Source organism: Echeneis naucrates, chromosome 14 (assembly GCF_900963305.1).
Source record: "Echeneis naucrates chromosome 14, fEcheNa1.1, whole genome shotgun sequence".
In the NCBI taxonomy this organism is placed as follows: Eukaryota; Metazoa; Chordata; class Actinopteri; order Carangiformes; family Echeneidae; genus Echeneis; species Echeneis naucrates.
In genome coordinates, this window is record NC_042524.1 from 18,658,846 (window position 1) to 18,722,911 (window position 64,066).

Sequence of the window (64,066 nt, forward strand, 5' to 3'; positions counted from 1 at the left end):
CTCTAATAATCCCATATCCCAATCGCGATCCTTCGTGTTGCGCCATGAATGAGCAATGGGGCTACATTTTAAGTATATCGCTAAATCAGTTTTGTGTTATACTGAATAAAATTGTATTTCTGTTTATTTTGGCGTTTCATTTTCCAACATTTACAATTTAATAATAATAATACAAAGAGGCTATAAGAGACTAAGACTGTGCAGATGAAGTAAGTGATGGCCACGCAGGCTGAGGCCGAGCAGCAGCACGCCGACAGGTCCGGACTGCGCTCATATCTGCTTCCCCATCATTTCCATACCATCCACCAGTGACGTCATTTCAGCTCGCGGAGGCGTGAGCAATCGAGCCCAGATCCCCGGCAAGGGAAGAGCAATGTTTTCATGCCTGCTGACGATCTGCGGTAGTCACTCTGCCATGGCGCCCGTAATGACGCTGACTGAGGAGGGGACATCATAGCATCGTCTGTAAATTCGCTCTGGTGAAAAGTACCCTGTGCGTTTTACTACTCTGGTTTCAGTTGAATCAAATCAACCTCTGAACCGGCCATGACCGTGGAGCAGAATGTCCTCCAGCAGCATTCTCAGAAGGTAAGCTGACAGAAGCTAACTCGGTGGCTAGCTAACTTTAGCCTAACTGTTTCGTATATAGTTTTATGGCTCCAAGCATTTGTAGCGATGGCTATCAGTCCGCATGGTTGTTTGGGTTATCCTTGGCTTGTTGTATTATCGGGGTTACGGGACGTTTGTTTGCAGCCTAAATAGTATTTTGTAACATACAAGCAAATTGGCCAAAGCTAGGCCTGACGTTATCCTAGTTCAAACTGTTATCCAATATTTTGCTAACTGTTAGCCAATTTTAGCTAACGATACCAAGCAAAGTTAAGTTAGACCATTGCGTTGTTTGTCGAGTTGCGTAACAGTAACAGTAGTTGCCAATCTATACGTATTTGTATGGACGGTAACGTTACATCGCTTAGTGGCGTTAGCATGCTTGGTGAACTGTCATCTAAGGGCGACAGTGAAAGACATAACATTTCTGTCGACAACGTTGTTGTTTTGACTAAGTAAATATTTCATTCGCCCTGGACGCGTTACTGGGGATGGAGTATTTTGGCAGCACACAACAACAACGCCCGGCCCGGAGTGTATATCCGTGTTTGTGTGGTCAAATGGTTCCTAGGTTACTCATCACATATCTGATAGCTTTGTTTACAAAGTGTGGCCAGCGGCGGGGCAGAAACATAACCGAGCCTCGGTGCGTAGCGGGGAAGGAGTAGCCTGGGAGTTAGCCAAGCATGTAAAGGTTCATAACACAGATTTACATTTACTCATTACTCTTAGCTTACCAGCCTGCATTAACGCTCTGTCCCATCACCAAGGCTGTTGGTTAGTTTTACTCTGTGACCGCCATGCACAGCATTGCTACGGTTAGTTATGTAATCACTTGACTGACGTTGGGGAAACGTGGGTAAGCTGTTTACGCTATTAGACGTTTTTGAAAAATAAACCATACTTGTTTTACAGGACCAAACACTGTTTATTGTCTGGGGGTCTGCAGCATAGCCCTGTAGCGTAACTCAAGCTAGCAATATGAGGCGAATATCTGATGTTCTGATGGTAGTTAAAGTGTGGAGCACGGGCCAAAATGAATTCTTGGGCTTCCATCGATGACTCAAACTTATAAGTAGCAGTGTAACACAAACCCTATTATGCAGCCTGACCTTTTCCATCGCTGAAATGAAGCCATGATTATAGGGACAGTGTCAGCAGATATGCTGAAAACTGGTCTACATTTTCAGCAATTTTGTTTCAAAAGATAAAATCTGATTTTTGTGTCATCGCACAAATCAGTTCGATCTATAATGTCAATTGAAGAGTGAGGATGTGGGATGTAGTTGTAATTGTTTCAGTTGTATTTCATCTTTTAGAGTTTTTTATAACTGCAGGGTGTGTGTTGGAGTTCATGCAATGAACAGTGAAGTTGATAGTGCAATGAGGTGATATTGGAGGACCTGTAATTCTACCAGAGCAAATAATTTTTGTTTCAACTCTTCACATACACATTCAAAACAAAAATGGGAACCTGAGCATAGCTTCACTGAGAATACCCCCATCTGTGACCTGCTTCACAGCCTCAGTTATTCGCTGTGCCAGTCTTCTGTGGTGTCTTTCACAAGCTGCCCCTTAATAGCTGATGACCAGTGTGAAAAACAGCCTGATCAGACATATGACATGGAGATGAGAAATGTGTGTGTGTGTGTGTGTGTGTGTGTGTGTGAGTGAGAGCGTGAGTAAATGGTTACGGTCATGGTCACGTGCTCTTGTGGTCCTGGCCTAGATCTGTCACAGGTGTAACGTCCCTTGCACTTCACTGAGCCTTCCATCCTCTGTGCCAGCAAACTTGCATTCATCAGTCTCTGACTGTAACCAAAATTCATTTTCATTTTTATGTATGCTCGTCTCTAGTGTTTGAACTAAGTGGCAAGAGGATGCATTATAATGCTTTTATTGATTTAGTAAAAGAGTTTTCCACACTGCAATGACTGTACCAACTACTGTCAACCTTTTATATGTTGTAATTGGGGTCTTTGGGAATCGCTTATTTTCATCGGAGATAATGTCATAAATATTTTTCATACATGTGTCAAGAACTTAAAAAAATGTTAATCACACTCTATAGATACATATCCTGACGGTTTATCTCCTGCTTTTATTTCAGATGTCTTGTTTCTTTTAAATTAGCAGTGATTGACAAGTTTCAACACTAATACTGTGGATTCGGTTTGGCGACTCAGAGTAGTACTTCCTATATAAAGTGGATAAACACCAGTCGTATAAAGAGTTGTGTAAATTGTAGATCAATAAGTTTATATGCTGTTATTTGGAGAAGAGCACAAAGCGTCTTTTCTCTCTCTCCACCAACTTAGTGAAATCCCCTTTCCCTGTGCGGTTGAAGAAAGCAGTTTACTTTTGAAGAGAAGAGCATCAGTTTGGTGGTGGCTGGCCTGAAGGCACATCTCAAACCAAATACCATAACTAGAACATTGGATTTTTTTGGTTTGAAACAGCCTGGAAATATTTTGGATAAAGCAAGAACACAATTAAACAACAAATGAAGTTAAAAAGTTTATTTCATAGATCAAATACGTTTTAGACATTCTAATGTTTTATAACATTAGTTTACCTTAAGTAAGCTCATAGATTCTAACTTTGCACTGGGTTTTGCTCACTTTTTTTTTTACATAATTGCATTAATGTCATAATTTATGTGTAGCAGCTGTGACTACTTGCTTTCTCTGCTCAGTCAGCCAGTTGGAATTTCAGTGGTTGAATACAGGGTACAATTTCCAAATCACTACACTGTTATTTTGCAACACTGACGGCAAGTGATGTGTTGGACCCACTGCAGAACTGGTAGAGGTAATGAAGGGGATTCATTCGGAATTTTTTATGAAGCTGACAGAATATCAAGTTAAACCTGCGTAACTTTTTGTAACCTTACCCATAACTTTTTTCACATGATGGATTGAAATCATTGGATATCTGCATCTTAAGCTATTAGAAAACCAAGCTAAGAAATCAACCCCTCGAGCAAACCCACCCAATCTCCTGAGAAACACAGATTTTAACTTGTAGCCATTTTATTAAGTGTTTTTACAAGTTTTAATTATCTGGTCCATTTGTGTTAAAGACGAGCACACCCCTGCAGATCGGATCCTGCATATTCTCCTGAATAATCCCTACAGAAGGAATTCCAACCTAAAAATTAAACAGTATAGTTTTGTTGACAATGACGAATTGGAAATACATGGAAAAGTTTATTTGACAAAATTCTAAACAGTTTCCACCATGTTCACATTTAGTGTTACAATTCTTGGATTAATTTTTTTTTTTACCTGTCTATATAACTATTGGCTTCCAGTGATTTGGTTGAATTACTAAATCTCATATCATACAGGTTCAGATTTGTTACTCTTCTATTTTTCGATCATGTGCAGGAAAAATGCACACTGCATGAGAGTAGAGCTCAACACTTGAGTTGGATGAAAGCCTACGTTATTTGTTTGGTGCTGCGGCTGCTTTATGACATGCCATGACTCAAGGCATGAGGGCTTTTCACTGCCTTTTTTGTAGTAGCTGAAGCACAACTCTGTGCGTAACAGCGTAAAGCATTACCTCAGTTATGTTATGCAATAATTCTGTGGTCCATCTAAGAATTTAACCCACAGCAATGAACCCTACAGCAGTGAAGAGCCATGTGATGTGACACTGTCTGTTGCCTGCTGCACCTGTGAAAGCTACTTTGCTCTCTGTGTTTCTCTCCCTCAAGACTTCAGACTTCTGCTTTGGATGCTGACACTAAGTGCACTCCCTCTTTATTTATAGTGCATTTATTCTAGCTGTGTGTTGCAAGTTAAGTGTGTGTGGTTGAAACTGTGCAGTCCGGCTGGGTTTGACATCATTTGCTCATCACATGTCAGTGGAATCATTAATGACGAAAATTGAAGTCACTGGTTAATAATGTATCTCTTCCTCAAGTCAAATATGTAATATCCAAGGTTCTTTTTTGGCATTAGAATTGTTTTGCGATCAATTATTATTTTTAATCTAGTGAATACAGATTAAAATATTGGAATATTTTCTCTTTGAGCTTTTTCCCCTGGATTGTGTTAAGCCAAATTCAATGAAATGATGGTTCCACAGAATGTGTAGTGTTAAACACTACATCTATAGAATATTAAATTTTGTCATGTTCAACTGTTTAACTTTTTATAGAATTTTTATTGAAAAAGAATGTGTGAATTGACACGATAAATGTTGGTGTATTAAATCTAGATACAATTAGCTCATTTGCACTCAGACTGCAGCAAATGCATATTTTCATTGTCAGTTGATGTATATTTAATATAGCAAAAGCTGTGCACTTAAATAATTAATTAATCAGTTAACTGAATAAGTTTTGTGCCCTGAAGTGTCTATATTTAAATCTCTTTTGAGAAGCTGAACCCCTGTATCATTGGTTAATAGCACTGTAATTATTCACTATCAGTCTGAGTTGGATAAAAATAAATTAATTACAATGAATTAAATATTAAGCCTTCCCCGGGAGATGTATACAGAAACAGTAACCTTACTCCATCTTTCCTAAGATGATCTGATTGTCACTATTGGTTAGGGCCAAAAGAGTTAATTTGTTGTTAATTTGTACTATATTCATCTTTAAAAATTTTTGCACAGCATTTTTTGTTATTGTTGGTAATTATAAATCTGATTCTGTAAACTATTCACACTTTCTCTTCCATCCAGTTCTGTCATAATCATCTTATATTCTTCTCTATTCTCTTGTGTTTTGTAGCATCAGCAAACACTACTAAACCAGCTGAGGGAGATCACGGGCACCACAGACATTCAACTACTTCAGCAGGCTCTGCAGGTATATGATGAAATACCTGCGTTAAAGATTCTAATGTCAGAGTTTGCAATTTTGTGTATGTTGTGTAAATTCCTTTCATACCACACTAACATCAGCCTGAACAAACACATTGATCCCGCAGGTGAGCAATGGAGACCTGGCTGAGGCTGTAGCTTTCCTGACAGAGAAAAATGCTAAGGTGCCACAGCAAGATGAGACTACCTACTACCAGACATCTCAGGTGGCCAGTGACAGATATATCAGCGTGGGCAGCCAGGCAGACACAAGTAAGCACCTTGCTTAAAAATTTGGCACACTTCTGGAGACGTCACAGGGACTATTTAAGGGGAAAAACCCCACAGGTTGAGTTTAAACTTTCATAACAGGGAGGTAAGTCCAAACAAAATGTATGCATGAACCTAAAAATGTTCTACAACCATTTTAGAGCTGTCATTCTTTTATATTGTATAAATCGTTTGTGCAAAACATCATTAGCAACATATGCAGCAGTTAATCTAAAGTGGAATTTGAAAAAGTGCTTGTTATACTTCATCTTCCTAATCGTGTGTGCGTACACTTGCAGATGTCATTGACCTGACTGGGGATGATAAAGATGACCTACAGAGAGCTATTGCCCTCAGCCTGGAAGAGTCCAGTCGGGCATTTAGAGAGACGGGTATCACTGATGAGGAACAGGCCATCAGCCGGTGGGTTCTATGGGACTCAACATCTGACCAAACATTTGAAAACCGGCATGAGCACTTGATGTGGCTCAGTTGATACAGCACCCACCATTAAGGCTCCTGTTACTGCATGTCCATCCCCTCTCTGACTGACTTTGATTTTCTTGTCTTTCACTACTACATACTGCAAGTCAAAAATAACTTTGGGAAACAAACAAGCCTTGGATAAACATCCAAATTCACCGCCTACACAGTCTTCATCTTTTCCCATGGTGTGATGGCAGTCTGTTACATACAATTGTTTTGTGCAATACTGAGTTCATGGTCTTTATTGAAACAAAACAAAACAAAGTCAAATCAAATCATAGCCACATAATTGTCGGCTTCGACCATAAATAATGTCTGTCAAACCATTGATAAGTAAGTTTATGTGTAATGTTCTTGAAAGGCAGCAGCTTTGAAACAGGGTTAAAGAGGTTTGACGTTACCTGAACAATGACACTTTCAGTAATGGTGTAATGTTGGAAGTAACTACCTCAACCCCTTTTCCCCTTTCATTCGAAACCCAAGGCATGCTAACCATCACTTATCTTGAATAAAGTCTGATTAATTTGACATTGGCAGAAACATTCACCATGAATGTGAATATATCCAGTATATTATGGCCTGAATGTCATTAAAGACACTCAATCCAGCACTTGAATTAAATCCCAGTTTGAATTTACTTGTGGATTGTGTAAGTAAGTGGCTATGTTAACTACATTATTTATATATACAATGTATCAGTGGCCCGGTTTTGTTTTGGTTTTTGTCTGTTTTTTTTTATTTATTAATTTTTTTTGCACATTAAGCAAATTAAATGTTAATGTGATGGCTTCTTGTGTCATTGCAGAGTTTTGGAGGCCAGTATAGCAGAGAACAAAGCGAGTCTGAAGCGTACCCACACAGAAGTATGGAGTGATTCGCCCAACCCGCATGACAGGAAGAGGATAGATAACTGTCCTGTGGGGCTGAAAAATGTTGGCAATACCTGCTGGTTCAGTGCTGTTATACAGGTGGGCAACACAGACGCACTCTTTGGCAGCCCAAGACCTGGTGAAAAAAAATCAAATTCAAATCTGCTTGTTTGTTAGGGTGATGATAGGCCTTTTCTAGGAGTTCTCTGCTCTCACACACACTTTCTTCAGTAATGGGAAACTGACGAGAAACAGCAACTAATCATTGCATGTAATTGTTATGATGCCAAAAACAGTGCTTTTATGTACTGCAGCCATAAGCCCTAAGTAGTAATGGATAAGAGAATAATTTAATGTTGAAAAATACTGGAAATGCTATCATAAAGTCTGCTAAAGCCAGCGGTAAAATGTGACCTGAGCTGAAATATGCCAGATGAACACTGGATACACCATCACATGGTGTCTGGCTCCTGTGTGCAATGTAACCCCCACCTTGAGAAGAAGGCACTGCTTGAAATTGACCCTGCAGCACTTACAAGAAGAGGAGTAAACAACTTTCTCTTGTTCCAACAAGATATCTAAATGTTGATAGTTTTTATGCTCTCCATGACATACAAAACAGAAATTTTACATCATAATCCTAAGGTAAAAGCACAGAGCAAAATTACTAATGCTATTGCTGTTTAAGAGTTTAGCATTTTGTGGAATTTCTGTTGTGTGTAACAAAATCCCACCACACTGAGTCAGTAATTAAATATAATTTTTCTTGTTATGTAAAAACATTCTTTAAAGCATGACTTTGCTCATATTCTTACTTTCCTAACCTGACACGCCAGATGGTCTGTTCCACAGAGCCATCTGTGAAGAATCTGTCTGGTAAATGGCCGATGCTGTCAAAAATACTTGGCAGGTGATCGGATGACCCATCCGTCTATTATAAGACATAGGATAGCTGCAACTTGACAGCAAACCAGTCTGTGGTGCTTTCAATGCTAGTTTTCACTTTTTTTTTCTTTTTTTTTGATTCATAAAAGTTTCTTTTATGCACAGTTGCTTCTCTGTAGTCGCTCTCCCTCATAAGATGCTGGTTAGTCCAAAACCCGGGAGCAGTGCAAGATTGACTCTCATGAGTGAGATAGCCAGCTGCCTCACAAAGTTATTACACTGCCACATCACCTTTGGTTGTTTTCAATAGTTTCCTAGCATGATGTTCTTTCTACACATCTTCACAAATGATGAGAAAATAGACCAAGAATGGAATTTGTAATGTACCCATCACCTCTTGGTTTAAAAAAAATAAACAAACAAACAGAAACAACAAGCAGAATTTTGCTTGTACAATTTGTGAAGTGTACCACGTGTTGTGAATAATTACAATACAACACAATATAAAGTTAGTGCAGTGTAGAGTGAGCCAAGCCATACTAAATAAAGACACAAAGTTTTCCTGTGCCATATTTGTATTGATGATTGTTCTTCACTATAGAATGTGTTGTTTATGTTTGCTGAAGCTGTCTGGTCATTCTTTGGTATTAATTTGTCCATATCTCCTTTGACCTCAAGTCTCTGTTCAACCTGCTGGAGTTCCAGAGACTGGTGCTCAACTACTCTCCTCCAGCCAGAGTCCATGACCTGCCTCGCAACCAGAAGGTGAGCCCCCAAACTGTCCTCACAGCTTCTCAGTAGAGAAAAATGAAGAAGCAACAACCAAGTCAGTTGAGTCACCTGTGTGACCCTACACTGTCAGTATCATAGCTGCCCCTCTATAGTCTATCGTATGTAGCAGTGCTTTAGCTTTGAGGGCAAACTGATGGGAAGTGTCTGATGAAACGTTTTCATTTTACCACTAGGACAGACATGAACATGCAGAGGCAACTTTTTTGTTGAGACGGGAGTTTCTAAAATTTGAGGTGCTTAACTTTGTTAAATCACTCACCACTAGATTGGTTTGTATGTTTTATGTGTGTCTATAATTTCCTTACAGGGTGCTCACTATAGGGTTAGCAGCCTGCAACTAATCTGGTCTAAGCCTCTGATGTGGAAGTGTGCTTTGGGGGCAGTCATCTCTTCATTGAAGTTCCCTCTGTCCTAATCACTGACCTTTTTAATTTAGCAGTACAAGTCTGCAAGAGCTTAAATTCTAATCTTATGTTAGTATGCGAGGCGAAGTCATGTTAGCTAAACATCTGTCATAATGCCATTGTGGTGACACTGTAACGGGAAGATAAAGACAATAGAAAAACAAACCGTGTTTCACACAATATTAATAATAGCACAATTAAGTCTATGGCCTCTAAAGTCACACCCAGTTTCTATACCTTCCACTAAACTCAGGAGGCAATGGAAGGTGTCTACATAAATCACTCATAACCAGAGAAGGACTGGTACTTTTTGTCTTGTGGCTTTTAAAGCAAATTGTTTGCTCCAGGCAGTTTGAGAAACACAATATTTTAATATCCACAGTTGGTCCGTTGACCACGCTTTGACAAAGGCTGTGTTAGGTACGCAGTTGCATCATAGGGAGGTGTGAGAGCTGGTGATAAGGCTGCTAGTCTAGTGCCTCTAAAGTATGATAGTGTTCTCAGATCATTAATTTATTATTTAATCATGAAATAATTTAAGCCTTTAATAAGAAAGAGAGAACTAAACCAAGAGAAGATAAAAGATGACTATTGACACATTGTTAGATGTTCATCTTTATTTACTCTTATGAGATTCTTTCTCATCCATATTATTAATTCTTGCCAGAAACAGTGCTTGGTTTTAGTCTTAGCCTTAGTCACTCAAATGATGATTTCAGTGTAGACGCTTTCCAGCAAGTCTTTACCGTAACTACATAAATTTTGTTACTAATGGAGCATTACCTTCATCACCTAACACACAAGAGATCATGTCACAGTTGTAAATGTTAGACTGCTACGAAAACACAGAGTGGAATACTACCAGAGAATAGTTTTTTTTTTTTTTTGTTCACTAAATAGTTGATTGTGTTACTGTGACCAGGAGCACAGGAACCTTCCCTTCATGCAGGAGCTTAGGAACTTGTTCTCCCTTATGGTGGGGTCTAAGAGGAAATATGTTGATCCGTCGCGAGCTGTGGAAATCCTTAAAGACGCCTTCAAGTCCACTGAGTCTCAGCAGGTAAGCCATATTGTAATTACTTGTTGCACTAAACAATTTCTAGTTGCTTTACTTATCTTTACTTATCAATTAAAGAGTCATGAGGCAATTTCAGTTGAAATGTTGGATGCAAACTGTTTATTATTGTATCTTCCGTAATATCTCAATGTGCAAAAAAAACAAAACAATAATAATAAATAAATAATGTAGTGCTAACAACAAGAATGTTCTGACATCTTTACCTTAATCAAAATACTGCTAAATTGTGCGGTTTGCAAAAGGCACATGGCCTTAATACTATTTCAATTATTGTGCAAACCTACTCTGGAGTGTAAAAACAGTGCTAGAAAATCTGCCCTTTTCATTGTTTGCACCTTCGAAAAATATTTGATGTGCTTATCCGCTTTGGTACCTCAACCTTTCAGCCACAGGCTTGACTCTTCAATTTCATTGTCATCCTGCTGGCTCAGCTCTCCTGAACATCACACCCATAACCCCTCTTACCTGTTTTGATTAATCCTCCAACCCACATCATTCTCTCTGAACGTTGAAAAAAAATGATATTGACTGGAAATCTGCCTTTTTGTGCATTCATCCTGTAATGTGGCACCCATATGTCAAATGTATGAAGTTGTGCTTCTTCTACTTGCATAATCATTTGCGCTAAGCTGGGTTCTGTGCTGAGGTTAGCTGAGGCCGCTCTTGTAGGCTCTATACTCATCAGTCATGTCATTCCCCTGAGTGTCAGTCAGGCTGAATAGACATTGACCTGAATTACTGGGTGGCATGGATGACTATGTGAGAGTGGCCTGAGGGGATTCCGATTCCCTTCGAAGTTCAGCAAACTGTGAACTCCACCACTAACAGCAGTCATCTCATATCAAGAGCTCAGTGAATATCAGTAGTTGATAGACATGGCATTGATTTCACTGATTGGGCTTTCTTGCTTGTAGGTGCAGTTAAATCCTGCGGTTTGACTCTTTGACCTCTATGTCCCAAGGGCAATTCTACAATCGGTTATGTTCTGTGTGTTTGTTTTGTTCAACAGCAGGATGTGAGTGAGTTCACCCATAAGCTGCTTGACTGGTTGGAGGATGCCTTCCAGATGAAGGCTGAAGAAGACAGGTAACTACTGAGCTATCCAGAGGTCACTGTGGACAGAATGCATATTTTTAAGTATTGGACTGAAACAGAGACATCTCAATTAAAAAAAGGCAAATGCTTGTAATTTTTAACACCATAATCTTTTGGTTTGCAGGGAGGGTGAGAAGCCAAAGAACCCCATGGTAGAGCTTTTCTATGGTCGCTTCCTTGCTGTGGGTGTCCTGGAAGGTGAGAAATAGTGTTAAATTAAGCACAACAAAGGCAGAATGTGAGTCATGGATGGAGAATCACAGAGAGATTAAACATAAGCTGGTCTGATTACAGCAGCTAGAAAGCAAGCAAGTTCTTGCCCCTAGTAATGAAAGTGACCTTGTCTTAATGAGATGTGGTCCATGTTAAAGAAGAGAGCGGTTGCATTGATCACAGAAGACCTTGACGGCTGATTGACATTGTGCTTATTATGCATGACAATACTGGCCCAGAGCCACCAAAAGCTGAGCCAGTGGCCTCAGTGGGTTTTAGCTGCTCATAAAATGACCTTAATGCCTCATCTGCATGTCCGCTAGCAATCCCCCCCCCCTTCCCCTTTTGTGAAAAGGGGGTCCTCTCATCAGTAGTTACTGCAGGGAGCTCTCTTTGCTGTCATTTAAGCAGTTGTGATTGTGTGACAGCTGAACAAGTGAAAATCACCTTGGGTGTAAATGAATGTGAAATGAATGTCTTTGCATACGATAAGAATCACAGTAGAGTCTGAAAGTCTGAGCTTTCTGCTATGCAGAGAGAGTGGTTATAACACAGCTTTAAAGAGGTTATTTCAACTACTAAACCTTGGCTTGTTCTTAAATGCTCTTTCACTTTGCTCTGCAGTTGTGACCGTCAGAACTCATCTATTCATCTCTGTAATACTTGTAATTCGACAGGTAAAAAATTCGAAAACACTGAGATGTTTGGGCAGTATCCCCTGCAGGTGAACGGCTTCAAAGATCTCCATGAGTGTCTGGAGGCAGCAATGATCGAGGGTGAGATTGAGTCCTTGCACTCAGCAGAGAACTCTGCCAGGTCTGGACAAGAGGTCAGTGACGACAGTTGTTTCCCATAAAATTATAAAACTTAATGTGTATATATATGTAAATGTAAAATAATGTTGATAGACATTTTGAGAAGTGGCATGGCATAAATTATTGGGCTTTTTTTTTTTCATCCCTTGATGAAATTAAATTGGTATCAGAATTTATTACATTTCTGGGGATTGGTAGAGAGTTTCGCAACTTCCTGCAAAAATGACTGATACTACTCACTGGACGTTTCCATTGCATTTCCATTTATTTGTGTAAGTGCATGAGCAATATGATACTGATTGTAGTTCACCTAACAGCCTATAGTGTTATTTTTACCAAGAGTTTTCTGAATGATTAATATGTTAATTGCTAATAGCATGATGGCAAGTCAATTTAATTGTTGCTTAATATCAAATCAGAAAGGCCTAAGTGACCATGTTTTATCAACACCCAAGACAAGACAATCAGGTTAAATAATGTGGGATTAGGTGTTAGGTCCTATTCAAAGGATTGACCTCCTTGCCTTCATGTGACACCTGGGCTATTCTGGGTTTGACCTCTGGTTTGTTGTAGCCTTGCCTACAGTATCCCAAAGCAGCTGTGAGTAGCTAATTACCAGGCAGGTCCACAGATGGATATGGCATTCAGCCCTCTGGGAAAGCACCAGCTATTAGCACAAGGAAGGGAGGTAGCAGGAGTGATGGTCATATAGGTTTACAGGGCTTCCCCCAGGAAAGTGAAGAGGGAAATTAATGTTTCTACACACCAATCAGACAAGCCATTCTAATCTAATGGTGCAGCCAAAGCAAAATTCTATCTATTCAGTTCATGTGGATCTACAGAATTGTAAATTGACCCAACTTCTTCGCTTAGAGTTGACTCTGACTGAATGTTTACCTTAAAATAGTATCTAGCCAATTTTGTAAGAAGGGGCTGACCTCTCATTCAAATGGCCTTAATGCTGCACAGCAAAACAATAAAAGCAGCACAGTGAGAGTGATGCTGTCCGGTTGATTCGGTATAAGTATAAGATGTCAGAAGTTAATGACAGCAAAATGTCTTAGAGCCTTGTTGGCTGCTACCCAAGCCAGATCCTGCAAGTTGCATTTAGGTTACATTACTACTACAATTCTACCCATGCCATTTTGATTCCTACAGCTTTTAGCCAAACTATACTGAAGTGAAGTAAACTTACCCTCTCAATTTTTGTTTCATTGCGCAGTACATTTGTTGTAAAAATCTTCTTCAAAAAGATTTCTTGTAAACCGTAATTTGTCATAACACATGCTGTGCGGGTTAAATGTTTGTGACTCAATTATAAAACAATATATCTTTGCCATACTCCATATTCTATCATGTTAAGAGATTTAATATCGAGGTCCAATTTTCTTTCAGCACTGGTTCACAGAACTTCCTCCTGTGTTGACCTTTGAGCTGTCAAGATTTGAATTCAACCAAGCACTAGGGCGCCCTGAGAAGATCCACAATAAGCTTGAGTTCCCCTCAATGCTCTACATGGACAGGTGATAGAAATACAGATTCTGGGCTTTTTCATTGGATGTATTAGTCTCTTCAAGATTTAAGTCTTAAGTGTGATTATTGTATTGTTAGATACATGGACAGAAACAGGGAAATAACAAGGATCAAGAGGGAGGAGATCAGGAGGCTGAAGGAGCATCTGACAGTGCTCCAGCAGCGATTGGAGAGGTACTGCTTGTCCAATATTACCTGTTTATTTTACAGTCAACATCAGCCATAGAGAATTATTCAATCTCCCTTGACTCTCTTTATTCCTTCATCTTATTTCTGCTCCCGCTTAGGTATCTGAGTTATGGCTCGGGCCCCAAGAGGTTTCCTCTGGCAGATGTCCTCCAGTATGCTATGGAGTTTGCCTCCAGTAAGCCAGTATGTACCTCTCCAGTGGAGGACATAGACTCATCTGCACCACCTGGTGGTACCACAGGACAACAGCTGCCCCCACCAAGGCAAGCATCATCTCAGAAAGCCTGAAGTGTGATTTCACTGTGTACTATTTGGCCATATTTTCCTATTTTTTGGATTTTAAATGCATGAACAGAGAGTTGGATAAAGATCTCATACAGAAATGCTATCATATTCTTTCACCAAACTTTTTAATTTTAAAGCGACTTTAAATAACATTTATTAAAGTAATTAGCTGAGAAAAATGTCTCGAAAACCTGCCTTAAACTTGAAAGCTATTTGTGAATACATGCACGATTTAGAGATTTGAGCATTAACCTAATGCTCCCTGGGTACTTCATTCAACTTGAACACAGTCAATTGAAATTCCTCCAGTGTGAGCTTAATGAAGATGGAATGTTTTAGTATGAGGAATGATGCAGAAGCATCATTCTTAGCAACACAGTCAGAGACTGACATTTTAAGTAGTCAACCCAATATGTTTCTTTGGGGAGGGGATGATTCATTCATTCATTCATTCATCCATTCATCCATCCATCTTCTACCACTTATCCGTTAGCTACGATCCTCAACCTACATTCACCAGTTAACATAAACATGATGTCTCTGGATGGTGGGAGGAAACTGGAGTACCCGGACGAAACCCACGCAAGCATGGGGAGAACATGCAAACTCTGCAGAGGCTCCAGGCGTGGGAACTGAACCTGCAACACTGGGGCAACAGCATTAACCACTATGCAGTCATGCTGGCCCTCAGGGAGAGGATGATTACCTGGCAGCAGCATTATAAACCCACGTACAGTGCATGTTCTCTGTACATGTTTGATATTATTTTTAAAAAGGGGGTTTAAGCAGTTGAACGTAATTGAAATGTTTACCATAACTTAAACTGAAGAGCCACACTGTATAATACCTAGAAATTTCAGAAGTGCTGAGATGCTGTTAGCAGCCACACTGCTCCCTGCTCACCAATGTCAAGCATTTCTGAGGTCATTTCTGCTCAGATCTCCTACCATGATGACGATTCAGACTCTATTGTTAAGTTGGATCATCCTCCTATTGATGTTTGTGTTTTGTCACCCTGCAGCACAGCTGATCAGGACACATTGCCTCCCCAAGAGAGCTCATGCCCTGCTTCAGGTCCCACTGCAGCACCTGCTGCAGCTCAGCAACAGAGGGTACCCATTCATAAACCCTTTACTCAGTCCCGGCTTCCCCCTGACCTCCCCATGCACCCTGCCCCACGACACATCACCGAAGAAGAACTGAGGGTGCTTGAGGGCTGCTTGCATCGTTGGAGGAGTGAAGTAGAAAATGACACCCGTGGTAGGTGTTGTTGTTCCTCCAGCATAATGTGCTTGTACATCATTTTCTACACTATACTGTGTAAGTGGACACTATATGGTGGATTGATAATACATTTATACAATTTCCTTCCCATCAGATCTGCAGGGCAGTATAACCAGAATCCACAGAACTATTGAACTAATGTACTCTGACAAGTCTATGATGCAGGTAAGCAGCATTTTTCTGAGATCAGTTTCATTTGCTTAATAAAAAGCCACATCAAGTACTCCATTTGTAAATCAGCTATTTAAATCTTCTTTTCCTTATTCCAGGTACCATACCGGCTTCATGCAGTGCTGGTCCATGAAGGGCAGGCGAATGCTGGCCATTACTGGGCTTACATCTATGATCCACACCAGCGTTGCTGGATGAAATACAATGATATCTCAGTCACAAAGTCATCATGGGAGGAGCTAGTCAGAGACTCATTCGGAGGCTACCGCAATGCCAGTGCCTACTGTCTCATGTATATCAACGACAAGAAGCCCTTTCTCATAGAAGGTGCGTATGGACAAAAAATTAGTCAGTCATGGAAAGGACTAGGTTGCTTATCGTCCTATTAAACCCTGGTTCTCACACTGTGACAAAAAGTATGGGACTTCTTTTAACAGTCATGTCTCAGTCTCAGCTGAAAAAGCAGACATGACCATTTTCAATTCAGTGTGAGTTTCACTTTCAAATGCCCACCTCAGACTTCCGTTCATAGATCCTCATACGTATGGTAGAAAACAATACATTGTCATCACGAAGCTTCTCTGGCAGTTATCACATTTTAATATTTTGTTTTATGTAAAACGTTTTCCACTGATTAAATCTTGGCATTCCAAGTTATCAACTAATTCAGTCAACTTTTTAATAAAAATAGACTACCATAATATAAATGGTTAAGGAAGCGGAATTGAAGGGTTATCCCACAGCTTACTCTGTGGCTTCATGGCAACTTATATACATAGTTTGTCCAAAATCTCAGCATGGGCTGAAATTCAGAAAGTCAAAATGTACATGTTTTTCATCCAATGAATGCTCACATTTTGTCCCAATTTATGATTTCCGGTTTCATATCAGAAACTTTGTGAGCGTGCAGATAGCTAAAACAATTAAAAACTTGGCCACAAAGATGAACTGATTCTACTTTTTGTGGTCGAAGGTCAAAGTCACTGTGACATTTTTGGCCATATTTCAAAACATGGACACTACTTTTGACTCAATTTGACACAAAGCAGTTTTGATTGTTAATGTTCCACCACTGAACAGAGAAAATTTCAAAGCCCATGTTTAATGAGCGTAAATGTTTTGTGGAGAGAATATATTATATCACAGTCTCTCTCTCCGCTGACTTTGCAGAGGAGTTTGATAAGGAAACAGGACAGATACTCAGTGGCATGGACAAACTGCCCCCAGACTTGAAGCAGTATGTGAAAGAGGACAATGAGCTGTTCGACAAGGAGATTGAAGAGTGGGACACCCTGCAGACCCGCAAGGCCCAGCAGGAAAAGCTGGCACTAACCGCAGCAGCTGCAACTGCAGCTGCATCAGCGGAATCCAGCACCTCCACTTCTTCTTCTTCTCCTCAGCCCATGAGTATTGAATGCAGCCCTCCAGACAACACAGGTCAGGATCATGACCATCTGAATTTATAGTAGAATACTTAATTGAAAATCAATACTTGGTTGTAAGATTAATACAAAAAAAAACTTGATCCTTTGAGAGTTTGAATAGATAAAGAAATGACATTTAGATATTGGCATGCAGCTTTATAGAGTATATAACTGTGAAGGATCTGACTCAGTATTTAGCCCTCAACACTTAAATGTATGGCTGTTAGTTGTTGTCAAAACTCACTATGATATCTGAATGAATTAAGTCAATGGGTTGTGCTGAAATGTTGGCGTGTTGTTATTACATAAATTAGATTTTAATCAAGACACTTAAAAATACAAGTTTTCTTGACGTTGAAAAATAGTAAATGCTAATGATTTCTGCAGTCACTCTGCAAAATTGTTTTAAAATGCTTTGGTGGATCAGCTGAAATGTAAAGAGGCATGCATCTCTCTGTTTCTTTAATGGTGCTGTCACCCCCCTGCAGTACCCCAGCAGGACCCAGAGTACATGGAACAACCATCACCCACGAATGACTCCAAACATCTGCAGGAGGACACGGAAAGAGCCATCTCAAGGGCGGCTGCAGAACAAGAGGATAGAAGCCCTGAGGCATTGTTAAATGCTGTATGTAAAATACACAAACACACAGTATGCCTCTCACACCATGTAGTCATCACCCATCTTGTCCATCGGCCTGTTCATATTAATCAATAAACACAGTTTTTTTTTATTTTATTTTATTTATTTATTTATTTATTTTGGTTTGTTGTGTTTTGTTTTGTTTTTTTTTTTATCATATTTTACTTCATCTACTTCCATCTTTTTCTGTTAAATAAGTTAACTGAAGGAACACCAGTAGGACTAAATGTTTGCTCAAGATCCAGTTGTATTTGTTGAATGAGCTAGGGGGGGTTTGTCATAAAAGGGTTAGTAATAAGTTAGTGTCATCACAAGCACACTTTCGAGCTGCAATAATTAATATTTAATTAAACTATTTTCACAGATAGGTGTAGCAGTGATGTGATCATCACAGACACAGAATACTCTGTATTCCCTGCAGCATTATTGAGCTAAATGAATGGTAATGGTATCTTCTTCACTCTGTGTTTGTTTTTGTTTTGTTTCTTTTCCTTCTTTCTTTTCTTGCACTCCCGGTGGCAAGTCTGACTACAACAGAGCACTTTGTGTTCGAGAGAGGGCGAGAAGGATGGGTGGAGTGAATGAATGCCATAAGCTACAGTGAAGCAGCAGTGGAAAACATTTTAGCTACGGTTCTGTTACTTTGAAAAATGTGGAAAGATTTTTGAAATTCATTCTCATGGACAAATATGACAAGGGTGCGTGGATGGCATGAATGGGTACAGGGAGGAGTGATTAGGGATTTTGGGAGTGAATGGATTGACCGATTGTGTAACACTGCTGTGGTAACAAGAATAAACACAAGACACAATAACACAAGAATAAATATGAACCTACCTTTCAATTAATTTTTAATGCTAATTCAAGTTAAAACCACATTTCAAGAATTGCTCCCCCTGAGTCTGATCAAGGATGAAGTGTTGTTGAAATATCAAAGCCAGCAGAATGAGTCAGTCTTTAGCAGAGTGTTCAGAAAATAAATGAGTTAAATTGACTAGTACTTCACTAATATTTCATTGTTATTCCCCTTAATATTTCATGTTCCTTGCCTTTCTACCACTTGTCTTTCTTTCCCTCTCATCTGTCCGATTGTCTCTTCAGTCTGTTACCTTTCCCACTCCCCCTCAGCCTGAGGTCCAGCTGAGCACCCCCCCCACCCCTCTTCCTGACCTGGCCATGGAGGATGAATCTCCTGGCCAGCGCACGGTTGAGGTGGCCATTCCTAATGTGGGGACATTTGTCATTGGATCAGAAGAGGGGGGTTATGATGATGAGGTAGCTCAAGTCCAGATAAATATTCTCTCTTACTGCTGACGACTTTGCTTATTTGATACATGGATTGAGCATCCTTGCCCATTCACTTGGCTCTAAATTAGATTTTTCACACCTGAGAAATTTGGACACTTGATGCAGACAGATTTCTGGATTGGCTTGAAGCTGGAAACGCCATGCAATATGACCAAGCACTTTTTTGGCCTTTCTGTGTTACCCTTGTGTGAAAAGTCTCTGCTTGAGTCGGTTTGCATTTTGGCACAAAGGCAGGTTGACCTTTTGCAGAAATGTATGAGTCACTGTTAACTGCAAAACCATGACCAACGTCTAATAGTGTGACGTGAATAAGCTGTCGTTTGACCTCCACTTGACTACTTTTACCTGGTTCAAAATAAAATGCATCTATTACAATATGTGCAGAATTTGTACATCTATTAGAGTCATAGTATAATTTTCTTTTAAATTGGCCTCATATCTGCAGAAGTAGTGGATCAGTGTGCTCTGCGTGGAGAGTTGTTGTTGGTAAATATTCCAGCCTGTTGCCTCACTTCCCTGCACTCTATCACACAGCTGTCATATGGCTGCCCTGGTGTTCTCACATTATCCTTTAGAGGATCGTGCATCATGCCATTGAACCAACTAGCTTTGTCTCTCACAGTCGTGTCACTCTAACCAATGCATGGGTTGCTGAGTGATGTTTGGCATGCCCTGAATGTGGTATGCTTTATTATAGTGCCCGGGAGCACGTAACATAAGAGATTGACCTTGCTTGGTTCATCCCAAGGACCTATTGTTTTGTTTAACATGGTTCCTGCTTCCTGGGCAGGCAATGATGACCCCCAACATGCAGGGTATAATAATGGCCATTGGCAAATCCAGCAGCGTATATGAAAAGAATGGGCCTGAGGCGGCCTTTTTTAAGGTACTCTCTATCTCTCCTTTACCGTTCCTCATTCCACCTCCACATCTTTTAACCTTGTGTTTGATGTCTCTTTTGTACATAGCAGTATTGCAGTATTCAGCAGCTGTAATGCAGTTATATCAAGATATAACTAGAAAGTTTTCTGTGTAGTCCCGTGCTGCACAGTTGTACAGCTGTGTAAACAGGCGGATGCCTCTTTAGCAATAGAGAGTAAATAGGAAAAGAAGACAGTTCTTTTGGGCCATTTTCAGCAGGTGCAAGATCCAAAAAACATCTAACAGTAACTCACATTGTAATGTATTGAAGAAGCTCATTCTGAGCAATAATCTTTAACTGCAGTTTTCAAGTGCAGAGAGACTTGAGGTCAAAAGAGAACAAGTGGACAGGATATTTGATCTTCAATATTCATCTGGAGACACACTCTGAATTCTAATTGACACTACAGTGCTGCTGTTGTAGTAGTTTATTATAAGTTAACAGAGCTGTCCAAATAGTTTTAAGTCCTGATATTTATTTATGTAGGTTAAGTCAGAGTCTATTGGAGCAGATTTTAAGTGTGTCTAAGCTCTTTAAGTACAGGTGAAGTACGAGCTCAATTTTATGTCCAAGAGTTAACAAATACAAGGGCAATATTCATTATCTAAGATAGAAATTCACTGCAGATTACCCTGAAGATCTACCCTCAAGAGCAGCCGAATAAGCTCCATTCATTCCCTGTCCCCTCAACCTCAGTTGATTTTAACTATGATTTGCAATAACTTTGTCTCTCTGCTCAGGCCATAAAGTTGGAGTATGCTCGTCTTTTGAGATTTGCCCAAGAAGACACAACACCTGAAAATGACTACCGACTTCAGCACATCATCGTTTACTTCATTCAAAACCAGGCACCCAAGAAGATACTGGAGAGGACTCTGCTCACACAGTTTGCAGACAGGAACCTGGCCTTTGATGAGAGGTAATTTAGATGTCACACAATCATACTCTCTGCGTATTTCCAGCCTTATCTCTATTGGTGTTATACGTCTACATTTACAGTACTATAATCAACTAAGATATTTGTGTAAAATCAACTTCTCAGTGTGACCAGCAGAGGGTAGCAGAGCACCTTAATGCTGACATTACAGCTTGTCCAGAAACCTTCATGGCTCACTGTCAGCACAATCTCTCAAGTGGACAATGCTTTCAAACTACAAGTCCTGTCTGAAAAACAGATTTTAAAATGCTCATGTCTAGTAATTGTCTTTGTAATACTACTGGCAAATAATATTCCCTTGCTAGTAAGATTGTGATGCTCATCTCATTTGGATGCATAATGCTCCTTACTACCTCTTAAAACTTTTCAGCTACGCTTGTTGGCCTCAATCCATATTCATGAGTGAAGAATTGATTTCTCCCTTCTCCTCTATTTTCAGCAAGATAATTAGATTTATGTGTGCATGTGGCCTCAATAGGAGCCTCCGGAGGAGTGTTTCACTTCTCCTCTCAGCACTAAAGAGTGATTCATTAGGCCATGTTAAGGCCTAGGGGCAGGGTGGACCGTTTCATCTCCTGGAGTATCTCACAATGACTCACCATCTTATTGCTAATGCCGGATCATTTTCTTGCCTTCCCACCTCCTCCCATAGATGTAAGAGCATTATGAATGTGGCACGTGCCAAACTGGACCTAATTAAGCCTGAGGAGGTCAACATGGATGAATATGAGGTCAGTAGTGGTGTTTATTTATCTGAAATGGAAGATTGCCTTCAAAGGAGCCTTGTATATTGTCTTTTAAGGTCCTGCTGTAATATAGTTTATATTCTATTATGCTAGCATTTATATCATTGAACTTCGTAGAGCTTGCCTTTATTAATTTGTCTTTTTCTTAATCAGATATGGCATCAGGACTACAGGAATTTCCGAGAGACAACCATCTACATGGTGACTGGCTTGGAGCTCTTTCAGAAAACAAGGTGTGTTGACACCTTACCTGAATAACATTTACTCTGTGCCCAACTCAGAGCTTTAACTTCTACAGGTTCACTGCTGCACACAACATTCACTTTCAGTTCACTACTCATCTGTATCAGCCAGTAAATATCCAGTTGTCTCCTGCAGAGGGCAGCAGTTAACTGCCTGTGCAACCTGAACCTTCATAGCTTTTCACTGGGTTCATCAAGTTTACTTCTTCTGTTAAATGGTTTACTCTCTAAGTTCTTAGGGCAACTTTGACATTCAAGTCAGGCTGTTTTGTCTGAATGTAACCTCTGTTCATGAACATCCCTTTCATTCCAGTTACGTGGAAGCTCTGATGTATCTGATTTACTCGTATCAGTACAACAAGGAGCTTCTGTCCAAAGGACTGTATAGAGGACATGATGAGGAACTTCTTGGTCATTATCGTCGAGAGTGTTTGCTGGTGAGTCCATTCATGCTCGTTCAGCACAGTGATTTATTTCCAATGGCTTGTCAGATATCTGTTGAAATGATTGATATGTTTTTTCCTTTATGTCATGTGTCTTGAATAATACAAAGTGAATACAAAGTGGGTCTGTTTTGGAGCGGAAGCTTTTGTGTCTAGTAGTCCTTCCCTGTGCTCCCCGTCTCTTCTTTGTCACTCCCTTTCCTCTGTATCAAACTTCCTTTGTTGAAGTGACTCAGCAAAACTAACATGGCCAGACACCCCCCCCCCCCAATCCTGAGCTGTGGTAGTATAATCAAATTACTTTAGTTGAGATATTACTTTGGCTTGCTTGCGGCCCACAAAAAATTCCACTGAAGATTTTTCATCTGATACTGACAGATGAAAATCCTTTCAGCCTTGTGAAGTGAGCCCCTTTTCATTTCACTCCCACCAAACTCCAGGCTTTGCTCCGGTATTATTGGTTAGGGTTGAAGGTATTTTGGTCTGATCAGCCTCACACTGGTCTTCAGCAGCCCTCTCACTGCTGCACTCAGTAACCTTACACCAGCATTGTGCTCATAATGTAATCACTGGAGTGGGAATAGGAAGCAGGAGGGCCCGTGAGTGTAAACACATTACCATGAGACACAAGCATGTCCTCAGCTAACCTCAAACCTCAGCGCTGCACAGCCTGATTGGTCATCTTAGATCTCTGGCCAGAACCTCTGGCTCTGTCCACTCAGTTGTTTACCTTCAGCTCTTGTTTTAATTGAAAACACTGCTAACATTGACACAGTTAATGTACTTGGATGTTTTGCAAATCCAACCTCACAGTTCCCCTTTCCAAACTGGCTCGCAAAAAACAAGTCATTTCCTCAGAGAGAGGAGGTCGGGGAGTTTGTCTGTGACAGAGAGGTGGTTCTGGCCAAGACCAGGAAGAAAAGCTTGTATCCACATGCATGCAAGATCGTCAGGATCCACTTAAGTTTCAGTGGCTGTAGGACACTGTCACATTAATGATCCCTATTAACTTACTGTTAGTACTTAAGCTGTCACATATTTATCAGACCAAATGGAAAAGTTGACTCGGAGGAACAAAACAAGAACAGTAAAATAAATGACATTGTGACCGTTAACCAGAATCATGTCAAAACCATTCCATAAGATAGCACAAACATATAAAACAAAGTATTCCTGTTTAAAAGTGGTGAGTGCAGCATGACTTCAAAGTGACTTTCAAATGAGACGTGCCTCCCTGTGAGGTTGATGTGAGCCAAATATGCAGCATGAGGTGAAAGGGACGGGTACATGGAGGTGTTCTCAACCCAACAGGAACTTAGTTACTCTTTTTTTGGTTCACAATTTAGCCCACTTATTAATGCAGGCAGGATTTGGTATAGCAGCAGTTGCAATGACACACGACTCGTGTAGCAGATTAAGATGATTTAAAAGTCTTACGGGCTGATTGGGACATTTTTCTTCAAACCACTCTCCTCCTCAAACTGCTAGCAGTTAATTGGGCTTAATTCCAATACTGCAAATGAACAAATATAGGCTAAAAATCAGAGCTCATGTTGGAGCTCAATGCTGACAGACTGTTTCCATGGCAGCAATGTACATTTCATGTTTAGGTTCCCCAAAGCCAGTAATGTCTTTATAAAATGCCTGAAATTGAGTTCTTTTACAAAAGATTTTCCTTTCTTTACAAAAGAAATTTTACACGCAATTCACACAATTCAACTTTTGCCCATTCAAGACTAATCATTTTATCCTTTCCCATAGAAATTAAACGAGCAAGCAGCAACCATGTTTGAGTCAGGAGAAGAACCAGAGGTTACCACAGGCCTAGGCATCATGAATGAGCTGGTGGTGCCTTGCATCCCTCTGTTGCTGGTCCACGACACTGAGAAGGACCTCCTAGCAGTGGAGGACATGAGGAACCGCTGGTGCTCGTACCTGGGCCAAGAGATGGAATGTGAGTCCCTGAGGGAGCAGGAACAGACTTGGCCTGTTAGATATTTCTGGAGAGTTTATGTCTTAGGTTACTAGTACATTCCTAAGCACCTCTGGCAAAGATCATGATAATCAGGCCACAGCTCAGTTCACACATGTGAAGCTTAACAGGTCGTGCAGCATTACCACTCTTCCTTGGAAACCAGACATTTTAAAGGTTGTGAATAATAACATTTTCAGAAAACAGACATTCTGACCACATGACCTTGAGAAATGTAGGTTTTCATCGTTCACTGATATTTTCTAAACAAAGCAATTAATTGACTAATCAGAGAAAAAGTCTGCAGTTTAATCGAAAGTGAGGTCAGCCGTGCGACAGACTGCACTGAGACATGTTCAGATAAATTACTCGAATAAAATAGCATCATGGAGGATCCAACTTTTCTCAGTACACTCCAGTATCAGTCCACAGAGAGTTTCTGGCCTTTGTTCAGGAAAAGTAGAGATGTGAATTCATTGGAGTCTTACAATCTGTCTCTGTTGTGGAACAAGTTTTCAAACAGCATGCGGTATCGCATTGAAAATATTTATCCCTTCCTTTCTGTGTTAAGACATCTGATTTTCACAATATTGTGTTGTAAGGTCCACGCAGTTAATCATTTACTATCTCCCTGTCTGTCTGTCTGACCTTCTGCTGGCAGCCAACCTCCAGGAAAAGCTAACCGACTTCCTGCCCAAGTTACTGGACTGCTCGACGGAGATCAAAAGCTTCCACGACCCTCCCAAGCTGCCCTTGTACTCCACGCTGGAGCTGTGTGAACGATTCAGCCGTATCATGGCCGCCCTCGGCAGGGTTCCCACAGCGGGGAGATGAGCTAAGAGGGACGCCCAGACACCTTCCCCTCTTCACAGGCCCGACCCTGGGCAGAATCCATGGACCTCTCTTAACCCATGCCTTCCTTATAAATCCAGGGGTCACTCGCTTGTAGCTGTTATTTCTCTGTTACTCTTTTGCTGCTATAGGTTTTATCATTCTAAATATCATTTCACTTTTATTTTAAGCAAAACACAATGGAGGAAGGAGGAGGAGAGGATTGACTGATGGGAGGGAATTAAGAAATGTGAGAGGAGAAGTTGATTTGGAAAAAAACAGTGGCAATCCTGCAGTGTCACACACATTCTGCTTCAGCTTTGCAAAAAAGAAAGAATTTGACATTTTTTTCATAGTTTATTATTGTTGTTGTTGCCGCCGTTTGGTTCAAGCTTCTCCAACCATCCTCACAGCCCTTTCTAAGGCACCCTTCTCTGCTTGAAAAGGATCACCCTGCTGCTCTGCCTCCAGTTTGGTACAGTATTACCATGTTTTGTTTTATTTTTCTAAGGAAGTAAGGAAGAGCGCCTTCAGATTTATCAGCAGCTCAGAGTATCTCAAATGGGTCAAGTATCTTTGTGGACTGCGCCAGGATGAGATGTTTTAAGTGCTGTGGTAGACGGCCACAGACTTCCTGTGGCTTGTTAATAAATTGAGAGAATAAAATTTTATTTATGGCCCTTTTAGGCCAAATTAACCAATGCTTGCCTGATGTTGATTTTTACTTCTCTTGCACCATAATAACTGAGCTTTATATTATTATAAACATTGCACTTCAATGTTCAAAGTGTAAATTTGTTTAAGATATTACCAATGTAAGCAGTTATCCTGCTGAGATCCTTCAGGTTGTGTTCATTCAAATAAGGCTAGTAGGAAACACTTTTGCGGGTCTTTTCAAAAACATTGCCACCAGCATTGGCCAGAACATGAGATGACATTGGCATCCAAATTAAGTATAGGACAGTATGAAGATAACGGTGATGTGTTTTGAATCGTAATCTGTAGCTCTGGGGAGGTTTTTTCATCCTGCACAGCTTTCTTCATTCCCTTGGACTCCAGCACAAACAGAGTTATTGTTGGTGGTCAAAAGTCAAAGATCACTGTGTCTACACTACAGTGATTCCGAGTCCAGACAGACATGGATATAAATGGCCAACTTGATGCTGATTATGCAGGTTTTTTATTTTTATTTTATGATCTTATATAATCATCAAAACCCCCTGTTCAGCTGTGGAACTCTGTAACAGAGTACTTTGATACTTCCTGCATGTTTCTGTTTATGAACCAGTACAACAACTGAGTCACTGACTTATGATATGACATCAGATGACTCTCAATATACATTAATGTAAGCAACACTAATACTGTTGCATTTGATGAAGGTGGAGCCAGTTTTAGTATTAGTATACAGTTGACCCTAAATGGCTACAAGCAAAATCTGATGGCCGTGAGATGATTAGGAGGATTTTTGATCCAAATATCAGTTTTCGTCTTTAAAACCTCAATCATTTTTTCCTCTCAAATATTGGAACGTTTGATCTCTGCGTGATTTATTATTCACTTATTCAGCTGTTTTAATGAAACCATTGGACAAGCTTAAGGGGGAAATTACTAGTTGGTGGGTGAGTTAACTCACAGGCATCAGATATGCAATAGGAGGCCCAACTCAACAGGACCAAAACATAGAAAAAAAATGTCCTTCTACTCTGAATTGTAGTTAGTGTAAATTAGTCAAATGTAGCGCATGACCTCAGAGCAAATCGAATTTACTTTCCACTCCTACATGTCGATGGCATAAATCTCCCAAGTGTAATGGTTATGTAAAAGGTAAATATTCCCATTAACGGAAAAGCAGCAGATTCCTCTTACCCCACAGTATAATATTTACACCCACACTCAGCTACAGAGAGCGATGAAAAAGTAAAAAAAAAAAAAAATATGTAAGAGCAGCAAAGCAGATCTCACTATGCTGACTCATCATCAGTTTTCCTCCTGGAGTTCCAATATATTATATAGAGTAACTCTACATTTATATAATTGTATTGTTATTTAGGGAGTTGCCTTGATGCACCTTTACCGCTGCCTAGGACCACATAAACAAATCCAGCTTGACCAGAGGTCTGAGAATCCATCCTGAGCTTCGATTCATCCTTGAGGCCGATCAGACAGGGGCTCATTCAGCAAACAAAAGCAAACAACAAAGCTTTCACTAATGCGCATCTTTTTACCTCTCAGACAGCAGGCGGTCAATGCTTTGTGCACTCAGGGCGGTTATGCCACACTGGGAGATGTCATTGTTTTGTTTTGTTTTTTTTTTTTATAAATCCAAGTCATTCTTTTAATACTGTTGTCTTTTAATCTCTTTGTAAAGCTTTCTCAAAAATTAGGTGGTTTCAAAAGGCTGGCTTAGTTCCTTAACTCCCACTCAGCTTTGATGACAGTGAATCCTCTCCATACAGACACATCGCCTGAGCCTCCAGACTGACACCTGATACACTGTCCCACTGTGGACATCTATCTGAGGATCAATATCCTACTAATCAAGTAATATGACTGGGAGACGACAGTAACTGTATGTCATCCTTGTTCTACCTTTGCTTTAACATCCTGTGTGTGTGTGTGTGTGTGTGTATATAAAACCACCTTTTTTTTTTATAGTTCTGTCTAAACATACCTTGCTGGATTGCAAATTTTTATGCTGTGTTCACTATTATTACTTGCAGCAGCATCCTCTAATTTTGATCATTAGTTCCACTGATTTGAAGAGGCCCATGAAGCCAAGTTGTGTGATGATTATAGAGTAGAGACAGTGGCAGTCTATGCAGTCCATGATACTGATGGACAGGCTTAATTGGTGGTTTCAACTGGTCTTCCAACTGCGTCCACAGACCCAAGTCATGACCTGCAGCTGCTGGAGAGAGGGATGGTTCCAATCTGTGACTGCTGCAGTATACCAGCTTGGTGGTGAGAGGAAGCTATCTGGCGCTATCTTTGATTTTTAGGCCATAAAATCATACTTTATAATTATCTACCTGCCCGATAGATTTTACTCACAACTGTAGATGCCAAAAAAATTATCTGGCAAAGGTAGAGAAGTGAATTTCTATTGTCAACCATTTTATGATGCAGGACACACTGTGGCAGACATCAGGACACGTTTCAGAAGACTGACAGGGTTAAGCTCAACACACCGTGGTTGTTATCATGTTATATTTTCCACCACAAGTTACATTGTGAGCTTTCCCTTCTTTGCAGCTCTAAATTTACTTCACACAGGTTTAAGTCAACTATTTCAAATTCATGAGGAATTCACTGAGAATGGAAAGAAAGTGATGAGAATGATAGATAGAATTACATTTTACTCCAGATCCAAAGTGTATCTCCACTGTGAGTCGGTCAGAAAGTCTATGCTTGGTCCTGAGGACAGGACCACTTGTAGGTCCTGTTCAACAAAGAGGTGTGACCTGCTGTTGGTTCTCATGGAAACCAAGGATTGGCCATTCACACAGTGAGGTAGAAAGGAAGAAGTTGCTCAATAGTGGTGGTATATGTTGGATGCAGAAACCAGACAAAGCTTATGTGGTTTGAGTTTCATTGTGTGGTCCACATGAAACATTGCACATTCCTCTCTCACTTAGTGTAAGCTTTTGGTTTCAGACCCTGCCGTCAGCCCTGATGTTGACCACACAAGTATAAAAGTTCTCAAACCTCCTTCTTAATGCCTGAAGGTTTTCAGCATATAAAGAGCACTGGCTGGCTGCCTGTGCAGCAGGCGATGCCAGTGGGAACATGTCCATGGAAGCCGGTCCATGCTCCATGGCCTTATTCCATAAAAGCCTTAAAGAGTTGGGGGGTTTATCATTTTTTTAAAGTTTTTATTATTATTATTATTATTATTATTATTATTTCCATATTTGTATTTTGGACTGTGGATGATACCATGTTTTCACTGATCCCCTAAAGTTCTAGTTCTACGATGAGAACCAGGAAATCGTCCATCGTCTGAATGTACCACCCTACCTCATGACACAAGTTTGTCCTTGTGTTGCTGAGAAGAGCATAAAGGTAGGACTTTCCCAAGTGATCTACCTCTGTGTGTACAACACGGCTCTGTTGATCAGCTCAGAGAAGAGGTGAGAGTTTAAGTTGTTGTGATTAAATAGAATTTGCCATCTGCACAGGCTGATCCAACACTTCCACCCTGGGGACAGGGTTCTGGAAACAAATGCACCTTGATACAGAGTAAAGTGGCTTGGCCATAACTCTCATTTTCCCATCATGCATGCTGTGCCACCTTGGTAGAATCACTCGCAGCATATCTGATATTTGGAAGCCCCACTTCCATCAGTGGATTTGTCTGTTCGTAGAGTTTCTTTGTTGATTCTCCTCATGATGGTGTTGTCAGATGAAGGCACTTTTAATGGCACATACAGTATGTGCCATGTGGGCCCGCTGTGACACATGCAGGGAGGATGAGTGAGAGTTCCTGCTGTTGTGTGAGGTTTCTTCTATTTTCCAAGAAATGTAATTAGCATATATTTTGCTTCCATCAAGTCATTAGACACTTTGACATAGTCCAACCAACAGTCTTGTGGACTGAATCCCATGCTCCGATCATGTCATACATCCAGCAACTGTACAAATGAACCAGGTTTCTTTTCACAGGAGGTTGTTGAAGAATTTTTTTGGACTCTACCACCGTACTGAGGAATGGATGTGTGCACAGTCCTGATGTTCATGGAAGAAAAATCACAACTGCATTTCATATGACCAAAGGTAACACAAAACAAAAAACAAAAGACAGTGAAAGAAGCAGCATGACCACTGTCGTGACGTCGCATCCAGACAAGTTCATTCGTCTACACCCTGGACAGGTCACCAGTCCATCACAGGGCCAACACACAGAGACAGACAGAGACAGGAAACCGGAGTACGTGGAGGAAACCCACGCAGAAACAGGGAGAACACACAGACTCTGCACAGAAAGGACCCAGGCCAGCGACTAAACCCACAACCTTCTTATTGTGGAGTAACAGCACTAACCACTATGCCCCTCATGTCTTCTTATATTGGAATTGACTTTCCATATTAAAAGAGCAATATGTTCTTATTCTTCATGTATATTATTTATCTTATGACAAGTGTTCCTCTTAATTTCAAATTATTCGCCTGTCACTTTTTTATTTCACAACACCTGTGTATAATCAGAATTAGTGTCAGTAGCATGTTATACACGATTTTGCCTGAATGCAAAAAACTCACACATTCATCATTAATGTAAGTGACCTTGATGCTGCAACACAGTTGGGTTTCCAGCCTTTGTTGCAGCTTATTTAGTGTGTTTCCCTTATAGAGAGGGAAAAAAAACGACAGTGATGGACTCTATTCCAAGACCCGGTTTGGAGTTCTCAACTCCCACCTTCACGGCAACTTCTTAATTTTTGTTTTTTATGTCATGAAGACGAACACATTTTGGCACTAGGAGCTGCTGGTTCATCATCATAGCAGCAGGATTTTATCCTCTACATGATTGGTTGGCATAAACAACAGTTAGTTCCTACTGAGCGCTGAGGAGAATATCATTACATTATACCATACATCGTTCCAAAATAAATGGCAAATGAATATGTTGATTGTTTTTTATTTTTATCCATGTATATGGACATCTTATTGAAGCTTTTGTTTCAAAAGCTTGTGAGTGTATTTAATCAAAGCCATTAACTATGGATAAATAATAATTGTGTGTATTTTTATATTTCTCATCATGGTAATATGGGAACACTGGGGTTAAAGTTATTTTGATGGTGCAGATGATTTTTAAAAACATGTATATTTGCATTTCATCTGGGAGACCAACACACTCAGAACCGCAGCAAAGCTATGGAGCAGAGTGACAGTCATAATATACCGACTCTTTTGGTGCAAGCTAGTTATGCCCCCATGTGAGATAGTGACTGTTTTCTTATGCAGCACAGATAACTCAATGTACTTTGTCTTCTGTTACTGTAGAAACCCGACTCCATTGCTGCTGTCCCTGCTGTCCTCAACAACCAGCTCCAGCTCCAGCATTATGCTTCTGCATTCATTCATTCACTGGCAAATTATGGATATGCTCGTCCTACATTGTTCTGCAGGTGAGAATATATTATGTCTGGTAACTCAGAAACTCTGCCGGAGATCTGTCCTCATAGCTCCCTGCATTCTAACCTAACTGGCTTCTTTTCCACACTGAAAGCTTTTGGCTGGGGATCTAGCTATATTGACTCATATATTGATTGTTATGATTACCTGAACTGTAATAAAATAAGTGCTTCCATCCAGCTATTAAACAAAATGCTCTCCAGGTTATAGACAGATATAGTTCTTCAGAATTAGTATTAGAAATACTAAGTAATCACCGGTGGGAAGTTCTGCATCAACAGTAAATAAAAAGGACTTCATAGGAAAACCTCGGAGGATTCACCATCGCACAACTTCAGAAAGATCCACACAAGTACCAGACTGCATCCTTAAAATACTGCCAAAACAACAGGAGCTTCTCAGGGTGGGCAGATGAAATAACTTTGACCGAGATATGACCCTAATTTCCCTATTGCACCTTTCAGTGTCAGGCTCTGTGTGTTGCAGTCGTTTGGTGTTGTTGCATGTCTACTCTACAGTAACAGTGGTGTAAAAGCCAGCTAACCTCATCTATAACAGTCTCCCCGAACCGTCCAAGTCCCTGTGTGTCTCTGCTGCAGTGAGCTGCAGTGACAGTCAATGAGGTGTCTGAAGCCCATAGCTGGCGGCACATTGTTTCAATTCTGCAGCCAGTAAATGTGACACAGTCCTTTCTCTACCTGCAAGGTTAATTGATTTGCTTTCCAGTTGAGTCAGCGATTTGTTTCTTTCATACTTTAAAATTTTAACAATAAATAAGTATATCGGGGGAGCTCAGCTCTTTGCAGCTGCAGTGGCTGATTCAGGCGAAAGCCACTGAGCACAGAGCTTTCCAAGTTCACACTGCTGGCAGTCGGCAGCCGTTGTATGAATAGAGAGCAGCGAGGGCATTCTTCACATAGCCATTCTGAACACATATTTAACATCTTTGTTCGTGTCAGTTGTTAATCCTCCTTGAACTGAATATCAATTAACAAGCACCTCTTTATAGTCAGGTTTGAGAATAGCTGATGGTGAAAAAGGGATCTCAAATTGATGCCCGTTCACTTAACACTTATGGTGTTTTCTGAGAGTTCTCCCTTGTTGGGCTGTGTTTTATAGTCAGATAAAAGTTGTGCAGGGAGAAAAATGCCATCTGGGCTTTGAGCCAGGGGCTGGTGTCTCACAGCAGCTACTGCCTCTCACCAGGATATGATGAGAAACTTGGTGGGGGAGGGATATGAGGTGAGGAGGAGGGGTGGTGGGAGCTCTCAAGGTGCCACTTCCATAGAGACGCAGCTGACTCAAACAAGACTTCCATCAGTGGACAAACAAAAGGTGGCATGGCTGTCTGACTGGCTCATTAGTGGCAGCCCAGCAGCCGCCACCAAACTGCTGAGATCTGCTTCTCCATCCTGGCAATGAGGGCAAGGCTAATCAACATCTTTTGGTAATGAGTGATGCTGAGCATTAATCGTTTCACATGTGATTGGCTGTGCTGTTGCTTGGTTGCCTAGGAAATAAGGATCTCGTTGTATGTAGCTGGCGGCAGTCAGTGTTTTTTTTTTTTTTTACTTTGAGGTAATGTTGAGTTTGAAACTGGGCATGGCTTCCATCAACTTGCTCTTGTTTTGTGTAAACACATTTTGTTACCTTGATGACTTTCAAGCGTCTGTTTGCTCAGCATCTTTATAGTTCTGTTTTCAGCACTCCCTCCTTTGGCTATAATTTGAGGAGATGAGAAAAGGCAGGAAAGTCACATCATCATGAACATCTTTCTCACTGCTACTTATTCTCTGACTGTAACCAGAGGCCAGGGACTCCCAGAGCACTGGCTGGAAAAGGATATAGTGCCATATCATTTAGTTTCTCCTTTCTAAACGCATAGTGTTGCACTGTGCTCAGGTCAGCACATGTGGAGAGGACCCAAGACTGGGCTCTGACAAGATGGTCTCAGGAGATCATGGGATTGTTGTTTTCAGTGATGCATTAGTGGAGATACATGTATTATTCATATTTACATTGACGCCAATACAAACCTAAGACAGAAAGATATCTGTGATGCTGAATATAGTTAGAAAATTGATGTTGATGACAGTGGCGGAGCCATCAAACCCAATATTGAAGCATAAAGGTTGGTTGGAGCTTAAATATTTCTAAAAGCACTATGTGCACTTTATGCCTCATGTATCATCTGATTGACAATAAACACTTCAAATAGCTTATACCTATTTTTATAATGATAATAAATCTTTACTTTATTGTGGTTGCTTTAGGTTTGCTATTAAGTGCGTTAGTGCCTGAGGTTAATCCTTTGTAATAAGCTCTTAATTACTGCCTGGATGAGGCAACTCTTAAGTACCACTGAACACATTTCTTTCAGAAGTCGCCAATAAGAAATGAAGTCAGGAGCCCAGAGTGATGGAGCTGAAGCGGCAGCAGTGAGCACTCCAGACATCCAACTTTCCCATTGAGGCAAAGACACAATCAGCAGAGAGAGTGTCTTGGCTTCCAGTCAATGAAGAGGACTGGTGCATTTAATATATGAAGAAACATTCACCGAAACTCAGGGGCCATAAATCACTAAGGAACTCACTAAGAGCATTGTTCCTCCTGCCAGCTCACTTGGCACATCTTGTTTTCTTAAGAACCCTCTGGCTGTCTGGCAGGAGGGGGGAATAAGCAGTGGTAAAGGCATTTATGAGGTTGTCCTCAAAGAACCTTTCTTTATATCCACACTTTTGCTAATGCATGTGACAGTAAACTTGATGTTGGCAGCAGCTATGAAGAAGTAGTCCGTATGACTGATGCTGGTTGTGATAAGTGCCCAGCCAAGATGTATTAATTATAGTCATTTCTAAACAGTGTTTAGGAACTAGCTAAACGACCTAGCTTTTAATGATCACAGTTCCCCAATATGGTTTAAGGAAATAAAAATATATATCATGTTTTCAAATGATTCATGCTTAACTTACTGGAGTCTGTAATGAGAGAAGCGCTGTCATGTGGAGGATATGTTGGAGCACCAGTAGCCTGGAAAAAGGCCATACCACTGAAGTGTCTCTCATTTGAATCCTGCCGCTGGTCTTTGTTTCTTTGTTTCCTATGCTAATAAAAAAAAAAAACCAAGAAAAAACAAAAGCATGGCAAAATCTTAGTATTTATAAAGGTTTAAACATAACAGCACTCTCTGCTAGTAAACTCAGCTGTAGTTAGCTCCCTCAATCCTCTTGTTCATAAATCAACAACAACAACAACAACAACAGCAAAAACAAGCATCAATATGTAAAATCGCAGAGGAAATTCCACATATTGAACTTTTAAAACTGTATGTGATGACAAGACAGCAAACTGAAATTTGACACCTTCAGCATGCCAAGAACCCGATTCAATGCATGCATACCAAATTGAATATACACAAGAGTTGTGAAGAGCCAAGAGTACTAGTGACCGCTAAAATCTGTCTGCGCTGATCCAGATCACTACGAAAACTGCCGCAGCTGTTCCCGTTCCTTTGCCAATTCCTTTGCCCTGAGATAAAGGGAAGAGAAAAATAATAGAGTGGTGAAAAGCAGCAGAATGTTCAGTAAAGACTGGAGATAGAGAGCACACGTGGCTTTATCTTTGCAGGAGTGGGAGTCATGCAGGGGCTGTGCATATCTGCGGTGGGAGAACAACAGCATGATGTTTGTGGGGTTCATTCACCGGGGTTTTAGAGCCGAGGAGATCATATTTGCACGCTAAATACAATATAATACAAAGTTAGTCAGGTTTTGACAATAATAAATAATTGGATTATTTGCAAATGAGGATGTATTAAAAATGTGTGTAAAGTATCCATCTAAGATTTGAGGAAAGTAATTTTATTTGTTTACTGAATGAGATCCTGTAAAAGCATTACAAGGTGCAAACATGAAGGCCCTGCATGTCAGCGCCTTGTTAATACATTTATCATAAAGGTCTGAATACGGGTGCAGAATTAGGAGTGGTAAAACCAGAGGTGCCAATGGCAGCTTGATGTAATGGCAAGTTTTATTTTCCTGGAACTTTGAGTGGATTCCTTCTCATTCGCATTTTTGATAAACACTAATAAAACAGAGGAAACACAAGGGCTCCCTCTCTCCTGCGAAAAAGTTGGCCATATAAATGTTATGTTTTGTAACAACCACCAACTTTCAAGCAAACGTTTTACCCTGGAAAAAAAAAATTCTTAATGTGCTCTTTTCTCTCCTTTCTTTGTTCTTTTTTTAAATTATTACTTTTAATTTTTATTCATTGTTCTTATCATGGAGTTAACCAAACACTGACAACTTCAAATGACTGTGGAGATCGTTTCTAAAGTAAGTGGCCTTGTGTTTTTAACTACTAATCAGCGCAGTAATCACAGTATAGGGTTTCTCTCGTTTGTGCTGCTAAAGGTCAGAGAAATCCATTTGCCAAGATTTAAATGATGTATATCCACTCTTGTGCTTTTTGAGAAAGAAGGATGAGAACAAACTTTACAGTAGTCACAGTGTACTTGGAAGTGGTCAAACTTATTTTAATTTTCTGGGTATTCCTTCTGAATCTTCCTGTTGTCTGTGTTTCCTTCAATCAATCTTAATGTGTTCATAAGCACAAAATTAAATCTGTTTACGTTTTTTTACTGTGATATAAAGATGCCAAATACCAAGTGCTAACATGTCATTAAGGAAGGTAACCATAGCTAATAAATGAGCTACAAACCTCAGGCATTGTTTAAATTTCTCTTCCTCTTGCTGTATCTTGTTTCTCTAGATGGTGTGTGTGTGGGGGGGGGTGGTCAAAGGTGCTGGTTAGTGTTACCGTATATCATTACAGCTAATTTGTTAATGATACTGACATCCGCATTTTGAATTTATGTAGGACTTTCAGGATAATGCTAATATTGATATAACGCTGGGAATATAGACACTTACCTTGCTTCTGGGTGTGATATTAAGCATGTCATTTTTTTCATAAATAAGTGCAGAGCTGTCAAAGGTTTTGACTTCTATAAACATTGGAGGCCTCGCGCATTCAGAATCAAATAAACAGACGCTGTCAGACCTTTCCAGCTAATTTTGCCGCAGGAAATAGGTTCCGCATTAAAAAGACATTGATACAAAAATGCCCTAATTTCTCTGTATGTAAGCACACCATTTCTCCTCTAATGTGTGGAGTCCTCATAATGGTGGACGCCATACAGCGAGACATCAAGCATGAAAAAAGCTTGTTACACTTCTTAAAAGCCCCGACATTGCCATATGTGCATATACTTATTCTTCACTTCAAGTCCTGCTGCCAGAAATCATAATCTGTTATTTGACTTCAAACTACAAAACAATTCCAATTATTTTTCGATCAGGTAAAAATATGATTGTTTGTTACAATCAGTGGTCTGGATTTGATTATTCACACAATCATTTCATCACATCTTGATAACTTCAATGACGTGTGTCCATGCCAAACTGGTACCAAAATGTCCACCCATTTAAACTGCCTTACGTGGGCTACTCGTACTTTTAGAATAGAGTATAAAGTAAAGTAAAATTTCCTTGAAGGCCGCTTGGTTTAGTGACTATATGTACAGAATTTAGAATAGAACTGCTCTCTACCTGAATTCCCGCCTGGTCAATATTTGTTTTCACTTCTTTCTAAGAAATACAGCCTCTGTTTTAACCACTGCTATATAAATCTCTAAATAAATTCTTGTAAAAATACAAATTCTTAGTCGCACATAAACGTGGCTGAAGCCGCAAATGTATTCATCATTTATTTATATTTTCAAATATTGTACAGAAAAGGATTATCAAATACTTTGAATTGATGCAATTTGGCCTCGTTGAGCAGTGCATGAAGCTGTATGTCAGTTCATTACCTGTGGAGGGCAGCAGCAGGCTTGGGATGCATCAGGGCTGCTCGGAGGGCCAAAAGAAGAATAAGGAAGAAGGAAAGCCGGCTGTGAGAAAAAGGTCTCTGAAAATCTGCTGCACCTTAGAGTGACCAGGCCTTTTGAAGACATACTCACCAGTTTGGAAATGACAGAGTTTAAGGGTGGCTTATTTTGAGTGCTTTGAGTTCACAAGCAGTGGCAGAAAGGTAATACTGCATTCGGTAAGAAATAACGTTAACAATGTTAAGCACTCAAACACGAAGGCCAAATGTTAATTTATATTATGAAGGAGTTTATGTATTTATATTTATATAATAGTTTATTTATTTATTTTTACATTATACCGGGATGTGGAAATATTTCATTTTTAAGGCTGTATTTTGACTCTGTTAACATCAGATTGGGCTAAACTATGGAGTTGTATTTTTTTTTTTTTTTTTTTAAAGCATAAAAATATAAATAAGTACTGGTATGACTTATAATATGAATGATGGTCCTGTTTGTTTCCCCTATAGTAAGTAAATATGCATATTTTTCACTGAAAGTATACTGACTTTGAATTAATGATATCTGGATTTTATTTCACTGCTTTAATTTCATGGTTTGGTAATGTGCAGGCCGCTGTCTGGCAGTATGATGCTTTATATTTGGTGGGTAAAAAAAAAAAAACAACAACAACAACACAACAACAGTATTACACATGTAAGATAAACAGATTCCTTTGATTAAGAACTGAGATCAAGATGCAAATTCAGTTAATACAGTTAAAAAATACAGTGTAAATGTGCCTGCCCACTTAACAGGATGTCTTCCCAAACAAATAATTTCTCAAAAAGTGAAGAGACCCATAATATACAGTTTTGCCAGAGTCAAAAAATTTGTCAAAAAATGAGTCAAAAAATTAACCTGAAGTCATATCCATATTTCACATACATTATCATGTACTTTTGAAAAAGCAAGAACTATAGGATGGCTAAATGGAATTTAGCACCATCAACAGTAGACATCAGTAATCTCTGTGCTTGCTTTCTGCCAAATGTCATAAAAACAGCTGAAAAGAAAACCTGCAACTGACAAGCGAAAAAGTTCCACCCAAGTGTTTCCGAGCATTGAAGTTAGCATTAAAGAGGCCTGATATTGTATATCAATACAACAGAGTTATGTGTGAAAGGGAGTGTACTTGAAAATATCACAAACTGTACTGTTGTTGTCATTGGCTACAATTCAAACATGTTTGTTTTTTAAGTGGGGCAGAGAATTGGTGCAATTCGTTTTGACTTTGGCTTTCATTAACAAAAAGGCTGTATGGTTGTTGTTGTTTTTTTTTTCTGTGTTTGTGTTTATTTTCAGTATAAATTTCCAGTAAAATCCATTGTAATTAAGTTTCTAACAAGCAAGAGGAGCTTCCATATACAAGGAATATGGTGCACTCAAAATCCGTTTACTAGAAAAGAATGAAGAGCTTTGTTCCCGAGTAATATAGGTATGAGAATCTGGCCATTCGTTCATGGCTGTCAGTTTGGTTTAAAGGTGAAAAGAAGTGACTGTCAGCAGAACAATACAGGAAAACACATGCTATTTATGAACAAGATAACCTAGAGGCAGGATAGAAGGAGGCCTGACACGGTGCTCTGAGGAATTCCACCCTGTACTTCCTCAACGACTTTGGTTTTCAAAAAATTTTTTTAAAGGTTGTCAGGCAGAAAAGCGATAATACGTGTGACATTAAAAACATCTAGTTAGTCTCTCTTAGTAATAAAAATGGCAACTACTGTTTGAAGTCAGGCATTTTACATGAAATAAATGCTGACTAACTTTTTCGGCAAAGGCTTCAGAATGACCAGAGAAGGGAACATGCTTGATATGAGATGTTAAAATAATCATTAGTTTTAATTTAGTTATCGTGTATTACTTTGAGGCTATGAAACGTAGAAGCACATTTACAAATATACATGTTCTGTATGTGCAAATCTAAATCTCCCAATCGTATTCACTCAGTTCATAGATGAGTTTAACTAGGGCATCAAGGGTAGTAAAGGACTCCTAGAGCAGTCGAACTTCCATTGAGGAAACAGTCTTTATGTGGGGTCTATCACCTCATTATCTCCTGGCTGGGTCCAGGAGATGGATGCATTATCTATATTATATATCTATCTTATTCCTTTCACAGGCACTGAAAACCACCTAGTTGTCCAGAGACTGACTGAGGCAGAAATATGACTTTCTAAATGGTAAGTAACCACGTCAACTGTTTTACCTTTTCTCATCATGTCGTACCAAGTGATATCATATCATGTCATATCTGTTGAAGTTTGACATTTTCTTTTTCTTTTTTCATTGCAGTATGTTTATGTATAAAATTCTGCACTTCATTCATTTTAGAAAGCCCAAATGTTGGGAACATGAGAGGTTTAATTTAAAATCAAACGTACTGTTTATAGCTCCATCTTCAAGAAGAAAGTGGCATAATGTGCCTAAAGGTCACACTTTGCTGAAAAGTACATAGTTCTGTGGACTGTGTGTGTTTAAGAGAGCTGGTGTGAGAAAGACCGACGGAGAGAGACAGACAGAAAGAGAGAGGGCAGGAGGGACCCATATTAGCTGAGACACTTGAATGAATTTGAAGAATAGGTTTTTACATGCAGAGCAGTTACAATACTGAGCCCCGACTGGCAGATAGTACAGCTTCTCTGATTCAAATGACGCACACCTGCTTCACTGGAGGGATTTAAACACTTCGGCACAGTGGCCAAACAAAAAAACGAGTCCAGTCCAGTTGCCTTGGTTTAACGGCCACAAATCTGTAATCTGAAAAGAAAAGAAAAGAGAAGAAGAAGAAGAAAAAAGGAAAGGTTCGCAAGTTTGGTAAATCCGCCTCAAATTGGTGTTTCACTTTGTCTGACATGCAGTGCAGTGAAAATCGACCTCTACACTGTTTTTTCCCCTCTGTCTTGCAGGAAGTGTTTCAATGTGTTAACTTTGTCAAGACACAACGAATCATTAATGACAATACTTTCCGGCAATGCGAATGAGGTCTTCCGTTAATTTGTCTTTGACATTATAATGAGAATTTTTTCTTCCTATTCTTACCATGGGGCTCTTTTTCCAAAGTATATAAAAAAATAAAAAACAAACACGCATGAAATATAATGAAATTCACTTTATACTTTCATAAGGCAACAACAAAATGATTAGGCTTGCTGTTGTAGTGTTGCAAACACTACACTCTATACTTTTGCGGTACATTTAAGCAGAATAACTTGTTCAAATTACATAAAACCTAAAACAAATGGAACAGTGAAACATTAGGTTAACAACCAGACCCGTTTCATACAATCTTATGGAGCGACACCAGCCACTGTGTGCATGTTTGTATAGTCAGCGTTAGATTAATTGTGACTCACTTTAGCAGCGTAAATGTCCCCCAATACTGTTTGTTGGCAGTTTAGTGGGTTTTGGATATGGTCAAATAATCTCATGAGGTAAAGCTAGCTCCACAAATTCTAGTACGCACAGACACAACTTAAGTTCCTACACAAACACACACACACACACATAGTGTCTGACCTGGAGGTCAAGGTGCAGTGACTCTGAGGGTTGTCTAACTGGGCCTCTTGAAACTCTTGCCTTGCATTCCAGCGCCCAAAGGAGGGGGTTGTTTTAGCCAGGCTTATTACCAGAGAGCGAGAGAGAGACAGAGAAAGAGTGATAGAGAGTGAGAAAAAGGAAAGCGAGAGAGGGTGGAAGGGAGGGAGGGAGAAGTGGGGGTAGAAAGAAGCTGGAAGGTATTATGCACTATTTCCTTGCCTTCCTAGAAGCTCCCACTTGTTCCCTCCCATTCGGCCAGCAGAGTTCTTCGACAAAGTAAAGGAAACGCTGAAAACTTGAACCTGCTTTTCTCCAGCTGCCTCGGCCCTCTAACTAGCTTGCTTGTTTTCGTTCCCTGCCGGTCCCTCTGCATGTTTCTTTCTTTCACTCGCTCTCTCTCGCTCTCTCTTTTTTCCCTCCCTCGCCCTCTCCCTGTTTGTCCCTCTCTCTCTCTTTCTCTGGGCTGTGTGTAAGAGGATCACTTTGTTTCCGTTGCCTTTTTCCGCGGTGCTGCAGACAGATATTGAAGGGAGGATTGGATTTGAGGAGATACTGACGGGGTTGCACAGCTGCAACAGTCCCCTCCATCTCCACACCAGGACTAATGCCCCCCTCTCCCTCTCACTCTTCCCCTGTGTGTTTGACTCTCCCTCTGTCGCACTCTCTGCTTTTGCCTCTCAGAGGGGTGGGGGTGCCATATGGGAGCTCAGAAAAATGGAAGTGGATCGGAGATAGACTAGAGAGGAATCTTTCATTCTTGGGCTCGGATGTCGGGATCTATATGGTAAGTCCATCTCTCTTTTTCTGTCAATAGTTTTTGGAAGTTCTCAGGTCCATAAGATTCCCCATTTGTTTTAATTCCTTTTTGCTTTTGATTCATATGTTCCTAACTGTTACCTATTTTGAGATTTTTTGTTGTTGGCTGCATGGTGCGGTTTTCTCTCCTGCTCTTCTTCAAAAGATTCAAGTTCATGCTTCATTGTTACAATTCATTTACCAGCTGTAGGGATAAGAAGGGCTGTGTGCTTCTGAATTTATAAGTTTTAAGGGTCAAGGTAGTGCAAGAAGGGAGGTGGAGTGAAGGCCGACTGGGGGAAGGGAATGTGGAGGGGTCAAAGAGAATGGCACTTGGCCCAGGCTGCACAATGGCTTTGAAAACTTTTTAGAATGATATTGTCAATGCGTGGAAATGGCTCCATGTTTCAGTTGTCTTGCTACGAAAGCTGTTCATTTATCTGATAAAATTGATCAGTTGCTCAATGGTTTCACTTTTTTATGAGTCTGGAATCTTTTGGGTGAAATGTAGTTTTGAGATATTGGGCATGGACGTGTGATTCACCATCTGAAGAAGCAGTTTGATTACAGTATCATTATTTGTTTTAGACAGTACTGTCTTTCACAGAAATCGTACAGAAGCAGTAGAAGAATACAGAAGATGTTTTTTATGAAAACCCAGTTTTCATCGAAAAGAAAAATCTAGAACTTTTAGGCTTCTAGGTTGACTTGGCATATTAGTATACTGAGCCTGGATCTGGATTTGATCGGCCCCGGGTGCTTTTCTTCATGAATACAGACTGTGTGGAGTGCATTGCTGAAAGTGCGCTTGTTGCAGATTATTAGCTGTTGGCTCATCCCCGCAGAATTATGAAACAGTTCATGGTAGATGTTTTTGCCAGAGTAATCTCATGCATTACTGCAGCGTCAGTAAATAACCCCATGATGTGATCAGTGTTCTGGTTTCTTGAGCACCAGGCTTGCAAGTAGAAGTTTCCACCTTTGTCATAGTTTCTGTTGTTATAGCGCTAGTAGAATGTACAGTAAGACTATTCCACCAGATACTGAATAATAATTTATTTTAGCTCATATCTTTTTATTTATTTCCATACAACCAGATTATTGTGCATCAGAGATAAATCTGAGATAAATTTAGGCAAATTTAGGCAAACTAAAACAATGTGCCGACTCACCAGTTGCTCTTAAAAAATTCACCATGATGCATTTTCCTAACAAGTTAGTGGTATTACGTTAATAGAGTTTTCAAACATCAGAACTCAAAACTAACTTTTGTGTTTAAGTGTTGGAAGGTTCTGTAGCTGAATGAAGTGAGTTTGTGAGTTCCTTTTAGGAAGCTGTTGAACTTCAGAACTGTACTTTATGTGTTTCACCTTGATGGTTCATTGGTAGTTTGGGGTTTTGACCTCACTCCTTCATCTCTTTGAGGAAATCAGAACCGTCTCTCTGACTGACTTATCCGGCACCTCCCTCGTTCCCTCCGTTCATTACAGATCTGTGACATGGGAATGAAATGTGTCGACTGGCTTTAATGGACCCTTTTTCTCATGTGAAAGGTGGTCTTAAAGCGAGATTTGAAGGGATTGAAAAAAATACTGAGGTGTGTATGAATGTATTACTGCTCTGCTGTCTTTGCGGCTCAATGTCTGAATGTCGAAGTTGAACTGATGCAGTGTGGGGAGGTGCTGCTAAATTTCACTACTACTCTTTTATAAATACACATAAGCTGTGTCTGCTGCAAAATCTAGTTCTCTATTCTGGGCATGTGGGTCACACTCTAATGAAGCAGCAGAAGTGCACACCTTAATGAGGACTGGTAAAGTTACTGTCAGAAAGTTGGTAAAGGTGGCTCTTGTTTCACCTTCTACAATGTGTTAGGACTGCATATTGAAGGATGAATTGCCTGCTCAGCGCTGGGATTTAGAAGAGGAATTTGTGGATTGCTTCATGTGGATCAGCAGCGCTCTCTTTTCTAATTTTTCTCTCTCAACACCTTCTATTCTAAAGATGTGAACTGAACTCACTAGTGTATTTGAGCTAGTCGTGGCTCTTTATTTTATTTAGCCAAAAGAGGTTGACAGAGTGAGTCAGTCAGAATTTGTAGAAGTTACAGTTTATCCAGCTGCAGTGATATTCATCCTTTAGACCGATATACATCGCGTTACAAAGTTTGTGAGCCTTTTTTGTTTTGTGTGTTAAAAAGATTCTGAATTTGTGGGAACAGGTTCGTGAACAAAGGGCGTCAGTGTTTTGCGGGCCAAAATGAAGTCAGCTGTTGTGGAACAGTTCTTGCACTCATTGAGGACCTTGGATTATTATTAGAAATGAGGTATTTCGTGTTTTTATTTGTAGTCCTCTTTTGGCATATGTCTACAGATGATCTAAGGTATTTGTTCTCCTTTATGCCAGGTTAAGACATGTCACTAGATAACCCACCTGACCTCCACAGCCAATTTTAGCCTGTCCCTCATGCCTCCTCTGGTTATAAATTAGCCTGGTTGTTGTTTCCAAGCAGTGAAAGGAAAGGCTCACTTAGTAGCAGTGATTTATTACTTGTTGGCCTGATGCTGCCATGTGACTGACAGAGGTGCCAGTCAGGATGAAAACAGAACACAAGCAGGACTGGACTGTCGCAGAAAATAAGAGGGGGTTTCTCTTCTCTCACTGGCAGAAGAAGCATTTCATTTACCTTATGGGAGTCCTTTTTAACTGTCCAGAAGGCTACTAATTAATCGTGTCAGAATGTAATTCATGCAATATTTTTTAGATTTTAATATATCATCTGCTCTTCCAATTCCATAAGTATCTGTTATGACCTATAATAAAAGAGGAAATAGGAATGTGGGCGTAAAATTGTGGTATTTTTAACATTTTTCTGTGTGCTTTTGATGCCTTTATTTTAATTAGCATTCGTTTATTTTAATTGGCAGAGAAGCCAACAGGAAACAGGGAAAGAAAGAGAGAGGGGAGTGAACTGCAGCATAGGTCCCAGGCTGGAATTAAATTTGAGATGCAACATGCTGTGTGTGCTAACTGCTCAACCACCCTTTCTGCCATATTGTGGTGCTTTTTTTATTGATGATTTTACACTTAACTTTAATGCAACCTGTTTTACATGCGGTAATTTTCGTAAATAAAAATCCATTTTCTTAATTTTTCACCCTTGCATGACTAGTGCGTCCTCTATCAAACAAATCTAACATTCAGAAACAGATAAAAAATATAATATAAATATAATTGAAGTGGGGGAAAAAAAAGGATGTACCAGTGAAAATGTATAAAAAATTAAGTGTGAGATGACATTAGCATGTGGCAGATTATGGTTCACTATAATTCATTCATTCATTCATCCATCCATCCAGCTTCTACTGCCTATCCCTTTCCAAGCGCAAGGCCGACACACAGAGACAGGCAGACGTACAACCACAATCAGAACTACGGACAATTTAGAGTCACCAATTAACCCGATCATGATGTCTCTGGACGGTGGGAGGAAACCCACACAGAAATGAGGAGAACATGTGCACTCCATACAAAAAGAAACCAGGCCTGGGAATCAAACTCACAACCTTCCCTTGAGGCACCAACCACTTTGCTGCTGTGCTGCAAGTTCACTATCATTTCTGTGGAAAATCCACACAGATTCACATGGAAGACTATAGTGGATTTATGCTGAGCCATTTTAAAGATCAATGTGTAATCCATCTTTGAAAATTGAGTTGTGCTTACTTCGATTATGACCTTAATGTAAGTAAGATAACTTTGTTAAGATGTTTGTATGACAGTCACAATTGTCTGAGTATTGGCTTACTTGGGTTATGATTGAATTACGTGTATGTAAACGCAATGAGGAACAGCCCTGTTTGTTTCCTCCCCTCTCTTCCTTCACATAAGTGAAAACTTGCTGTAACCTTTTCAGCAAAAATATTCTGAGGACCAAGCTAGGGATGCAAGTGCCAATTATTTGAATTACCTGTTAATCTGTAGATATTTTTTTTAATTCAATAAATTACTAATTGAATAAAAAAATGAAAGCATTTTATTTCAAAAAACAATTTCAGTTTATTCTTGTTCATTCAGCAAAGCTTAAATGTATGCACAGTAAAGGTACCAAAAAGCATACAAAGTTATTTTGTAGCATGTCTTCTGACACATTCGCCTCATTCTTCAGTTTACTGAGTTAGAAGCCGAATGGTTTAATTAATATTAAAAATATTTTTTTAAACAAAGTGCAACCGGTATTTCTTGATATTGTTTTATCAAACAAAATCACCCAGTAGTGCTGCCATGCCATGCAAGATCAGCTGTGCACATTTTGCAGCTGAGGCTGTCCTTTGAAGGCTCCAATGTAAAGTGCTGCCAGACTTTTGAGGACTTCTTTTCTCCATGCTAACGTTAGCCTCCTTTGCTGTAACAACCTTATCCTCTGCTGTCACTACAGCTGCCATTTTTTAAACAACTTCTTCCAGAGATTTGTCACGTAATCTACACAAGGTTTAGCATTGGCTCTCTTATCCTTATATTTCCCTTCTTTCTTAACGCTGGGCAGCAGTCAGCTAATCAATTAATGAAATTGTTGGCAATGATCGATTTCAAATGATTTAATTGATGCAGCGACAGACCAAACCTCAGACCTCCAGGTCTCAGGTCCATAAAGAGTCGAAGAAAGCATGAGGTACCCTGAAAGGTACACTTCCTTACTTACTGTTGTTTCACTGGACTGGACAGAGGTATATATCTCTAGCAGAGTTTTGCTGAGTAATGTGGGCAGACTCAATGACTGTGAAGCTGTACTTTTCCAGGAAGAAACATGATGTGGGTTGTGATCAGAATAACTGTTCCAACAATGCAGCTGTTCTTGTAGACGAAGAAGTTCATAACCCCGGAGGCCAAGAGAACTGCGGCCTGACTGATTTAATTTATTTTCAGCACTCTCGTCACTTTTCTGTGCTGGGACACATATGAGTGAAACTATCACTACCCTAGAAACACCTCTTCAGTCTTTCAGTCAAGAATAGATATTGGATCCTTATTTTATTATTAATCTTAATCTGTTTTTTAGTATTCTGCACTGAATGTTCAAGTTGCATCAAAGTAGAAGATCCATCTCCAGCCAGATGGTTCAGCCCCAAAATTAATGGTCAGCTTTGTCTAGGGATAGAAAAGCTGTTGGTTTGGACATGCTTCCTTTTGTGGTTCCTTCCAGCCTTGAGCCGTGCTGTGGGACTTCTTTAGGATCTAAGCCTCCTTGTGGACAGAGGGTTCCTCACAGATGCAACATCCAGGCAGCCTCTAAATAAATCACTTTTGTCCCTTGACCAATTTAGACAAGGTTACCTCGGCACTGACCCTGACCTGCTGCAGTTTGTCCTCAGCTGTCAGGTACACTCTGACAACAGAGAAAATGTTTGATTCATCATCTTCTTTAGAGCACCTCGGTGAAACATAGACTAACATCATAAAGCTGAGTATTCAGCTTTGAACTTGGGACACAAGGCAGACCAAGGAAAGTGACCAGGTGGAAATAATGGAAACAACTTAAAAGTGTATTCATGTGGTGAGAGAAAGTCACTGTGAATAATGATGAATGATATCAAGGCCAGATGGATGCAAGGTGTCATTCAAAACTGAGATAATGATGACAGATGATATGCAACTTAAGTCAGAATCATGAATTCTTGAATTATTAATGACTTGAGCCAAGTCTTGGGCCTCACTGGTGCAAATAACACAGATGTTCATTGTTTCTGTAATAAAGCGCTGCCCTGGCTGTATTGGATTCACCCATTATTACGATATGAATAAGAAAACTGGAATACCATGTGACATTAGACTGAAAGCCACATAAAAAGATATTCCATAGACAGCTTAATTACAGCTTGATTAAACGAACCTGCACGCATACGCCAAAACGCTCATGGAGCGTTGAATTCTAGCACAAGTGGCCCCCAATGAGTTGATTCTAAAGGGGGTGAGGTCATGTCTGTGATGGATACTGTGTCAGTGATCCATTTCTTATTCAGCTGTCCTTAGTGATACAAAGCATAGAGAATGGAATAACAAAAGCAATGAAATACCCAAGTGGGCATTTATTAAAATTTTTTATCCTACTGCCCTTCCAACTTTACAACTGCCATTAAAATTAAAGAAATGATTTGTTGATGATCCTGAAGCCAAAATAGTTCCCAAAATGTGGCCATTTGAATGCATAATTTCAATAAGTACTAATCTGTGTTTGTACTTTGATGCATCCAATTTCTATTTAATTGTGTGTAAGTTATTATCCCATTTTGCGTTTAATCAGTTTTAGAGCAGCCTGTTTTGGATAGTTGCCAGTGTCTCAGGTCAAGAGATCACAGGCAATTTGTCTGCTTGTCTTTGAATTGACAGGAGCTCATCCTCCTTTTTTGCAGGCAAAGAGGGTGCAGAGTGTCTTGGTGGAATCAGCAGTATACATGCATGTGTGTCAGACCTAGTGTTTGGAGCCACATGACTCCCGACAACAGCTTGGCTTCTTTAACCATTCAAGCGTCTTGGTGGTCACTCAAATGTGGGGGGTGGAGGAGGCATGGGGGAGGGGAGTCCATACACATCGCAGGGGCACACTGGGAAATGTTTTCCATACATTTAGTATTTCCTCTTCGAGGGCAGTCCACTGTGGTGCAGGGGGGTTGTTACGTCAAAGCTGTACTGAAAGGAGGGGTGGAGGTGCAGGATAATGCAGACACAATGGGCAAAGGCAAACATTAGGAGTGAGACAAAGGACACTGCACTCAGGTCACAGGGGGGGCAACTTTTCCCATTATCTGAGGGAAGTGTTCTTAACCGAGGGACTTTTTAAACCTATCAGCAAATTAGGGGCTGTGCTGAGTTGCTGGTGTGCATTGGGTCATGATCAAAGCCTTGAGAGTGTGTCTGTTTACAGAGGAGAGCTGTAAAGCATCGGACAGCAGTCACAACACGACACAACATGGGGCTGGGTTAGCACTGAGCATGCTATCATGGCCATGTTATCATTGTTACAGCTGGGGCATTTACTCATGGGAAACAGAGGATAACTTCTTTCTCATCTACATTAAAAGCACCACAAGCACCATATGTCAAAGGGTCAGTGAAGTGTTCCTACACCATATGCATCCACTTCTGTTTTCAAATGAGCCAAAATACAATAATGATATGTCTGTGTTCAGGATTACTGTGACAGCTTGGAGGAAATCTTTACACCGCACAATAATATCCTGCAGTCATTTAAAATGAATGACCAACTTACATTGTAGTTCCTTTGGGAGAAATATGCATTGATACTCTTGTAATATAAATATGACTGTGTTTTCATTAGGCACAAAACAGTATTAGGTTTTATCAGTCAATGGGCAGCACAACATAAAATTGCTCATAACCACGGTTGCAGTGGGCATCATTTTACATTTTCTATCATGAATTAATCCGACAGTTATTTTTTCAGTTCACTAATTAACAATTTCTACCATAAAATATTTGAAAATAGAGATGAAACATTCATAATTGTGTCTTGATCAACTGCCCATAATCTGAGCATAGTCCGTTAACAGTGACCACAGAAGCAGGAATCTGAGGATCTTTGGTATTCTTAGTTTAATGTGATTTGTCAGTTGTCAAAACAATAACAGATTATCTTAATAATTTATTAACAGACCACTCACTTTATCTCTGCCTACCATTTCACAGCTCAGATGTAAGTTAGCTTTTAGCATTTTTTATTAGCTAAGTAGGCTGTCAGGTTGCACTCAAATTTATTACCTGAGAACAAGGCGTCAATTGCATGGTAATTACACCCTCTTAAAGCTGCTGCCTAACTGCTACACATTATGAACATTTATGCTGTTGTCTCTTAGTAAACATTCAATTTACTGTTAACAGCACAATCAGAGCAATTATTCATGCTGCACCAAAAAAGGAAAGGTCACTTAAAAAACCAATAAAGAGAAATGCTAGGACACAAATGTAGGTAGGTAGACAAGCTCTATTTTAGGAATCTTTAATAAGGCTTAAGTAATGTCTATTCACATGTGGTCATCCAACTGTGTGTGCTTTTTTTGTATGAAATCCTATGCGTGTTTGTGTGACTGAAGGGCCATTATGGGACAGGCTTTTAAGGGAGATCTGGGAAGTGGAAACCTAATACTGCCTGACTGCTGCTCCTATGTACATGAGCCCCACAGCTGCTGGAGAGGGACAGAGAGGAAAGAGGGAGAGAGAAAAAGAGAGGAAGAAGGGAGGAGGGGGTAGAGCGAAGCGTGGTGCGCTCAGTAATTAGTTGTCTGGTTTTGTATTGACCAGTCTGGTGCTGAGACCTTAGGGACTGTTAAATTTGCTATTGAAACTGAAAGGATTATGCACCCAAAAGAAATTAAACGGGAGCAATGAATAGATTGTGGGCCACATGGTGGATGGTTTTTTTTTTTTCTTCTTCTTTTTTTTCCTCTTTTCCTCTCCTCCTTCCTCTGGCCTTAATTCTTCTTCAACTAGACAAGGTTGTATTTTTCTTGCCAGAAACTGTTGTTTTTCACGTTAAAGGTAAATTGAAAAATGCACCTTAGGGTCATGTCAGTTTTATGTCATGATAATGATGCCCCATTCTGGGACTGACCCATTAACAACGCCATACAGTTATTTGCCCTTTGCCAACTGTGAATACTAGACTGTTTGTTGGGGTGTGTTTATTAAACAGAGACAAAATCCAAAATCATTTCTGCATGTTAGCTTTTGAAGGGTGTGATGTCACAAGGGTGTAATGAAATCTCCTTGACTGTAGACGTGGTGGTTGTAGGCGGGAATGGATGTCTTCTGCCTTGGCCGCCCAGAGGGAAGAGATTTGTGTCTCTGTTTACTTCTGCTGAGGCTGGACTTACTTATTATTGTGGGCACAGTTAGAAGGGAACATCCTCCACATAGGCTGTCAGGGCTGCCCTCTCAGCAAAAAAAATAAATAAATAAAAAAAATTCCAAGTTGACTAGTTGTCACGTGCAGATGATATTCAATTAATTATTTCAACATGTATTTTTGGAGAGCATCAGACAGTGGTGCGAGTTCACGGCTTAGCACCAATATATGTTATATTTTTTAACATTGCTATATTAAAGAAATACAAAATCAAAACGAGCCATTTTTTTTCCAAGCACATGCATGACACAAGTCACCTGTTCAATACGGCAGCAGGAAAATAAATTTGCCAGAAAAACTAGGAAGTTTGAGACTAGCATAAGCAGCCTTGCTAACATTAGGCTAATAAAATCGGTGTGCTGCAGTGTTGGCACATTGTCTATGGGGTTTATTTATTAGCCTCCTCAAATGATCCCATCCCGTTGATTTTTGGCCTGCCTGTTATATTGTGATGCATTTGTCAGGAAAAATTCATGTTGAAATTTCTTTATATAAAACTCTGCATCGCAATTATTACTTTATTATTTGTATCTAATTAGCACAGGGAGCAACCTTTCAAATGATGTCTGTATATGACTGAGCGATCATGTCCTGTGACGATTATTTTATTTATTCATTTTTCCAGCAACCGGTCGGCTGATCAAATCATAGTTGACTCTGTCTAACTTTTGATTGACTCTTAGCAGGCAACCCTGCAGACTACATTTCTTCAAGGGATGGTACTATTAACCACGATTTAAAATGTCATAACTATTCAACCATAGAGGTTGAATAATTCTAAGATTATTTAAAAAAATAATAATAATAATGGGTAACTATGTTTACAGAAAGGAGGGGCATTGAGGGTAGATTACTGTTAAACTGCAGCCCCTGCAGCCAGAACAAAAGAACAGAAAGAATACACAGCTTTTTCGTTGGGTTTCTTTTGGTTTGTTTTTTTTGTTTAAAGGAACAGAATAAAAATTGGTGCACATGCTGGCTAAATTGCCTGTAAAGCTAATGCTGCTACAGTGACAATGTCAGACAGAGCGAGTGATTTTTATCTGGTCAAAAAAATGGATGAAATCTTTAGTGTGGGTGTATTTTGATTCAATTTGGTACGACATCTATGTGAACACTGTCCAGAGATGGTGATGCACACAATTAGGTACACAAGCCCTTAACTACTTTACAACAATGTACGGTTTGCAGCTGGTGTGTGTGTGTGCATATTCAGTAGATTGTTAAAAACAAATAAAAACAGTAGCCATTAATGACCTCTAAAATAATTGTGATAATCTTGAAACCGCAATTGTGTCTCTCACCATAATCATATCGAAATCCATGATGGTCCCATCCCTAATGACTTCCATTCCAACTTCCAGCGTGGTTAGGCTGCTGTCTGTCTCAATCTCTTACCAGTTCAGTATCTTTCAGGAATGGTGAAGGCGACAGAAAAAGTCTGCCTCAGACCAAACTGTAACACAACCCCCTTGTAATGACTTCCAGCGAGTGTTAAGCAGGCCAGCGCTTCGGGGAAAGTTTTAAAAAGGTGGCTATAATATGAAGGAGCTCTTGCTCCAGTGAGTTAACATTAGCCTCCATGTGCATCAAGCATTTAAACCTACTGAACTGTGAGCTTCAAATGTATCTCGCGGATGATAGAGGGGTGATGTCATGTTCCCTCTCACTGTTTGTGTAGCTGGCAAAGGCTGACGTGCTGCTGGAGAGGGTCGCACGCTATTACTCAGTCAAGACCAGAACAGTCCAGTGGGACCATCTCCAAAAACTGGGATAAAATCAAGTCTTCTTTATTGAACCCTGCTGCTACAGAAACTCGTAGTCTTTTGAGTTTCTGGGTTTCTCCTTGGTTATGTTTTAACATTAGGATTTGAAATCTTGGCTCTACAAATGTTTCTTGGAGCTTTTTGATGTTTACAGGAGTGAGCCCTCTTTGTAGATAAGGACTGGTGGAGATCCTCTTTTGTGATTATCACAGTGTAAATACAGGGGCTGGGACACAGGTGCCTTGTCCTGGACTGATGGTAACCAGACCACGCCGTTGTCTGCATGCAGAAATATAATCCCTACTACAGTTAGGGTTACTAGATCATGCATCCGATGTTTTTCATGGTATATCACTGTGCAAACTCATCGTGTTGTGTATACCATCTCACATTGACATGTCCTGATAAATATCACCTATGTCTCTTAAGTGGGGCCAGACTCTCTGACTGGCACTCTCTAAATAAAAAAAATGTGCACACATATCTCGCTGTTCCCCAGCGATGGTCTCTGACAGATTCACTGTACAGGAGACCCAAGCAGTCATACTTGAGCTAAGTGTTGGTCCCCTAAAGAGGATAAAGTCAGGGGAAAGGAGAGGAAAATGAGCATCGAATGAAGGCTTGAGTGAGAGTCATTGTTCAAGGGCTTTGGACTGAATTTCACTGGCTTAATTTACATTAATGCTGTTAACATGCACAGGCATGGTTAGAGTTAAATTACTGTGTGTGTTGTTGTCGGGTGTTAGGCTAAGACTTTGTTTGTGGTGCTTCGTTTATGATGATTGCACTGCAGCCAGCAGTGACATTATTAAAACCGATTTGGGCTACTTGTTTTACAAAGTTTACAGAATAGAGATTGCGCATGCACGTTATGGGTTGTAATATGTCTCCCTCTGGCAACTGTTTTTTGTTCCCTCTGCAGTTTCTCTTTTTGTTTCATAACAGCGCTTTGACTGTTTACATTTCATCAGCATTGGAAACATACAAACAAACAAACCAAAAAAAATATTTATTTAATTCATTTATGTATTTATTTTAGTTTTTGTATTGGCTTATTTAGGGTTTTCTGGTGATTGTTATCAATAATTAAATTACACTCATTATGCTAAATATAGAATTATCTGTGTAGTTACTAATTATTCTCCTTAATTTATATTAGAGGGAAAAATATTCCAATACTACGGTTAAACTTTCACTGCATTCTTCATTGAGAACCAAATGAATGTGACCAAAAGTAATATAAGGTGTTTTTACTTCAAACCTCTATGCAACACATCTGAAAAGATGTTTTCATGTACAGGTATCAGTTTTCTCTAGACACCCTGGCAATCAGCTTGCAGCAGCAATCTTTGGCGTCCTGTTATTTAGAACATATATAAACGCAACTGACAGAGCCACCCCCCATCATCTCTGGAAATAGATGGCCTTATCATTCTGCATTTCAATCCACCTTTAAACAGTGTGACGGGACTGGGGTTTGTCACAAGCCAAACGGCGGAGGGGAACAATAGGAGCGTGTGACATTGTCTCTGTCTGAAACACATGTATAAGCACGTGACGGTGGTGTAGATGCGGCCGGCTTCAGCCCTCGGCCTGCCTGCTAGCAGAGAGAGGATACATCCAGGGTATGCAGATCTGTGCTTTTTGTTCATGGAGGTCGCTTTATGCATATGTCTGTGCACCGTGTTCATTATCACCATTGTGCTTCCTGCTGTTTGTCTTCAGGACAAACCTTTTGTCTGTCTAAAACCTAAATACAGAGTGAACGAGATGTAGCCTGCATGGAGCTGTCCTGTATGTGTGCGCGTGTGTGTTTCTGTGCGTCTATTCATGTTAAAGCCTCCCTACATAGATGTATGGAGTTGTGTTTTGATTCATAAGCTGATAGCGACACTGTCCTCGGCTGTGTTTGAATGCGTGTAAAGAGAATATAGAGAGGAAGAGTTTGTGTTAGTGTGTGTGTGTGTGTGTAAGCTGTTTATTTTTTCCCTTTGTTATTATCAAAATGGTCTTATGATGCCAGTATTCCTTTAGATGTAGAGTCCTCCTTGCAAATGTGTGTTTTCTCACCCTGCGGTGCCTGCTTAGGACAAGGATCTTGCTTGTGTTTTTTTCTTTAGCATATTCCACATTCATATGGAAATGGGGGGCAGAGGAGGGACAGAATCTCACATCAACTTGATCTGGTCATGAATAGCTGCCAGTGTTTGAGCTGACCCAGAGCTGGCTTAAAGGCACTGCCCAGCCTCTGCCCTAAGACCATGGAGCTACGAAACGAGCACATTTTCAGCTGCAGCACACGCGTTTGTGTCCTCACACACATATGCTTTTACTGAAGATGAAAAAAGCATATGCTCATAATTGCACTCACACAATTAGATACACTTGAGCACCTGGGAACACTGAGCCGTCTTATTTTCTGTCCCTGTCTCCGGCTTTACACATACACAGACAGTCCTGCTAAATCCCAGGGAGACGCCAGCCTTGCAACATGCTCTTCTTTTTTTTCCTCTCAAATCTTTTCTTTATTTCTGTTAACCCTCACTTCCCTCTTTTTGACCACCCAAACTGCCACCAAACCGCAAATAATGACGGTCTATTAGCAGGATGGAGGAATTTTAACATTGAGGTTTAATGCACTTTATTTTTTTAAATGTGGTGATAACTGACTACGAAATAATGTGATCCCTAAATAATGAAGGGCATTGAAATTTGAGAAAGCAGTGAGTAGAAGAGTTTTGCTTCATCACATTTAAGCAATTTTGCTTGTATTCATTTATCTGCATTTGCTTGAAAAAAGGAATAATATCAAAAGAATTATCAAAGATATGATTCTGTATTTTAATTTAAATGGCTGTAGTTAAAATAGAAATCTGTATTTTAGTTAAAAACAATTTTTTGATATTATGAGAAAAGTACTAAATTAAAAAAAAACATTATTTACTGAGATTTCAGAATTTTGTGTCTTTTAATCTAATAATATGAAAATGGTGCATTCCCACTGAGAGAATACAGAGGCCTCAGATGGATTAAGATAATTTGCTTTAGCTATGCTGTGTGTGAATTAATATTGTATTTGTGGAGTTTCGTTTAAAATACATTTTTAGTGTGTTTCCTTCTTGAGGGCCTCCAGTACAATGGGCTTCCTAGACGGGACTGCTGCGGTTGGATCTAGCAGCAGGGATCCATCAAACAAGATTTGTCTCGGTGGATATTCTGGTTTTGTCCTTCAGGATTAGAGCCAACCACCCATATTCAGTCCCGGTCTGAGCTTTTTTCTTTTATACAACTAGACAGTTAGCAAAAGTGTGCCCGCAGACTTTTAATTAATTTTGTAACAAATCTCCTTTTCTTGTTTATTTGTTTTTATGCATTTTATGATTTTCTCTATAATTGTACTTATTTCAGTGATTTATACTTTTTTCATTATACATGTTTAAAATGCACAATATAGAAAAAAATCTAATTATAATAATAAAAATGAGGCATGCAAATGTTTCTTATTTTAATTCATTTAATGTTTAAATGATATTTAAATAAAATATTTTACATATTTTATTTTAAGAATATAGGTGTATGTTCTGTGTGTATAAAAGCAACATTTTCTCTTAATTTCAATAGTGGTTAGCATTTTCATTTAAAGGTGAATTAATTGAATAATGTTAAATGTTGCATTCCATGCTGTTTTTCTGGCATATATACATCCCTGGGATTGTTCTTGACGTATTTCTCATTTTATTAGATTTTAGTTGGTTTTATTTCAGTTTTGTTTCGTTTTCATTGTTACATTCAATTACAATTTAATACATAACAAGCTAACGCTTTGCTTTGTTGTGTGTGGTCATCCCTTGACTTACAAACACAAGTGTCCAGTCTAGCCTCAGTCTATAAAAAGAGCAGTGTGTTGCAGGAGGGCCTCAGTGCCTGTGTGCTGTTTTGTCTCTCCATTAGCACCCATTCAAGAGACAATGACTTAGAGAAGCAGACGATGGGCTTGTTAACACACAGGCATTAGTGAATCAGTGTGTGTCTTTGTGAGGGAGGGGACACTCCTCTAGTGTTATGACGGGGGTCTTTCACCAACGATACACTCCCCTCCAACACCACAAGTGTCCAGCCACTGAATGGGGAGGATTTGTTGCCCTACACCTAATTAAACAGTGCTTTGAGTAGCAGTTATGGTGAGGGGCCCCTTTGTTCCAATTCACCTTCTAGAGCACCTATGAAAGCTAGAAGTTTGACTTTGGTGACAGTGATGGTGTCCGTCTGAAAGCAGAAATACAGGAGCTGCCTTTCTTGCGTAGTGATCATAACTCCTCACACTGTTTGTGATGTACAGATGCATCCAGTGTTGTATTTCATTTCACAAATGGCTGCAGGGCTTTACACAGCAATCTAAATCTGATCCTGACTGTCCACAATCGTTATCAAAACTGATCCATTTAATTATTCTTTCATACTCCAGAACAACATTTTTATAAGTAGTCAGGATTAAAACTTTTTTTTTTTTTACACAGATGCCAAATTTAGTCAAACAGTATGAGGTTGATAATATAGTGAAGATGTTTGGGATCTGCTTAGCTCTGAGGATTTTGAGCAGGGCTGGCTCCAGGGGGTTTAGGAGATTATGATACTCTCTGCTCTGTGCTTTGTGTTGCAGCCTATGGGCTTGACCTGAGGGAGGGAGACGCATGCCTTTGTTGCCCTTAGAAGGGACAACAGATCATGAGTAATGGTGTCTAGTTAGTTCTGCTCAAAGTTTTGTTGTTGTTGTTGTTGCTTTTTTTTTTTTTTTGTATGTGTGCGTCTAGGAAGTGAGCAGCAGTGTCAGACTGATCTGTTGGTGTGGGGATATCAAATATACCTTTTATTTTAAAATGTATTTTAACCTGTGGCCGTTGCTACCTAAATTCCTTCTTCCCCACGACGGCATTTGTCAAGACTACAGTGAGATTAGTGTTCTCCTCACATTGCTTTATTTTGTGAAATAATATATTTTGTAGATCAATTGTTTATTTCAAATTCAGCATCTTTGAATATGTGAAGTCTGTCACCGTGACAACCCAAACTGAAAACAGCAGCTAAAAAAAAAAGAAAAAAAATATTTATTCATATTTAATCTGAAAGATTAAGAAGAAATGTAACACTTGATTTAAGTGTGGCTTCACTCCTGTCCTGACCTTTACGATCATTAAAATAAATGGTAGCTGCTCAGATGTGTCACTTGTAAAACTGTAGTCACACAGTTTGGTGGCTGCTCAATCTGCATTTTGGAAACTGGGACAAGATGAGTTCGGAGACTGGGGGGGGGGGTCAGATATCCGAGGGTCGGAGCTGTTGGAACTTCTCATCCCTTGCAAACTCTGCCTTGTATTTGGTAAGCTTCGCTGCCTTGTAATGTTGCTTGTGTGCTGCTGACACTGGGTTGTGTCTTTGCAACGCTGAGAGCAGACGTTTGTAGCGCTGCACTTGGCATTTGGCTGCCACTGTTTCCAGGCAGCATGATGGTGATGATGGGACGTTGGTTTATTTGTAACATCTGCCGTAGCTGCTGTCCGAGGTTGTATGTGTGTGTGAGGTGCAGAGACAATGAGTGGTGCAAGGAAATCCAACAATGCTCTTTGTTACCTGTTTGTAGATTTTTCCTTTTCCTTGTCACAGTCACAACTGTAATGTGGTCGTGGTAATATGAACAATATCAAGGCTGCATTTGTTCCGCAGTACTTCAACAAAAGAAATAAAAATGTTATTTCTATATTAATTTTACCAACATAGGGACAATTTGGCTTTTGTTTGTAGAGTTTTAAAATATCTGGGCTAAAACAGGAAATACATAAAATGTCCTTCGGTGAAGAAACGTCAGTATAATTGAATTTTTTTTTTATGTTGTACCTCGCTCAAATATTTGCTCGTGCTTGTGTGTAATATGAGAGAAGAAGGTTTTGATTGTTTTTGTGGCAGATTTGGCCAGCCCTGTCCCTGTCAGTGTGTTGTATGTTGGTGGAGACCCTTCACCTCTCCACACCCACACCCACCCCAACCCCCATCCCCACCATTGTTCCTGCCATAATGAGCCAGCTCTATTTTCAGGTGTTTCTTTTTTTTTTTTCTTTTTTTTTTTTTTAGCGTTTTTTTAATTGTTATTCATTATTTGTTGATATATTCTATACTGAATCTTTATTTTTAGATATTCAGTTTTTAATAAAGATAATTTATACAATAGTCTTTATACTTAAATATTTATAACATTATTAGACTTATTAAATATATATGATACACTACCTATCTATATATCTATTTATATATGTATATAGATAGACATTTTCTTTTCATATTTCGATTTCAATGTTATTTTATTTTATTTTTGCTCTTCAAAGTGATCATGTCAAATGCAATTTTCTCAATTGATTTTATTGGTTTTATTACATTGTGTGTATGACATAGTGATACTATTACATTATTCAACAATCCTTAGTCATATTTTGGTCAAAATCTGTCAGAAACTTTACATATTTGGCAGATTATATTCCTATTGAATTTTTATCTCAAACCCCCCTAGTATTTCCACTGAATAGTTTTCACTGGCTTTTGGCGATGCTGCATTTCTTGCTGTTTAATTCAATTTTTTATTTTCACATGGTCGCGTTCTCTAAAACCAGCAGCAGACCTCCTGTTGGAGCATTTGCTTTTGTGCTGTTTGGATGTGGTTTGTGGTGGAAGCAGTGTGTTCACAGGCAGGCCTGGTACTCACTGTGGGAGCAGCCTTGATTGTTGTGTGAACACAATGCCTTTGCCTTCTTACTTCACTGGTTCCTTTGCTTTCCTTCCTCTGCCTTTGAATTTGCTCATTTTCTGCCCCGTTTTGTTCCCCCTCCTGCCCCCTTTGATTGGCCCCTGCATAGCAACTTGTCACATGGACCATGGAAGCCCTAACTGCTCTTCCATGCAGACTTTGTTTGTTAATTTTATTGTGGTAACATGCTTTCAATTGTCACAAACTTAACCATTCTAATTTGTTTCTGATCACACCTGATTATGTGCAGCTTTTTTGGCACAAGAAAATATATTAAAAATATTTGTCTGAGTTGGAATGCATTATATATATTTAAAGTTTTTTGTTAGATTTTTTACATTTTGTTAAAATACTAAAGGGATTATTACATTAAGACAAGGTTGGGAATTTTTATTATATTTATTGGATTTTGTACATTCACAAACATGTTGTTCATTTTTCGTGATTTAAGACAAATTCTGAAAAATATACTGGGGGTGAATTCTATTATTTATATTATATGTTTATACAATTTTTTAAAGGATTTTCAAGAGAACCAAGTCATGATATTGTTTTTGCTTTTATGAATCATATTGAACACAAACTGTCACTGTATCTGTGGCCTTGTCCTTGGTTTAATAATATTGATATGTTGACCTTGATCCTTTCTCCTTTTACTAAAACTATTAGTAAAGCCCCCTTTACGATCACCCTTCAAAAGCATCTAAAACACTTTATTTCAAGTGGTTAATATTTAAACACACGTATATGTTAACACAAAGTGGGGATGTAATTCAAGCTGCCCTGAAGTAATGATTATGTCTCACTAATTATTGTCAGTTGCTATGTCTAGCAGTTTGGTTTGGTATGGCTTGAAATGATTATTTGTGTCATATTGTGTATAAGTTTAGAAAGCAAAAACCACAAATTAACGCATTTATGTTAAACTTATTATTTTAAAATCTAAAAAGGAAATAACAAAGTTGCTTTTAGAGATCAAAGTTTCACTTTGAGGTTTTTAATTTATTTTTCATCTTTTTGTCCTCCCGATTTTTAATTAGGGTTTAGATTTAGATTTATTATTGTGTAGAAAATTCATTAAAATCTAAATTTATTTGCTAAATTGCCTCACACCTTTGATGCACTTAATGTATCAGCTGCTCATTTCACATTGTGGGTTTTTTTTTTATGCACAAATACAAATGACTTAAATCGATAAATAAAATATAAGAATTATACAGCAAAGTAACATCAAACTAATACAATTATTTAGTCATCACTGAAGAGGAATAAAGTCTCCAAATGTAATTTCTGCTTTCTTCACTTATCAGACCACATCAAAATTCAACCGAGCAGAATTTATTGAAAAGGAAAAAAATGTTTTTTAACAGAAGTGACATATTTATAAATAGTGAGAAAAGGAATCACAGCTCTAGGTCCACAACACTGACCTTAGAAGAGAGGGGGGGGGAAATGCTTGCTAAGCTATCCGTTTCACACACAGGGACAGAAGGTTCGATATTCATTCGATCGATGAATGAAAAGGCACAATGGCAAAATCGGACAGGCTCCTTTTCAAATCCACGTCTCCAATGTCCCCCCCGCCACCCCTCCACAGTCTGCAGTCGCTGGGCGGCTGGTGTGGCAGGCAGAGAGAGAAAGAGAGAGAGAGGAGAGCAAGGGTTACATCAAGGCTGCTCCCTGGACCGTGCAAACAAGTCTAGACCAGTGACCTGTTCAATGGCTCCTTTTGAGGAGTGGGGCAAGTTCGGTCAGAGCGAGGAGAAAGGCAGGCATACCCTCTTTTCACTGCCGAAGCAGCTCACAGCCCGCGATCGACAGGAGGTAAGGAGGGCCGGGAGGGCAGGCATCTGCTTCCATGGTTACAGGCCGGGTATGGGGACCCTACTATTGAGGAAGCTCCGTTCTCATGCTCCCACAGAGGCAATGTCACGCATTTTAAAAATGCGTCAGGCCGGGGCGAGGACCATATCCACTAGCGGCAGAGTTGCTCTTTGAGAGGGGAAATAAAATGATAGCACATCAGTTTGAGGAGGGGAAAAAGAGTTGGGGGAACACTTAGGGATAGGGGTGGCAGCATGTGCTTGAGAAAGAAAGAAATGCGTCACATGATTGGCAAATCCTAATTCAAAATAGGATTTTTTTTTTTTTTTTTTTTTTTTTCCCAGCGGCAGTGATGCTCTCGCATGTGGCTATGCATTTTGGTCTTCTCTTGTTTGAAATTGTATTGTTCTGTGGAAGTCAGTGGTTCAGATGATTTATTCTTGGAGGGAGCAAAGGTCAAGGTTTATGTGTGAACTCCTTTGTTGAAAGGCAGAGATTTCATCTCAATGAGTGTTCTCCTCTACTTGCAACTTTCATGTTTTAAGTTTTAAAAGGAAGGAAGGAGGGAAGGAAGGAATAATTGGAAAATATGCATTGAACACTCTCAGGAATTTTATACTTTAATATTTTCTCCTTTTAATAATAAAATTGTAACATGCTTGAAATGTCAGAATTTACAGGCAGGTGTTAACACCAGCAAAATGTGAACAATTGTTAAAATAACAGAGGTTGTGTGTGTGTGTTAGTGAATGTGTGAGTGAGGGTTTTCAATTGAAAATCTGTCGAATGTGAGGAGTCACATCTGTCTGTTTGTTTGTTGATTTGTTTTTGTTTGGGCACAAGCTGTGTGTGTGCTGAGATGAATGGATGCTTTGGGCTTTTCTTCATGAAGGAGGGGTGTGTTGGAACGTTGAATTTGGTCATGCAGCTGACGCTTTACCCCCTAACACACTCCAAACAGAATGGACAGATGGCCGGCCCTCAGGAAGGGCTCGGGGCGTTGGATTTGGTCTCAGACCGTGGGAAAGTCTTTGGCTCACTTCACCTGCTCAGGGAACTGATGTGACTGGATTAAACTGCAATGAGATGAATGAATGTGAGTGAGAAGTGAAAACTAATGTGGACTATGGTGCACAAGGCTTTGTTAAAGATGGAAAAATGGGACAAAACAAAACCACAGCAAATACGAACTATTAAAAAAAAAAAAAAAAAAAATCTGATTATTCTGCGTACGTGATAAGGGACAAGGTGGATAGGTTCACTCTTTTTTTTCTGCATGTCTCTTTGTAAATCTAATTGGAAACAGTTGAGCCCCACTTTGTTGGGACATTAGACATGATGTTTGGCCCATCTCACTCTCTGCCTGTTATCTCTGTCTCAGAGAGAGGGCCATGTGCATGCTTTAATTTATTGTCATTAAAAAAGAATGAGGCTGTTTGTCAGACTTTCATCTGATTGATGCTAAGATATACGCACTTTAAATTCATACTCATAAGAAAGCACAGGCCATACATTTAATGGCTCATTAATTATCAGTTTCAATGTGCAGTAAAGTTAGATGGATTAGTGACACTCAAACATTGCGTTTCTCCTCTTTTCATTTAGCATCTGGATGTTGGGATTTATGGACATGCCACTTAAAGGAGTGCTGACAAGTGTGAAACTCACATTTCAAACAATCCAAATGAATTATCAGCAACAAAAACTAAAAATCGCTGCAATGACTGGAAGCATGATCAGTGTAGCATGAAGTCCAGACAGGTAGCTCTTCATTCACCACTGAAGGATTCCCTTCTCCTCCCTTTTTTGTGGGTGTTGTTTTCACTCACTTGTTCTTGATCTGTTACATATTTTATTTTTAAAAAAAAAAAAAAAAAAAAAAAAAGATTGTTTTTCCATTTTCTTTTTGGATTATTTTATTCTTTGTGCACTGACAATAAAAGCCACCTAACTGTTGTGTTTATGACGCCCACTCAGATGGCCCTGAAATGTTGATCCATAAACAAAAGAATCTCCGATGGCTGCTGCTATGAGTGCCTTGCTTTCAATTAAATACTCCATTGCAGTTTGACTACAAAAAGGCATTATCTTTCATAGAAGCAGAGAGCATTAGAGTTCAATTTAGGTACAAGTCAAGTATTCTCCATCCAAGAAGGTTGTGTGTGGGTGTGTATGTGTGTTGTTGTGTGGAGGGGTCTGTGGAGAACTAATAAAATGAGGTTATACCCAGAGCACTGCAGTCTGTGTTTGACAACGAAAGTGAACTTGACTCCATAGTACTTAGGAGATCCTTAAGGGTTTTTGTATGGAGAGGTTTGTGTTGTGCTCTTCAGGTTTAACGTTGCTTTATTCCCTGGGATGAAATGCGCCATATGGATCGGCTCAGACAGTTGTACATTTGGTGTATATATGCACCACATCCCCCACCAGAGTAGAGACACTGGGACAAATGTCTTCTTCCTCCACTCTGACGTTACGCAAACTCTCTAAGCACTTCCGTCAAAGACAAATGATGCTCCAACTTTTTCCTTCTGATTGTCGGGTAAAAAACACACTTTCGTATGACTGCACAACCATTTAACTTCGATGTAGATGGAGCTGGTTCCTGACAGTGGACGAACACTAATTGGGTTACTAGAGCTCGTTCCCCATTTGCTCATATACTGTATATAAATACACACTAAGAGACATTTTGTGCTCTGGCCTCAGTGACCTGTTCACATCATGGTTTATTTTTATAGTGGTAATTTGCTATTGGCCCAATGGTTTGGTTTCAGAGGCCCACATCATTAATCATGGAGGGCATTACTGCAGTGTAATTACTTTCTCTCAGTGAACACGCAACATTCCCCGCGTGTGCTCTCTCTATCTCTGCCTATAGCACAAACACATTCAGTAAGGAGGGTTGAAGGATCAACACCAACAAAACGGTAGAGGAGAGAAGAAGGGGCTGCTATGGGATGCTGAAACACTACACACAAGTGTGTATCCAGTGAGCAAGTGTAATATCCTCATATAATATGCAAAAGTCAATAGTTTTCTGAACCACATCTGTATGGCTCGAGTCGATTGAACTTCATGTGTT

General features: G+C 39.7%; 1 protein-coding gene across 7 annotated transcripts; it reads left to right on the top strand.

Moving 5' to 3' along the window:
- Positions 1–369: 369 nt before the first annotated feature.
- usp25 (ubiquitin specific peptidase 25) lies at positions 370–25,965 on the top strand. Of its 7 annotated transcripts, none has more exons than XM_029518985.1 (26): positions 370–588; positions 5,357–5,434; positions 5,556–5,700; positions 5,997–6,120; positions 6,989–7,151; positions 8,616–8,702; positions 10,056–10,193; positions 11,221–11,297; positions 11,431–11,504; positions 12,197–12,348; positions 13,730–13,857; positions 13,946–14,041; positions 14,155–14,319; positions 15,363–15,601; positions 15,720–15,790; positions 15,895–16,123; positions 16,967–17,233; positions 17,709–17,848; positions 18,965–19,138; positions 19,962–20,057; positions 20,834–21,012; positions 21,683–21,761; positions 21,930–22,009; positions 22,332–22,455; positions 24,223–24,415; positions 25,095–25,965. In XM_029518985.1, the coding sequence occupies exons 1-26, from the start codon at positions 547–549 to the stop codon at positions 25,265–25,267; spliced, it is 3,513 nt and encodes a 1,170-aa protein (XP_029374845.1). In that variant the 5' UTR covers positions 370–546; the 3' UTR covers positions 25,268–25,965. The 7 variants fall into 7 exon arrangements, with proteins under 7 accessions (XP_029374845.1, XP_029374846.1, XP_029374847.1 ...); XM_029518986.1 differs by having other exon boundaries at positions 11,224–11,297; XM_029518987.1 differs by having other exon boundaries at positions 16,967–17,157; positions 17,717–17,848; positions 18,998–19,138; positions 25,095–25,267.
- The last annotated feature ends 38,101 nt before the right edge of the window (positions 25,966–64,066 follow it).

What these genes read in the sequence shown, in the direction of transcription:
- usp25 (XM_029518985.1), top strand. Translation starts at nt 547, where the DNA reads ATGACCGTGGAGCAGAATGTCCTCCAGCAGCATTCTCAGAAG. An exon ending in CTCCAGCAGCGATTGGAGAG is followed by an intron (nt 14,042 to 14,154) that starts GTACTGCTTGTC and finishes GCTCCCGCTTAG; the next exon opens with GTATCTGAGTTATGGCTCGG. An exon ending in CAACAGCTGCCCCCACCAAG is followed by an intron (nt 14,320 to 15,362) that starts GCAAGCATCATC and finishes GTCACCCTGCAG; the next exon opens with CACAGCTGATCAGGACACAT.